Source organism: Carassius auratus, unplaced genomic scaffold (genome assembly GCF_003368295.1).
Source record: "Carassius auratus strain Wakin unplaced genomic scaffold, ASM336829v1 scaf_tig00217997, whole genome shotgun sequence".
Lineage (NCBI taxonomy): Eukaryota > Metazoa > Chordata > Actinopteri > Cypriniformes > Cyprinidae > Carassius > Carassius auratus.
The window spans coordinates 1-52,500 of NW_020529340.1; the positions used below are offsets into that span (position 1 = coordinate 1).

A 52,500-nucleotide genomic window follows, 5' to 3' on the forward strand; every position below is an offset into this window, starting at 1 on the left:
GGAAAGAAAACCCAAAAGCTTAAAGCACCTGGTATTCCTAGGCAGTCTCTCATCAAAGTACTAACCAGACCTAAACCTGCTAAGATTCAGAGATCGGGCATTGACTTTTTTTTTTTTTTTTTTTTTTTAATGAAAGATTATTATATAATTCGTGAAATTTTCCAAAAAGATTAAAGCACCTGGTATTCCCAGGCAGTCTCCCATCCAGGAAGTAAACCATGCCCGAACCTGCTAATATTCAGAGGTCGGGCATTGACTATATTTTTTGGCAAAATATTATATTTACTAAGTGAAAAATGTCCAAAAAGCTTACAGCACCTGGTATTCCCAGGCGGTCTCCCATCCAAGTACTAACCAGACCTAAACCTGCTAAGATTCAGAGATCAGGGCATTGACTCTATTTTTTTTGGCAAAATTATTATATACTAAGTGAAAAATGTCCAAAAAGCTTACAGCACCTGGTATTCCGAGGCGGTCTCCCATCCAAGTACCAACCAGGCCCAAACCTGCTTAGCTTCCGAGATCAGACGAGATGGGGCATAGCCAGGTTGGTATGACCGTAAGCCAAGACTGTTGCAAAGAGAGGGCTATTTAAAGACCGACCAATCTAATCACCAGTACATTATATAAGTAGGAAAGAAAACCCAAAAGCTTAAAGCACCTGGTATTCCTAGGCATTCTCTCATCAAAGTACTAACCAGACCTAAACCTGCTAAGATTCAGAGATCGGGCATTGACTTTTTTTTTTTTTTTTTTTTTTTAATGAAAGATTATTATATAATTCGTGAAATTTTCCAAAAGATTAAAGCACCTGGTATTCCCAGGCGGTCTCCCATCCAAGTACCAACCAGGCCCAAACCTGCTTAGCTTCCGAGATCAGACGAGATGGGGCATAGCCAGGTTGGTATGACCGTAAGCCAAGACTGCTGCAAAGAGAGGGCTATTTAAGACCGACCAATCTAATCACCAGTACATTATATAAGTAGGAAAGAAAACCCAAAAGCTTAAAGCACCTGGTATTCCTAGGCATTCTCTCATCAAAGTACTAACCAGACCTAAACCTGCTAAGATTCAGAGATCGGGCATTGACTTTTTTTTTTTTTTTTTTTTTTTTTTTAATGAAAGATTTATTATATTAATTCGTGAAATTTTCCAAAAGATTAAAGCACCTGGTATTCCCAGGCAGTCTCCCATCCATGTACTAACCAGACCCAAACCTGCTAAGATTCAGAGATCGGGCATTGACTATATTTTTTGGCAAAATTTATTATATACTAAGTGAAAAATGTCCAAAAAGCTTACAGCACCTGGTATTCCGAGGCGGTCTCCCATCCAAGTACCAACCAGGCCCAAACCTGCTTAGCTTCCGAGATCAGACGAGATGGGGCATAGCCAGGTTGGTATGACCGTAAGCCAAGACTGCTGCAAAGAGAGGGCTATTTAAAGACCGAACCAATCTAATCACCAGTACATTATATAAGTAGGAAAGAAAACCCGAAAGCTTAAAGCACCTGGTATTCCTAGGCATTCTCTCATCAAATACTAACCAGACCTAAACCTGCTAATATTCAGAGATCAGGGCATTGACTTTTTTTTTTTTTTTTTTTTTTAATGAAAGATTATTATATAATTCGTGAAATTTTCAAAAGATATAAAGCACCTGGTATTCCCAGGCGGTCTCCCATCCAAGTACCAACCCAGGCCCAAACCTGCTTAGCTTCCGAGATCAGACGAGATGGGGCATAGCCAGGTTGGTATGGACCGTAAGCCAAGACTGCTGCAAAGAGAGGGCTATTTAAAGACCGACCAATCTAATCACCAGTACATTATATAAGTAGGAAAGAAAACCCGAAAACTTAAAGCACCTGGTATTCCTAGGCCATTCTCTCATCAAAGTACTAACCAGACCTAAACCTGCTAGATTCAGAGATCGGGCATTGACTTTTTTTTTTTTTTTTTTTTTTTTTTAATGAAAGATTATTATATAATTCGTGAAATTTTCCAAAAGATTAAAGCACCTGGTATTCCCAGGCAGTCTCCCATCCATGAAGTAAACCATGCCCGAACCTGCTAATATTCAGAGGTCGGGCATTGACTATATTTTTTGGCAAAATTATTATATACTAAGTGAAAAATGTCCAAAAAGCTTACAGCACCTGGTATTCCCAGGCGGTCTCCCATCCAAGTACTAACCAGACCTAAACCTGCTAAGATTCAGAGATCAGGGCTTTGACTCTATTTTTTGGCAAAATTATTATATACTAAGTGAAAAATGTCCAAAAAGCTTACAGCACCTGGTATTCCGAGGCGGTCTCCCATCCAAGTACCAACCAGGCCCAAACCTGCTTAGCTTCCGAGATCAGACGAGATGGGGCATAGCCAGGTTGGTATGACCGTAAGCCAAGACTGCTGAAATAGAGGGCTATTTAAAGACCGACCAATCTAATCACCAGTACATTATATAAGTAGGAAAGAAAACCCAAAAGCTTAAAGCACCTGGTATTCCTAGGCAGTCTCTCATCAAAGTACTAACCAGACCTAAACCTGCTAAGATTAAGAGATCGGGCATTTACTTTTTTTTTTTTTTTTTTTTTTTTTTTAATGAAAGATTATTATATAATTCGTGAAATTTTCCAAAAGATTAAAGCGCCTGGTATTCCCAGGCAGTCTCCCATCCATGTACTAACCAGGCCCAAACCTGCTTAGCTTCCGAGATCAGACGAGATGGGGCATAGCCAGGTTGGTATGGCCGTAAGCGAAGACTGCTGCAAAGAGAGGGCTATTTAAAGAGCAGCCAATCTAATCGCCAGTAACATCATATAAGTAGGAAAGAAAACCCAAAAGCTTAAAGCACCTGGTATTCCTAGGCAGTCTCTCATCAAAGTACTAACCAGACCTAAACCTGCTAAGATTCAGAGATCGGGCATTGACTCTTTCGTTTTTATTTTGTTTTTTTATGGAAGATTATTATATAATTCGTGAAATTTTCCAAATGATTAAAGCGCCTGGTATTCCCAGGCAGTCTCCCATCCATGTACTAACCAGGCCCAAACCTGCTAATATTCAGAGATCGGGCATTGACTCTATTATTTGGCAAAATTATTATATACTAAGTGAAAAATGTCCAAAAAGCTTACAGCACCTGGTATTCCCAGGCGGTCTCCCATCCAAGTACTAACCAGACCTAAACCTGCTAAGATTCAGAGATCAGGACATTGACTTTTTTTTATTTTTTTATTTTTTTAATGAAAGATTATTATATAATTCGTGAAATTTTCCAAATGATTAAAGCGCCTGGAATTCCCAGGCAGTCTCCCATCCATGTACTAACCAGGCCCAAACCTGCTAATATTCAGAGATCGGGCATTGACTCTATTATTTGGCAAAATTATTATATACTAAGTGAAAAATGTCCAAAAAGCTTACAGCACCTGGTATTCCCAGGCGGTCTCCCATCCAAGTACTAACCAGACCTAAACCTGCTAAGATTCAGAGATCGGGCATTGACTTTTTTTTATTTTTTTATTTTTTTAATGAAAGATTATTATATAATTCGTGAAATTTTCCAAATGATTAAAGCACCTGGTATTCCCAGGCAGTCTCCCATCCAGGAAGTAAACCATTCCCGAACCTGCTAATATTCAGAGGTCGGGCATTGACTATATTTTTTGGCAAAATTATTATATACTAAGTGAAAAATGTCCAAAAAGCTTACAGCACCTGGTATTCCCAGGCGGTCTCCAATCCAAGTACTAACCAGACCTAAACCTGCTAAGATTCAGAGATCAGGACATTGACTATATTTTTTTGGCAAAATTATTATATACTAAGTGAAAAATGTCCAAAAAGCTTACAGCACCTGGTATTCCCAGGCCGTCTCCCATCCAAGTACTAACCAGGCCTAAACCTGCTTAGCTTCCGAGATCAGACGAGATGGGGCATAGCCAGGTTGGTATGACCGTAAGCCAAGACTGCTGCAAAGAGAGGGCTATTTAAAGACCGACCAATCTAATCACCAGTACATTATATAGGTAGGAAAGAAAACCCAAAAGCTTAAAGCACCTGGTATTCCTAGGCAGTCTCTCATCAAAGTACTAACCAGACCTAAACCTGCTAAGATTCAGAGATCGGGAATTGACTCTTTCGTTTTTTTTTTTTTTTTTTTTTTTTTTTTTTTATGGAAGATTATTATATAATTCGTGAAATTTTCCAAAAGATTAAAGCGCCTGGTATTCCCAGGCAGTCTCCCATCCATGTACTAACCAGGCCCAAACCTGCTAATATTCAGAGATCGGGCATTGACTCTATTATTTGGCAAAATTATTATATACTAAGTGAAAAATGTCCAAAAAGCTTACAGCACCTGGTATTCCCAGGCGGTCTCCCATCCAAGTACTAACGAGGCCAAACCTGCTTAGCTTCCGAGATCAGACGAAATCAGGCATAGCCAGGTTGGTATGGCCGTAAGCGAAGACTGCTGCAAAGAGAGGACTATTTAAAGACCAGCCAATCTAATCGCCAGTACATTATATAAGTAGGAAAGAAAACCCAAAAGATTAAAGCACCTGGTATTCCCAGGCAGTCTCCCATCCATGAAGTAAACCATGCCCGAACCTGCTTATATTCAGAGGTCGGGCATTGACTATATTTTTTGGCAAAATTATTATATACTAAGTGAAAAATGTCCAAAAAGCTTACATCACCTGGTATTCCCAGGCGGTCTCCAATCCAAGTACTAACCAGACCTAAACCTGCTAAGATTCAGAGATCAGGGCATTGACTCTATTTTTTGGCAAAATTATTATATACTAAGTGAAAAATTTCCAAAAAGCTTACAGCACCTGTTATTCCGAGGCAGTCTACCATCCAAGTACCAACCAGGCCCAAACCTGCTTAGCTTCCGAGATCAGACGAGATGGGGCATAGCCAGGTTGGTATGAACGTAAGCCAAGACTGCTGCAAAGAGAGGGCTATTTAAAGACCGACCAATCTAATCACCAGTACATTATATAAGTAGGAAAGAAAACCAAAAAGCTTAAAGCACCTGGTATTCCTAGGCAGTCTCTCATCAAAGTACTAACCAGACCTAAACCTGCTAAGATTCAGAGATCGGGCATTGACTCTTTCGTTTTTTTTATTTATTTTTTTATGGAATATTATTATATAATTCGTGAAATTTTCCAAAAGATTAAAGCGCCTGGTATTCTCAGGCAGTCTCCCATCCATGTCCTAACCAGGCCCAAACCTTCTAAGATTCAGAGATCGGGCATTGACTCTATTATTTGGCAAAATTATTATATACTAAGTGAAAAATGTCCAAAAAGCTTACAGCACCTGTTATTCCGAGGCGGTCTCCCATCCAAGTACCAACCAGGCCCAAACCTGCTTAGCTTCCGAGATCAGACGAGATGGGGCATAGCCAGGTTGGTATGACCGTAAGCCAAGACTGCTGCAAAAAGAGGGCTATTTAAAGACCGACCAATCTAATCACCAGTACATTATATAGGTAGGAAAGAAAACCCAAAAGCTTAAAGCACCAGGTATTCCTAGGCAGTCTCTCACCAAAGTACTAACCAGACCTAAACCTGCTAAGATTCAGAGATCGGGCATTGACTTTTTTTTTTTTTTGTTTTTTTTAATGAAAGATTATTATATAATTCGTGAAATTTTCCAAAAGATTAAAGCACCTGGTATTCCCAGGCAGTCTCCCATCCATGAAGAAAACCATGCCCGAACCTGCTAATATTCAGGGGTCGGGCATTGACTATATTTTTTGGCAAAATTATTATATACTAAGTGAAAAATGTCCAAAAAGCTTACAGCACCTGGTAATCCCAGGCCGTCTCCCATCCAAGTACTAACCAGGCCCAAACCTGCTTAGCTTCCGAGATCAGACGAGATCAGGCATAGCCAGGTTGGTATGGATGTAAGCGAAGACTGCTGCAAAAAGAGGGCTATTTAAAGACCAGCCAATCTAATCGCCAGTACATTATATAAGTTAGAAAGAAAACCCAAAAGCTTAAAGCACCTGGTATTCCTAGGCAGTCTCTCATCAAAGTACTAACCAGACCTAAACCTGCTAAGATTAAGAGATCGGGCATTGACTCTATTTTTTGGCAAAATTATTATATACTAAGTGAAAAATGTCCAAAAAGCTTACAGCACCTGTTATTCCGAGGCGGTCTACCATCCAAGTACCAACCAGGCCCAAACCTGCTTAGCTTCCGAGATCAGACGAGATGGGGCATAGCCAGGTTGGTATGAACGTAAGCCAAGACTGCTGCAAAGAGAGGGCTATTTAAAGACCGACCAATCTAATCACCAGTACATTATATAAGTAGGCAAGAAAACCCAAAATCTTAAAGCACCTGGTATTCCTAGGCAGTCTCTCATCAAAGTACTAACCAGACCTAAACCTGCTAAGATTCAGAGATCGGGCATTGACTTTTTTTTTTTTTTTTTTTTTTTTTTAATGAAGGATTATTATATAATTCGTGAAATTTTCCAAAAGATTAAAGCACCTGGTATTCCCAGGCAGTCTCCCATCCATGTACTAACCAGGCCCAAACCTGCTAAGATTCAGAGATCGGGCATTGACTCTTTTTTTTTTTTTTTTTTTTTTTTTTAATGAAGGATTTTTATATAATTCGTGAAATTTTCCAAAAGATTAAAGCACCTGGTATTCCCAGAGAGTCTCCCATCCATGAAGTAAACCATGCCCGAACCTGCTAATATTCAGAGGTCGGGCATTGACTATATTTTTTGGCAAAATTATTATATACTAAGTGAAAAATGTCCAAAAAGCTTACAGCACCTGGTATTCCCATGCGGTCTCCAATCCAAGTACTAACCAGACCTAAACCTGCTAAGATTCAGAGATCAGGGCTTTGACTCTATTTTTTGGCAAAATTATTATATACTAAGTGAAAAATGTCCAAAAAGCTTACAGCACCTGGTATTCCGAGGCGGTCTCCCATCCAAGTACCAACCAGGCCCAAACCTGCTTAGCTTCCGAGATCAGATGAGATGGGGCATAGCCAGGTTGGTATGACCGTAAGCCAAGACTGCTGTAAATAGAGGGCTATTTAAAGACCGACCAATCTAATCACCAGTACATTATATAAGTAGGAAAGAAAACCCAAAAGCTTAAAGCACCTGGTATTCCTAGGCATTCTCTCATCAAAGTACTAACCAGACCTAAACCTGCTAAGATTCAGAGATCGGGCATTGACTTTTTTTTTTTTTTTTTTTTTTTTTTAATGAAAGATTATTATATAATTCGTGAAATTTTCCAAAAGATTAAAGCGCCTGGTATTCCCAGGCAGTCTCCCATCCATGTACTAACCAGGCCCAAACCTGCTTAGCTTCCGAGATCAGACGAGATGGGGCATAGCCAGGTTGGTATGGCCGTAAGCGAAGACTGCTGCAAAGAGAGGGCTATTTAAAGAGCAGCCAATCTAATCGCCAGTACATTATATAAGTAGGAAAGAAAACCCAAAAGCTTAAAGCACCTGGTATTCCTAGGCAGTCTCTCATCAAAGTACTAACCAGACCTAAACCTGTTAAGATTAAGAGATCGGGCATTGACTCTATTTTTTGGCAAAATTATTATATACTAAGTGAAAAATGTCCAAAAAGCTTACAGCACCTGGTATTCCCAGGCGGTCTCCAATCCAAGTACTAACCAGACCTAAACCTGCTAAGATTCAGAGATCAGGGCTTGGACTCTATTTTTTGGCAAAATTATTATATACTAAGTGAAAAATGTCCAAAAAGCTTACAGCACCTGGTATTCCGAGGCGGTCTCCCATCCAAGTACCAACCAGGCCCAAACCTGCTTAGCTTCCAAAATCAGATGAGATGGGGCATAGCCAGGTTGGTATGACCGTAAGCCAATACTGCTGCAAAGAGAGGGCTATTTAAAGACCAGCCAATCTAATCGCCAGTACATTATATAAGTAGGAAAGAAACCCAAAAGATTAAAGCACCTGGTATTCCTAGGCAGTCTCTCATCAAAGTACTAACCAGACCTAAACCTGCTAAGATTCAGAGATCGGGCATTTACTTTTTTTTTTTTTTTTTTTAATGAAAGATTATTATATAATTCGTGAAATTTTCCAAAAGATTAAAGCACCTGGTATTCCCAGGCAGTCTCCCATCCATGAAGTAAACCATGCCCGAACCTGCTTATATTCAGAGGTCGGGCATTGACTATATTTTTTGGCAAAATTATTATATACTAAGTGAAAAATGTCCAAAAAGCTTACATCACCTGGTATTCCCAGGCGGTCTCCAATCCAAGTACTAACCAGACCTAAACCTGCTAAGATTCAGAGATCAGGGCATTGACTCTATTTTTTGGCAAAATTATTATATACTAAGTGAAAAATTTCCAAAAAGCTTACAGCACCTGTTATTCCGAGGCAGTCTACCATCCAAGTACCAACCAGGCCCAAACCTGCTTAGCTTCCGAGATCAGACGAGATGGGGCATAGCCAGGTTGGTATGAACGTAAGCCAAGACTGCTGCAAAGAGAGGGCTATTTAAAGACCGACCAATCTAATCACCTGTACATTATATAAGTAGGAAAGAAAACCAAAAAGCTTAAAGCACCTGGTATTCCTAGGCAGTCTCTCATCAAAGTACTAACCAGACCTAAACCTGCTAAGATTCAGAGATCGGGCATTGACTCTTTCGTTTTTTTTATTTATTTTTTTATGGAATATTATTATATAATTCGTGAAATTTTCCAAAAGATTAAAGCGCCTGGTATTCTCAGGCAGTCTCCCATCCATGTCCTAACCAGGCCCAAACCTTCTAAGATTCAGAGATCGGGCATTGACTCTATTATTTGGCAAAATTATTATATACTAAGTGAAAAATGTCCAAAAAGCTTACAGCACCTGTTATTCCGAGGCGGTCTCCCATCCAAGTACCAACCAGGCCCAAACCTGCTTAGCTTCCGAGATCAGACGAGATGGGGCATAGCCAGGTTGGTATGACCGTAAGCCAAGACTGCTGCAAAAAGAGGGCTATTTAAAGACCGACCAATCTAATCACCAGTACATTATATAGGTAGGAAAGAAAACCCAAAAGCTTAAAGCACCAGGTATTCCTAGGCAGTCTCTCACCAAAGTACTAACCAGACCTAAACCTGCTAAGATTCAGAGATCGGGCATTGACTTTTTTTTTTTTTTTTTTTTTTTTTTAATGAAAGATTATTATATAATTCGTGAAATTTTCCAAAAGATTAAAGCACCTGGTATTCCCAGGCAGTCTCCCATCCATGAAGTAAACCATGCCCGAACCTGCTAATATTCAGAGGTCGGGCATTGACTATATTTTTTGGCAAAATTATTATATACTAAGTGAAAAATGTCCAAAAAGCTTACAGCACCTGGTATTCCCAGGCGGTCTCCAATCCAAGTACTAACCAGACCTAAACCTGCTAAGATTCAGAGATCAGGACATTGACTATATTTTTTGGCAAAATTATTATATACTAAGTGAAAAATGTCCAAAAAGCTTACAGCACCTGGTATTCCGAGGCGGGCTCCCATCCAAGTACCAACCAGGCCCAAACCTACTTAGCTTCCGAGATCAGACGAGATGGGGCATAGCCAGGTTGGTATGACCGTAAGCCAAGACTGCTGCAAAGAGAGGGCTATTTAAAGACCGACGAATCTAATCACCAGTACATTATATAAGTAGGAAAGAAAACCCAAAAGCTTAAAGCACCTGGTATTCCTAGGCAGTCTCTCATCAAAGTACTAACCAGACCTAAACCTGCTAAGATTAAGAGATCGGGCATTGACTCTATTTTTTGGCAAAATTATTATATACTAAGTGAAAAATTTCCAAAAAGCTTACAGCACCTGTTATTCCGAGGCAGTCTACCATCCAAGTACCAACCAGGCCCAAACCTGCTTAGCTTCCGAGATCAGACGAGATGGGGCATAGCCAGGTTGGTATGAACGTAAGCCAAGACTGCTGAAAAGAGAGGGCTATTTAAAGACTGACCAATCTAATCATCAGTACATTATATAAGTAGGAAAGAAAACCCAAAAGCTTAAAGCACCTGGTATTCCTAGGCAGTCTCTCATCAAAGTACTAACCAGACCTAAACCTGCTAAGATTCAGAGATCGGGCATTGACTTTTTTTTTTTTTTTTTTTTTTTTTTTAATGAAAGATTATTATATAATTCGTGAAATTTTCCAAAAGATTAAAGCACCTGGTATTCCCAGGCAGTCTCCCATCCAGGAAGTAAACCATGCCCGAACCTGCTAATATTCAGAGGTCGGGCATTGACTATATTTTTTGGCAAAATTATTATATACTAAGTGAAAAATGTCCAAAAAGCTTACAGCACCTGGTATTCCCAGGCCGTCTCCCATCCAAGTACTAACCAGGCCCAAACCTGCTTAGCTTCCGAGATCAGACGAGATCGGGCATAGCCAGGTTGGTATGGACGTAAGCGAAGACTGCTGCAAAGAGAGGGCTATTTAAAGACCAGCCAATCTAATCGCCAGTACATTATATAAGTAGGAAAGAAAACCCAAAAGCTTAAAGCACCTGGTATTCCTAGGCAGTCTCTCATCAAAGTACTAACCAGACCTAAACCTGTTAAGATTAAGAGATCGGGCATTGACTCTATTTTTTGGCAAAATTATTATATACTAAGTGAAAAATGTCCAAAAAGCTTACAGCACCTGGTATTCCCAGGCCGTCTCCCATCCAAGTTCTAACCAGGCCTAAACCTGCTTAGCTTCCGAGATCAGACGAGATGGGGCATAGCCAGGTTGGTATGACCGTAAGCCAAGACTGCTGCAAAGAGAGGGCTATTTAAAGACCGACCAATCTAATCACCAGTACATTATATAGGTAGGAAAGAAAACCCAAAAGCTTAAAGCACCTGGTATTCCTAGGCAGTCTCTCATCAAAGTACTAACCAGACCTAAACCTGTTAAGATTCAGAGATCGGGCATTGACTCTTTCGTTTTTTTTTTTTTTTTTTTTTTTTTTTTTCTATGGAAGATTATTATATAATTCGTGAAATTTTCCAAAAGATTAAAGCGCCTGGTATTCCCAGGCAGTCTCCCATCCATGTACTAACCAGGCCCAAACCTGCTAATATTCAGAGATCGGGCATTGACTCTATTATTTGGCAAAATTATTATATACTAAGTGAAAAATGTCCAAAAAGCTTACAGCACCTGGTATTCCCAGGCGGTCTCCCATCCAAGTACTAACGAGGCCAAACCTGCTTAGCTTCCGAGATCAGACGAAATCAGGCATAGCCAGGTTGGTATGGCCGTAAGCGAAGACTGCTGCAAAGAGAGGACTATTTAAAGACCAGCCAATCTAATTGCCAGTACATTATATAAGTAGGAAAGAAAACCCAAAAGATTAAAGCACCTGGTATTCCCAGGCAGTCTCCCATCCATGAAGTAAACCATGCCCGAACCTGCTTATATTCAGAGGTCGGGCATTGACTATATTTTTTGGCAAAATTATTATATACTAAGTGAAAAATGTCCAAAAAGCTTACAGCACCTGGTATTCCCAGGCGGTCTCCAATCCAAGTACTAACCAGACCTAAACCTGCTAAGATTCAGAGATCAGGACATTGACTATATTTTTTGGCAAAATTATTATATACTAAGTGAAAAATGTCCAAAAAGCTTACAGCACCTGGTATTCCGAGGCGGGCTCCCATCCAAGTACCAACCAGGCCCAAACCTATTAGCTTCCGAGATCAGACGAGATGGGGCATAGCCAGGTTGGTATGACCGTAAGCCAAGACTGCTGCAAAGAGAGGGCTATTTAAAGACCGACGAATCTAATCACCAGTACATTATATAAGTAGGAAAGAAAACCCAAAAGCTTAAAGCACCTGGTATTCCTAGGCAGTCTCTCATCAAAGTACTAACCAGACCTAAACCTGTTAAGATTAAGAGATTGTGTAGTTCCTTCATGACCAGTTCACGGAGATCAGCAGGTTGTGCTAATTGATATGACTCATTTCCTTGCTCTTGCCTCTTCCTAAACAACACCCCGTTTATCAGCTCTAAGCGGTTCCACTCCCTGAACCAAAGACTTAATTCAGGAGTCAGGGTCTTATAACAGGGCTTTTCATTGGATTCCAGCTGCTTGACAACTATTCCAATTTCTGGATCCGCTCTCTGCCTTTTCCGTAAGTCTTGTTCAGACAAGTGGGAAATTTCTCCAGACCGGAAAGTATCTTCCTGCTGGAACGCAAGAGGTAAGGCATCCACTCCAACTGCAAGAGATTCCATTAAAGTCACTGGTTGGTACAATGAATTAGAGTCGTCACAGTGCTGACAAACTTGATGGCGGTCACAGATAGCTTTTATTACTTCCGTTGAAACATTTGCTTGTGGGATTTTGGTCAAGTGATGGTAAGCAAATTGCCTGATTCTTTCCCTCTCTTTTCTCATTTCCAAATCATCAGGAACTTCCTCTTGTGGACGTCTCGACAATCCATCCGCATCTTGATTCCTACTTCCAGCCCGGTATTGGATTTTAAAGGTAAAAGTTGACAGACTCGACAACCACCTGTAGCTGGTAGCATCCAGTTTTGCGGATGTTAAAATATTTGTCAGCGGGTTACTATCAGTTACCACAGTGAAGTCAGCTCCATACAAGTAGTCATTGAATTTTGCAGTAACTGCCCACTTCAACGCCAAAAATTCTAACTTGTGGGCTGGGTACTTTGCTTTTACTTGCAAAAGCAATGACTCTCATCTGCCCATCTTGTTCTTGATACAGTGCTGCACCAAGGCCGCTAGTACTGGCGTCAGTGTGCAACACATATGGCAGCTTGGGGTTGGCATTACTAACACTGGAGAAGATGTAAGTTTTGCAATGACTGTGTCAAACGCTTGCTGACACTCTTTGGACCATCGTTCTCCAAATTGTTCCTTTGGATCGTAGTACTGCTTGGTCTCAATCTTTTTTCTCCGATCCTTTTGCAGTGGAGGATATCCAACCGTAAGATCATTAAGAGGTTTCACGATCTTTGAATAATCCTGTACGAACCTCCTGTAGTAACCTGAAAATCCTAGGAAAGATCTTAACTCCTTTAGATTTTTGGGTCTTGGCCAGGTTTTAAGGGCTTCTACTTTTGAAGGGTCGGTTTCCACTCCATTTTGGGATACAATGTGGCCCAAGTATCTCACAGACGTTTGACAGAACTTACACTTTTCCGGTGAAAGCTTTAATCCAAACTCTCTGAGTCTTTTAAGCAATTGTATCAATCTTGTCTCATGTTCCTCCAAAGTTTTTGAGAAAACTATGAGGTCATCAATGAACACAAGAACTCCTTTCTGGTTTAGGTCTCCCATACATCGCTCCATTAGTCGTTGAAATGTACTAGGTGCATTGGTGATCCCCAGCGGCATCCGGTTAAATTCCCAGAAACCTAGTGGGCAGACAAAAGCAGTTTTCTGCTTATCAGACTCTTCCATCTCAATTTGGTAATAGCCTGACTTCAAGTCTAGGACTGAGAACCATTGTGATCCGGTCAAGACTGAAAAAGCTTCTTCCAAGTTGGGAAGGGCGTAGGCATCCTTTATGGTCTGGGAGTTTAATTTCCGGAAGTCAATGCACAAGCGCACAGAGTTATTCTTCTTCCGAACAACGACTATTGGAGATGAAAATGGAGATTCTGACTCCCTGATGACACCTGCTTCCAGAAGCTCCTGTAGATGTTTCCTAACTGCGTCCACGTCTTGGGGATGAATAGGACGAGCTCGATGTTTGAATGGTGTTTCATCACTAAGTTTTATCCTGTGTTTCACTTTATGAGTGTGACCATAGTCCAAATCATTCAATGCGAAGACATCAGGCATGGAGTTCAATAAGGAGGTTATCCTTTCCTTCCACTCAGGTGATAGAGGGGAATTTCCAAAATCAATAGGGATCTTGGACTGATCTAGCCCCATTTTCTCATTTTCAGCACCATTCTTGGAAAACTCTTTACTTATTACTCTCTGTACAGCATGAGCTTCAGCGAGGACAGTCCTCAGAGAGATCATCAGGTCAGTTTGGGTTTCATTTTTTATCACCACTGGTAACTGCACTATACGTTGTCTTACAGGTAAACTGTGCAGACTGCTTGCCACTAGAAGACCACCAGGTAAGGAAGATGAAATAGGTGACTCCACTGACACCCACTTCTCAAACAGAGGACCTTTTACTTGCACAAGTCCATTTAGGACTACTGTACATCCTGCTGGCACAACTTCTGGTTGGTTCCCTTTCAACTTCACACATCCCAATTTTCCAGTTGAAGCTTGTTGGTTCCTCTTCTCCAGTACATTTATGACACCTTGATAGCCATAGAAGAGAGACTTACAAGAAAAGGTTTCTCCTTGAATACAATTGGCATACAACACATCAAGTGAATTTGTTCCAATTAGAACTTGTGGTAAATTAGTCACATCTGGAACTATCAATGCAAGGGTGGGGACTTCAGCTTCCATACCAAGGAAATCCTTAGGGAACTTTAGGTTGACCTCCACATAACCAAGATAAGGTACAGCCTGGCCATTGGCTCCTTCAACTTCTAGCAGATGCTCCAACGATTTCATGGGATGTCTGGATAAATATCGTTCATAATAGGACATAGGAATGGTGGTTACCTGTGATCCAGTATCTAGAAGACAGCTGACTTCTTTTCCTTCAATTTGAATCCTGGCAGTACACCTGGTTCCTACCAATCCTGCAGGTATTTCATGACATGGAGCGCCATTAACATTCTGGTTGTACAGACGGCCATGCTTTCTTGGGCATTGTTCTCTTTTGCCAGTCCCTGTCCGCCCCATGACAGAGACTGATCTCAGTTTAAAGATTGAGAGTTAGAGGGATTTTTCAAGTCCCAGGCAGCTTGTCTGTCCCTCAGCTCACGGCGCTTTTCTTCAACTCTACTAGGGTTTGAATCATTCTCACAATTCACTGCAAGATGGCCATCTTCTCCACATCGAAAGCAGTAGCCTGGACGGGGTCTGTTGGTTGAATTCCAGGTGGGTCGTGAGCTTTCTTGCATCTCTGGTTCCATCATCCGAGGTCTGTGACTTACATTGACATTCCTATAAGCTGGAGATTTCTCTGAATACATCTCTTGTACTCTTGGAACAAAGTGAGCTTGGAGATCAGCTACTTGCTGCTTCAATTCATAAAGTTCATTGTCATGTTGTGTCTTTTCTGTTCTAACAGGTTCAGTCTTCATCATAGAAATCTGAGCTTGAAGCTTTGCTACTTCTTTCTTAAGTGAATCTACTTCAGACTTATCAGCATTGCTTTTTGACTTCTGTTTTTGACTTGAGTGATGTTGCACTTCATCCTTAGGCTCATCAGATACATCACTGCTGTAAACAGACTGTTGGTGAGTGGTCGTCCGAAACTTGCCTGGAACAGGAGCATGTTTGTTTAAGCCGAGATGTTTCCTCATTCTCTCCTCTTTTAGAGACTGCTTGTCTTCTGCAGTACGAATGAGTACTACAAGCTCAGCAAAAGAAGGGGGTGACATTTTCCTTCCATCCAGGTTCAGGTCGGCAATCAAGCTATTGTCCCAGCAACCTCGGCAGAATTGCTTAAGAAGATAACGACTACGTTCAGCCTCTGTGACACCACCACGCCTGATTGTGGCACTTAACATCACGTGCAGACGATGCAGGTAAGTTGAGGGTTTTTCTCCCTGGTTTTGCAGAGCACTTATGAACTTAACTAGCAGCTCATCTCCATCTTCCACTGAGCCATACACAGATTCCAAAAGCTCTAAGCACTGTGTTGGTGAAGAATCTGGACCAACATGCCTGACAACATCTGAGGCTGGGGGCAGCAGGCTGTCAAGAATTCTTCTAGTTTTGTGCAAGTCAGAAAGAGACACATCATTAAGTAGAAAGTCAATGCTGGCTCGCCAAGTATCAAAGTCTGGTTCAGTGCTCGGTCTTGGCATTTTTTCCTGAGAAAGCTTTAAGACGGAAAGCATGAGGAGGAGTCATAGCATCACTTGTTTTCACTACATGCTCCATCACTATTCGCTGAATACCTGGAGGATTCATAGCACTTGTAGGCAGGTTCAATGACATTGTCTCAGCAACACTAATATCAGGGCTTCTCAGCTGGTAGGGTGACTTTACCGGTGTGCTCTCCTTGGCAGGGTTTTTGGGTTCAGAGATCACTTCTGCAGGAGTGTCAGGTCTAGAGGGTTTGTCTGCTGGAAACTTCAAAACAGAGATCTTTTGCAGCTCAATTTGAAGAACATCCTGCAGAGACTTCCCACTGGCTTGAGCGATGGCTTGCAGACTCTCCAAGTACCCTTCAGTGGCACTGCTACTAACTGCAGGGACGTACACGCTCCCAAGACTACGGAAATGGAAGAGGACATTTGCAACCTGAGTACTTAGGATTTCCATAGGGAGTAAGGGCTCCAAATTACTCATAGCAGATTCACAGACAAACTCCACAATTGCACAGTGGTGGAACTCAGATTTTGGGTTGTCAATAAGCAAGTTGCGCTTGATTGATCCATATTTCTGAAGACAGGCTTCTAGTTCATGGTCTGGGTCAGAGAGAGTGATGCCACTGACAATAACTGAATTCTTGACATCAATGTTCTCACGTTTCACAATTTCCATTTCTACTTGTAGGACTGATTTTCTTTGAAGTGGGGGGGGGCTTACTTTAGCTCTTTATTGTCTGTTGCAGTTATCAAGTTGATTAATAACTATTACACTATGCTGTAACTTTGCTCCTGGCTGGCTCAAGTTTTTTATGTAACGGGGTCCTACTATTGTGTACAACTCTATGAACTCTATATTAATAAATTCTAAATCACTGGGAATGCTTTTGGACCACAATCAGAAGTTAAGGATCGTCTCACTGGAGCAAAGGTAAGTGATATGTATAATAGTGTAATCTAGAAATAGTCTATAAATCAAATTTCACAGCATAAAGTAAAATAAAGAAAAGCAACAACCAATAGTGAAAAATAATGTATTGTTCTGATTGGTTATTCGTTGACTTCAGTCATTCTCTTTTAAATTGGCAATGAAATGACAGAATCAAAATACCAAAATAACAATGAATAAATTGAATAATAAAAACTCAGAATAACAAAAGGAATAAGAAAATGAAAAAATCAAAATCCCCAAATCAAGGTTCAGATTCAGAATACAGGAATTTATAATAATTTCCACACATTCAATTTCAAAATCAGTTTCTCAGTTTTTCCATTCAAACTAAGTCTTAATGTTCCGTTGAGTTTCAGTTAAAGATCAGTGTTTATCTCAAATTCAAAAATGTAAAGCAATGTTCATCAAAAGTGGAAAAATTTAATCCAGGAGAGAAAAAAAATAGATCCACTGAAGATCCAGGCAAAAATAAAATCTTGGAGACAAAAAAAAAAAACTCAAAGCTAAAAAAATTGTTTGATCCTACCAGTTCAGCAGATTTCACTCTCTTTTCTCTGTTTCAGGTACGAGTTGGTGGAATGGCTCGCCAGTCCAAACCAGAATATGAATATTCGGCAAGGACAGATTCAGGAACACAAGTCTTCAGCAAGGGGGGGAAAAAAAACCTGGCCTTGTAACAACAAAGCCAAATTAAACATTAATATAATTGTCAAAATAAATGATTTTAACTTAAATCAAACTCAGTCTCAATCATTTACACATACATCAGAACATACACGCTAATCACCATGTGCTCAATTTAACACTATGGCCTATACACAGTGTTAGCAAAGCTAGCACTGCATGGTGCATACTTCACGATAAAACACATTTAAAGCATTTTTGGAAACTTTTACAATCACTTTTTATCCTTTGGATTCTTTTTTTCCCACATTGCAATTCACAGTAGTCACAATCAGAATAACTAAATACACTTTGTATGATGAAATTTGTACTCACCAAGGAAAGGTATAAATCAGAAAACAAAAAAAAGTGTTTCTCCCCAGAAAAGATGTTGATTGAAACTCTTGCGTCAGTCTCATCACAATCTCGTTATTTACCATTCGCAACTGCGTCTGCTCTCGTTCAAGTTTGCTATCGTTCTGATTGCTTGTGCGCTATCTTTTGCAGGGGGGGCAGGACTAACCTTTCACCTCACTAATCAACTTTAGCGATTTCCTTTTTCTAAATTTATAATATAATATAAATTAACTTCAATCTGCATTTTCATATAAATACTAAAGATATATTAATAAAAAATAAAATCATTTATTAATTACTAGTGATCTGGTTAGTGACCTGGGTTACATTATACTCTCCCATCAATGACATTAACTCCTTTCTTCCCCCATCCGATTTAAAAACCATTCCGTTAGCCATATCCATTTTACTAAAAACAGTGTTAAAATCCCCCGCAATTATTACCCTCTTCCATTTTTCCATTAACTCAACTATTATATTAAAATATTTTTTATTTTCTATTTCTTCATTTGGAGCATGTACGTTTACTAAAATAAAATCATCTTCATCCATCTTAATTTCTACAGCCATGCATTTTCCTTGTGTGTCATTATACATTTGCTTTGACCTGATATCTCTATCTTTTCTTATTAACATCGCAACTCCTCCTCCTATTTTTCCCTCCGCATTATTAAAAAATAATTCCCCTTCCCATCTTTTAAAATCCTCCATTACACTCTCTTTCCCATTCGTTTCTTGCAATAAAATCACATCTTCATCCCTGCACAGTTCCTTGACTTTTTCAAATTCCACACCATTCATTAACCCTCTTGCATTAAAAGTAACAATTTTCAACACAATTAAAAAAGATAAAAGTACAAACTTTAGCATCATAATTTTGTTATCCTATTTCCTCCCCCTCTTTTGCACTTCTTCCACAGTCTTGTTTCTCCTCATTACTTTGCTTACACATTTTATTTTTAGCTTTCTCCAAATTGGGTATTACCTTAACTTTTCTTCTTCTTTTATTGGATGTTCCTGCAGTGCTGTCTCCGCCCAGGTTTTCACTGTCTTTGTCTTTTCTTTCTGTCTCACCTATCCATTCAGTCTCTTCTGGTTCCTCTGTTTCTGCTTGTCCAACCGCATTAAACTCCATCTGTACCTCCATTTCCACAATGTCCTGTGTTAAACCAGTCTTTTCAATCTCATTGTCATTGTCCTTGCTTACATTGTCCTTTCTTTGCCTTGCTCCGGTGTCTTCCCTTTGCTCCTCTTCATTGTCTGTCTCATGCATCTGCCCACTCCCCCTCTCTTCTTCATTGTGCTGGTCTCCATACCAGCACTCGCATTTGTCCAGTACACAATTGCATTCTGGACACCTCACCACCTTACAGTCCCTCGCGAAGTGGCCTGTTTCCGAGCATTTATAACATTTAAAGTCTGGGAAGTCTTTCATCAAATGATCAGGGCTCATACACAACCTGCAGGTTTTCACCTGCTTGCTATGTATCACTCTATAGTATTGAGGACCATCCTCCATTTCAATTAGAGTACTGTAGGGCAAGGAGGCCACTTCTTTTGGGAACTGTACCTTAAGGAACCTTGTTCCATCTTCTATGTTGGTGCCGGTATAAAATCTTCTTCTTATCTGAGAGACCGGAGTAACCCCCCATCCCTCCAGCTTCTGTAGAATCTCTGCATCATTCAGGTAAGCGGGCAAATGCATGAACGAGACAACAAATTCTCTGTTATTCAATTTTTTAATTTCACATAGTTTTCCTTTAATCATCAATCCTTCGTTCAGATTTTCAATATCTTCTTCCTTTTCAAACGTAATTTCGTACTCCTTCATCATTTTGGGTCTTACAGACAATATTTTTGTCACATCCAACTTATCTTTCAGCGCTTGTATTATGTCTTCAGCTTTGCCTTCATGCACTTCAGTCAAATCCACTACTACTGTAGCTTCTTTGGTGTAGGTTCTTTTATATCTCCTTTCAGGCCCATCCTTTTCTCGTTGAGTTTTTTCCAGTCCGTTTGCCATTTGCCGCCGTGTTCCTCGTGCCAAGTCCGTGTCTGTTGCCGTAGTTCCGTCCATTTTTCAAAAATAAGGAAAACAAAAAAACAAACAAAAAAAAAGGAAAAATGAAATGATCCCTCCCAAACAGCTATGCTGTTGGGAGGACAAGTAATAAAAATAACCCAAAAATTTAAACAAAAAACAATTATTAACCCCTTACTAGTAACCCCCCTTTTTTGGCATGGAGACCGAAATTACATACCCAAAATAAAAAGGTTTCTGCTCATGATTCTTTCTGACTAGATACATAATCAACCTTTGTTCACAAAGCTGACACTTTAAAGTTTACTGTTCAGGAATCAGAATCACTCAGACTGTTATGATAATAGAGATATATAAGCTCAAACATAAAAACAAAAATAAAAATATTAAAAACATATGTTTTAAATGTATTTAAAAAATGTTGATGTAGGAAATGAGTTTGAAAACACAGTGTAGCTAAGGCCACAAGTCTTCCAAGACTTCATAAAAAATTTCATAATCGAATCTGTAAAACTGTGAATTTTATGAAATATTTTCTAAGGCCATGTCATGTGTGTTTTTAGAGAAGGCTAATCAGATTGATTTATGGCCCTTGTCATCTCTGTAAGATCTCACATGTAAACTTTCCTGTGCTCTTTGTGTATGTTTCACTGTTGAAAACTGCCCGAATCATGATTGTATTGTTCTAACCAAACGGTTCTTTCACACCTCCGCCAAGTATGACACATTATCCGCATTATTCTTTTATCATTATTCTTTTGTTTTTATTCCACCTTTATTAGCCTTGATTGTGGTTTTTCAGGCTTTACAAAGCAACAAAGCAGCGATCTCACTTCAGTCTCTCTTTGCATTTAGCCCTTATTTATCAAAAGTCTTACTATAAAAATACAACAAAACATTTTCTTACGACCTTACGTGAATTATTGAGACAAAAATGCATTATGAAGAAGAAAAGCACCTGCTATTAGTAGCATTGGTGCTAACGTTAGCATCAAGCTACATCTGACAATTTATGAAATTATTAGTACACTTTTACTCAAAACTCACTTTAAACCCCGATCGAGTGTTTATAATAACTTCCTTTAGCGATCAGGGGTGGAATTTGGTCGTTTACTGTTGTAAAAATATGTTATTTGTAGCCTTTTTCATCGCTGCACAAGTTAGCATTTCCGATGTACATTTTCGATTTTTTTTATAAAAACGCCCCAGATCTCAAGAAATTCTCATACCAAGCTTTACTATCGTAATCGCGGGTTTATTATTCGGATATTTTGTGTGTACAGAGGTGTTTCAGTGTTGTTTTGGCCAGATAACTACCAGGAAGTGTGCAGGAAGCATGTGACACGATGGGGCGGTGTCCAGATATGAAACTCTAAGATTGATGTTTGAAAGACCCAATCAGAGTCTGAGTCACACACCGCACGAGCTGTGACTACTGCGCACACACACAGATCGCTGGGAGAGGCTGTTTATCATCTGATCGCGTAAATCCGTGGAAAATGAATAGAAATGACGATTCTGTCTGAAGAAATATGAAGTAAACATCAGTAAATATATCCATATATCTCCGCAGATATGCATCTTTGGTCTGTAAATCCTTATTGACGCTGTTCAGTGAGTGTATGTGAACACAAATAAAACGCTCTTGACGTGACTGAATATGAGTGAGTTGTGAATTTCTATTCAAAATGTGGCATAATACAGATTTATTATTTTGCACTCCTGACATAAATCACTAAATATCTGTCACTGCAACAATGTTTTATCAAAATATTGGTCAAATATCGAAGCTTGAGTCTTTAAACTTTCCATTGATGCACAGTTTGTCCAGATGAAGTAAGACAGTGATGTTTAATGTGCTGTGAAAGTGAAACAATAATAAACTGGGGCCGTCAGCGATGTTTGCACGCAAAGGGGTTAAGACTCAAATAACCAAAAAACAAACACACACCAAACAATTTTGGGTGAACCTTCTTCACCCTTCTATAGCCACCTCACTTCCTGTTTCACACTAGCTCTCTAGCGCCCTCAGGTTGGTATGGCCGTAAGCGAAGACTGCTGCAAAGAGAGGGCTATTTAAAGAGCAGCCAATCTAATCGCCAGTACATTATATAAGTAGGAAAGAAACCCAAAATCTTAAAGCACCTGGTATTCCTAGGCAGTCTCTCATCAAAGTACTAACCAGACCTAAACCTGCTAAGATTCAGAGATCGGGCATTGACTCTATTATTTGGCAAAATTATTATATACTAAGTGAAAAATTTCCAAAAAGCTTACAGCACCTGGTATTCCCAGGCGGTCTCCCATCCAAGTACTAACCAGACCTAAACCTGCTAAGATTCAGAGATCGGGCATTGACTCTTTTTTTTATGCTAGATTATTATATAATTTGTGAAATTTTCCAAAAAAATTAAAGCACCTGGTATTCCCAGGCAGTCTCCCATCCATGTACTAACCAGGCCCAAACCTGCTAATATTCAGAGATCGGCATTGACTCTATATTTTGGCAAAATTATTATATAATAAGTGAAAAATGTCCAAAAAGCTTACAGCACCTGGAATTCCCAGGCGGTCTCCCATCCAAGTGATAACCAGGCCAAACCTGCTTAGCTTACGAGATCAGACGAGATCGGGCATAGCCAGGTTGGTATGGCCGTAAGCGAAGACTGCTGCAAAGAGAGGACTATTTAAAGACCAGCCAATCTAATCGCCAGTACATTATATGAGTAGCAAAGAAAACCCAAAAGCTTAAAGCACCTGGTATTCCTAGGCAGTCTCTCATCAAAGTACTAACCAGACCTTAACCTGCTAAGATTAAGAGATCGGTCATTGACTCTATTTTTTGGCAAAATTATTATATACTAAGTGAAAAATTTCCAAAAAGCTTACAGCACCTGGTATTCCCAGGCGGTCTCCCATCCAAGTACTAACCAGGCCCAAACCTGCTTAGCTTCCGAGATCAGACGAGATCGGGCATAGCCTTTTTTTATTTTTTTTATTTTTTTATTAAGAAATTTCAATCAATAAAATACAATAGATTAAACACATTCAATAGAAAATACAGAACATCGTCTTTACACATCTCTACATTACACTTATTTCCTTTACATCGATAAATTAAAAAACTCTTCCACTTTCTGGCAACTTCCACATTAAATCATTTAAAACACAACAAACTTTTGGGGTAAAAACATCATAAAAAGAGTCTAAATTCTTTACACCTTTAAAGTAAACATACAGTCTTTCAATATATAATTCTGTTTTTCTTTTAAACACACTCCAAACATCCAACACAATTTTTTCCTTTTTAGCCACAGTTCTTCTGTCCCATATTGCACTTTTCATTAGCATTACACACAGATTAATGAAACTTTTGTTTTTACACTTTTTTTCCCAACCAAACATCACAACTCTGTTCCATTCCATTACATTTTCATCCCACTCCTCCGCCAAATCTTTAATTAAACATTTACATTTCCTTAAAAAATCCTCTAGCTCTCTACAATGTAAAACATATGTAAAATCCCCTCTTCCTGTTCCTGGCACACTTTACACAGAGCATTTTCTTCCATTCCTATTTTATTTAAAATAACATCAGTAAAAACCACTTTATGCCTTATAAAATACTCCAAACATTCCAATTTTGTTTCCACACATTTCCCCGTCATGTTTCTCCATATACACTCTTTTTTTAAAAATCCTTGAATTTCGGCACCCAGTATCCATTTACAATCGGCTCTCATCTCTAAAAGCACAATAAATCATTTTCACAGTACATTCCTTAAAATCATACAGTTTTTCCCCTAATTTCACATTAATACATTTCTCTTTTGGTTCTCCTTCCATACTTTCTATTCTTTTAATCCACTCTTTAGGTATTGCATTTTTAATGATTTCATATTTATTTTTTATTTCTTGTTCACTGTAATCTTCTTTTGCCTCTTCCATTGCATCCACAATATATTGTGTCGGTAAAAATCCTTCTTTAAATTCATATAAAACATCTCTCACTCTTGTTATCCCCACATCCATCCATTTCTTTAAAAACAATTCTTTGTCTTGCTTTAAAATGTTTTTGTTTAAAAACAGAGGTTGATTTAAAATGTTTTCTCTCCCATGTGGATCATACTCTGTCTAAAAATTTTCCCCAGGCACTAAACATTTCTCTATAAAACTCTGGTAAGCACTCTGTCATCCAATTCTTAGTTTTCATCCATAAAATCCCATCCCCCATGTTAAAATCCCCACATTTGTTTAAAAAAATATTCCATTGTCTTTTTCCATGCTGTTTTGTGACCATCATCTAGATCTTTTTTTACTATTTTAACTCTTAAGCTATTTTTTCTCTGTTCAACATCAATTAATCCCATTCCTCCTTTCCCTACTTCTCCTATTAATGTACTATATGCAATTCTTGACGGTTTACTATTCCATAAAAAATCTAAAAAACATTTTTTCAACCTTTTCTCCACCCACATTGGCATAGCAGTCACATATAAAACATACCACTACTTTGACACCATTAACACATTTAAAATTAAAACCTTCCCTTTTAAACTTAAAGTCCTCAATTTCCAAAAATGTAACCTTCTTTCAATTCCTCCTACTATTTCTTCCCACATTTTTTCTTTAACATTCCTTTCGTCTTTTCCCATTAGAACACCTAAGATCCTTATTTCTTTTGTTTCTTTAAAATGAAAATAATCAGTTAAAACATTTACTCCTCCAAATCTCACATATGTTGTTTTTTCTTCATTTAACTTGCCTCCTGATCCCCTACAAAACATCTGTACTACTTCCAATACTTTATTAACACTCTCTATATCCTTAACTATTATTGTTGTATCGTCTGCATATTTAAATATTTTTTCATTTCCCCCACTTCCTTCAATGTTTATCCCTCTTATGTCTTCATCTATTTTAACAACTAATCCCAATGGTTCTGCAACTAAAGAATATAAAAGCGCTGATAAAGGACATCCTTGTCTTATTGACCTAGTAATTTTAAAACATTCTGTTAAAAAACCATTACACTGTATTCTTGTTATTGCTCCCCTGTATAAAATTGTAATCCACTTGACAAAATTATCCCCAAACCCGTACCTTCTTAAAATTCCAAATAAATAATCATGCTCCACTCTATCAAAGGCCTTTTCAAAATCCAAACTAATAACATATCCTTTTTTGTTTTTTTCTTTCATATATCTTATTCTATCTATTATACTTAAAGTTGTATCCGCTATATCTTTCCCTTTTACTCCATACACTTGGTTTGTTTTAATTATGGTTGGCATTACCTCTTTCAATCTATTGGCTAAAACTTTTGTTAAAATTTTCAAATCTGTATTCAGCATTGTAATTGGTCTATAATTTTTTAGGTCTACTTTATCTCCTTTTCTTTTATATATCAACTTTATTAATCCCATCCCCATTCTCTGATTCATTTCCTCTTTTTTAAAAATGTCTTCATATACTTCTTTTAAAATACTGGTTAAAAAATCTTTAAAAACTATATAAAATTCACTCCCCAAACCATCTATACCTGGACTTTTATTTTTGTTCAATTCACTTATTGCTCTTTTTATCTCTTCTTCCCTTATCTCTTCATCACACTCTTTTTTGTCAACTTCTCCTACTGTTGTTTTTATTTGATTTAGTAACTCCAATTTCTCTTCTTCTTTCAACCCCTCAGTACTAAACAGATTTTCATAATAAGCTTTTACTTCTTTTAATATTTCCTCATTTGTTTCCACCACTACACCATTTTTCCCTCTTATTTCTTTAATCATTCCAGCTTTCCCTCTTATTTTTTCTAGATCAAAGAAAAACTTTGTACATTTTTCACCCTCCACAGTATATTTAGCTTTACTCCTTATTCTTGCACCTTCATATTTTTCCTCTTCCATGTCTTTCAATAATCCCTCCAATTCTTTTATTTTTTGTATATCTTTCCCATTCTCATTTAATTCATTTTCCAATTTTTCTCTTATTTCTCTGTCCTTCTTCCTCTTACACATCTGTATTAATTTGCAATACTTTATCGTGATTTTTTTTTTACTATATATTTAACATTTTCCCACCATATCCTTTTATCTTCACTGTACATTTCATTCTCCTTTTCTTTTTCAATAATTTCTTTAATACTTAACACATACTCCTCATTCTTCAAAACCTCTACTTTTAAAACCCATACACCCGGCCCTCTTTTCACTGAACTCCAGTCTACTTGTATAAAAAGTGGTTTATGGTCACTTAAGCTTGATTCCACATATTTAATATTACCGATAAAACCTTCAATGTTCCTTGTACATAAAATAAAATCAATCCTTGTTTTACACATAAAATTCCCTACTAATTGCCTCCTTGAATATTCTTTCTTTTTTTCATTTCTTTCTCTCCATACATCAATCATATTATTTTCTTCCATTAATAATTTCAGTTCCTTTCTTCCTTTATCATTTTTAAAAGCCATTCCCTCACCAATTTCTAATTTACTGAAAACAGTATTAAAATCATCCATCATAATAACTTCTTTATGCTTTTTTAAAAAGTCTCTTAAGACATTAAAATATTCCTTCATTTCACTCTCTACAGTCGGTGCATGAATATTAACTACAATAATTTTTTTCTCCTCATACTCCATTTCAACCGCAATACATTTCCCATCTATGTCATTATATATTGTTTTACATGATACCCCACAGTTTTATTTTATTAAAATCGCAACTCCTCTTCCCAGCCTCCCATCACCATTGTTATAAAAAATCTCTCCACTCCACCTTTTCCTTATTTCAGTCATGTACTCTTCCCTCCAGTTAGTTTCTTGTAATAAAATCACATCCTCTCCTTTACACATTTCTTTCACTTTTTCAAATTTTCCTACGTTCGAAAGCCCTCTAGCATTAAAAGTAACAATTTTTAAAAGCATAAAACATATAAAAACATGCATAAAACCCATAAACTCAGTCCATCTCCTCCACACCCTTTAGCAGCTCATACTTATTTGCACACTCAATCCCATCTTCTTTAAGCATTCTTTTTCTTGCAGTATCAAGATTAGGTATTACCTTTACAGATCTTCTTCTTTTTGATGATTTCCCCTGCGTCTCCTCATTTTCTTTTCCTTGTTCACACTCTTTTGTAGCATCATTAATTTCTATCGCGTCCATCTCCTTTTGCACACTGTCCGTCACATCCATCGGTGTACATAAAATTCGCTCCTGTTGTGCATCACTCAGTACTTTATTCCTTTCATCAACCAGTTCCACATTATCCAAAGCATTTTGCAAGCTGTCTGTCAAATCCATCTGTGTCCAAATTCCCCCATCCTGTTGTGTTTGTATGATGGGTTCGGTACACTCTTTCTGTTGTTCTATATCCTTATTTAATTCCAGTCCTTCACCACGTACCCTTTCTCCAACGTCTCGCTGCTCGTTGTCTCTTTCATGCACCTGCCCGCCCACCTGCTGCTGCTCCTCCTCCTCACCCTGCATCCAACACTCACACTTATTTAAAACCAAATTGCACTCCGGGCACGTCACAGCATTGCAGTTTCTCGCGAAGTGGCCTCTTTCCTCGCATTTATGGCACTTAAACTACGGGCAGTCCTTCACCACATGATCTGGGCTCATGCACAGCCGACAAGTCTTCACCTGATGGCTGTGCATCACCCGAAAGTATTGTGGACCCTCTGCCGTTTCTATTTTTGTGCTGTACGGTAGGGAGGCCACCTCCTTCGGAAACCGCGCCTTTACATATCTTGTCCCATCCTCGATGCTGGTGCCCGGATAAACACGCCGCTTTATTTTTGAAATTGGGGAAACCCCCCAAACCTCCAGTTTATTTAAAATCTCTTCATCAGCAAGGTAGATGGGCAGATGCATGAAAGAGACAACATAATCTCTGTTTTGCAGTTTCTTTATCTCACAGTTCACTCCTTTAATTAACAATCCCTCAGTCAGTTCATCACAAGTTTCTTCTTTTTCCATTGTCAGTTCATATTCCTTTCCTTGTCTTGGCCTCAGTGCTAAGATTTTACCATATCCACATTTGTCCGTCACCGCTTTAATAATATCCACAGCTCTCACCTCACTTACATTCTCCACATTCACAATCACAGTTGCCTCCTTTAAGTATTTCCTTTCACCAATTGTATATCTTGCATCTTGATTTTTCCCGCGTCCTGCTCGTTGTCGATACTCCAGTCCAGTGTCGTTTGCCATGCGTATCTCTCCAGCCAGTCCAGTGTCGTTTGCCAATAATCCATCCATTGTACAAAAACACAAAAAAAATAAAATTAACCACCCTCCAGCCAGCAAGATGCTGCTTTTAGGTGGTTTAAAACTGAAAAACCACACAAAAAATAAACTAAAAGTCCAAAAACAACTCACAAAACAAACACTAACATAAAAATCAAAATGGAGGAGAGCCTTCCTCTCCCAACTGCAGCCAACACTTCCTGTAGCTCTCTAGCGCCCTCAGGTTGGTATGGCCGTAAGCGAAGACTGCTGCAAAGAGAGGGCTATTTAAAGACCAGCCAATCTAATCGCCAGTACATTATATAAGTAGGAAAGAAAACCCAAAAGCTTAAAGCACCTGTTATTCCTAGGCAGTCTCTCATCAAAGTACTAACCAGACCAAAACCTGCTAAGATTCAGAGATCGGGCATTGACTCTATTATTTGGCAAAATTATTATATACTAAGTGAAAAATGCCCAAAAAGCTTACAGCACCTGGTATTCCCAGGCGGTCTCCCATCCAAGTACTAACCAGACCTAAACCTCCTAAGATTCAGAGATCGGGCATTGACTCTTTTTTTTTTTTTTTATGAAAGATTATTATATAATTCGTGAAATTTTCCAAAAAGATTAAAGCACCTGGTATTCCCAGGCAGTCTCCCATCCATGTACTAACCAGGCCCAAACCTGCTAATATTCAGAGATCGGGCATTGACTCTATTTTTTGGCAAAATTATTATATACTAAGTGAAAAATGTCCAAAAAGCTTACAGCACCTGGTATTCCCAGGCAATCTCCAATCCAAGTACTAACCAGGCCCAAACCTGCTTAGCTTCCGAGATCAGACGAGATCAGGCATAGCCAGGTTGGTATTGCCGTAAGCGAAGACTGCTGCAAAGAGAGGGCTATTTAAAGACCAGCCAATCTAATCGCCAGTACATTATATAAGTAGGAAAGAAAACCCAAAAGCTTAAAGCACCTGGTATTCCTAGGCAGTCTCTCATCAAAGTACTAACCAGACCTAAACCTGCTAAGATTCAGAGATCGGGCATTGACTCTTTTTTTTTTTTAATGAAAGATTATTATATAATTCGTGAAATTTTCCAAAAAGATTAAAGCACCTGGTATTCCCAGGCAGTCTCCCATCCATGTACTAACCAGGCCCAAACCTGCTAAGATTCAGAGATCAGGGCATTGACTATTTTTTGGCAAAATTATTATATACTAAGTGAAAAATGTCCAAAAAGCTTACAGCACCTGGTATTCCCAGGCGGTCTCCCATCCAAGTACTAACCAGGCCCAAACCTGCTTAGCTTCCGAGATCAGACGAGATCGGGCATTTTTTTTTTATTAAAGGGGGGTGAAATGCTCGTTTTCACTCAATATCCTTTTAATCTTGAGTACCTATAGAGTAGTACTGCATCCTTCCTAACTCCAAAAAGTCTTTAGTTTTATTATATTCATAAGAGAAAGATAGTCTGTACCGATTTTTCCCGGAAAAACACGAGCGCCTAGAGGCGTGACGTGTGGGCGGAGCTAAAGAATCACAACGCGTGTTGAGCGCGTCTGGAAGCTGTGACACAGATCCAGAGGCTGAAATTTAACAAGAGCAGCATCAGCAAAGGCTTCTCTATGTGGTATGTACTGAAACTGTATATATTTGCTTAGCGGTTTTGGAAAATGACTAAGTTCCACTTTGTCGTCTTTTTTTTTTAAGCTGTACATGTGGAAAGTGCAGTTTGATAACAACATCACATGTTGTTTACTTGATGTGCTTACGGGCTGATAGCTAAGTAAACAACACAGAGATATTTGAAGCAGTTTTACTCGTGCAGTTTGATGACAACATCGCATGTTGTTTACTTGATGTGCTTACACGCCGATAGCTAAGTTAATAACACAGAGATATTTGAAGCAGTTTTACTCACCGCCTGTGGTTCCAACACACGATCGTGACCCTTTTTCGTTGGGATTGCATTATCCTTAGGAAATAAACGATGTGCAAATCCAGCGTCAACCTGGGCCTTGTTTGTAAAACAAGCATCTTCGAAATGCAGGGGAACAAACACAAACACTTGCACAACTCCGTTGATGCTCTGTAAAAATAAACTCCATCCACTGGTCCCTTAATGCTGTTTCTCTTTTGGTAATCTGTGCAGGGTTGTCTTGCCCTGGCAACCAAAAACACACTCCTTTTGTGACATTTCGCGACGCTCTCGCTGTGATGAGTGATTGTCTGTGCACAGCCTCTCTCTGCTCTGCTATACGGGAGCGCGCGCTCTTCCGGCAGACGCGCCCTTAGCACCCATATAAGGAAATTCCGCTCCATCTAACGTCGCACAGAGCCATACTCGAAAAAAAACTTTCCGAAACTTGTGACAAACCGGAAGGTGTATTTTTGGAACAGAAATACTCCTTCAAACGTACAACTTAATTTTTGAAACTTTGTCCATGTTTAGCATGGGAATCCAACTCTTTAACAGTGTAAAAAAAAATAGCATTTAACCCCGCCTTTAAGTAATTTCAATCAATAAAATACAATAGATTTAACACATTCAAATAGAAAATACAGAACATCGTCTTTACACATCTCTACATTACACATCTTTCCTTTACATCGATAATTTAAAAAACTCTTCCACTTTCTGGCAACTTCCACATTAAATCATTTATAACACAACAAACTTTTGGGGTAAAAACATCATAAAAAGAGTCTAAATTCTTTACACCTTTAAAGTACACATACAGTTTTTCAATATATAATTATGTTTGTCTTTTAAACACACTTCAAACATCCAACACAATTTTTTCCATTTTAGCCACAGTTCTTCTGTCCCATATTGCACTTTTCATTAGCATTACACACAGATTAATGAAACTTTTGTTTTTACACTTTTTTTTCCCAACCAAACATCACAACTCTGTTCCATTCCATTACATTTTCATCCCACTCCTCCGCCACATCTTTAATTAAACATTTACATTTCCTTAAAAAATCCTCTAGCTCTCTACAATGTAAAAACATATGTAAAATCCCCTCTTCCTGTTCCTGGCACACTTTACACAGAGCATTTTCTTCCATTCCTATTTTATTTAAAATAACATCAGTAAAAACCACTTTATGCCTTATAAAATACTCCAAACATTCCAATTTTATTTCCACACATTTCCCCGTCATGTTTCTCCATATACACTCTTTTTTTAAATCTTTGAATTTCTGCACCCAGTATCCATTTACAATCGGCTCTCATCTCTAAAAGCACAATAAATCATTTTCACAGTACATTCCTTAAAATCATACAGTTTTTCCCCTAATTTCACATTAATACATTTCTCTTTTGGTTCTCCTTCCATACTTTCTATTCTTTTAATCCACTCTTTAGGTATTGCATTTTTAATGAATTCATATTTATTTTTTATTTCTTGTTCACTGTAATCTTCTTTTGCCTCTTCCATTGCATCCACAATATATTGTGTCGGTAAAAATCCTTCTTTAAATTCATATAAAACATCTCTCACTTGTTATCCCCACATCTATCCATTTCTTTAAAAACAATTCTTTGTCTTGCTTTAAAATGTTTTTGTTTAAAAACAGAGGTTGATTTAAAATGTTTTCTCTCCCATGTGGATCATACTCTACTTTGTCTAAAAATTTTCCCCAGGCACTAAACATTTCCCTATAAAACTCTGGTAAGCACTCTGTCATCCAATTCTTAGTTTTCATCCATAAAATCCCATCCCCCATGTTAAAATCCCCACATTTGTTTAAAAAATATTCCATTGTCTTTTTCCATGCTGTTTTGTGACCATCATCTAGATATTGTTTTACTATTTTAACTCTTAAGCTATTTTTTCTCTGTTCAACATCAATTAATCCCATTCCTCCTTTCCCTACTTCTCCTATTAATGTACTATATGCAATTCTTGACGGTTTACTATTCCATAAAAAATCTAAAAAAACATTTTTTCAACCTTTTCTCCACCCACATTGGCATAGCAGTCACATATAAAACATACCACAACTTTGACACCATTAACACATTTAAAATTAAAACCTTCCCTTTTAAACTTAAAGTCCTCAATTTCCAAAAATTTAACCTTCTTTCAATTCCTCCTACTATTTCTTCCCACATTTTTTCTTTAACATTCCTTTCTCTTTTCCCATTAGAACACCTAAAATCCTTATTTCTTTTGTTTCTTTAAAATGAAAATAATCAGTTAAAACATTTACTCCTCCAAATCTCACATATGTTGTTTTTTCTTCATTTAACTTGCCTCCTGATCCCCTACAAAACATCTGTACTACTTCCAATACTTTATTAACACTCTCTAAATCCTTAACTATTATTGTTGTATCGTCTGCATATTGAAATATTTTTTCATTTCCCCCACTTCCTTCAATGTTTATCCCTCTTATGTCTTCATCTATTTTAACAACTAATCCCAATGGTTCTGCAACTAAAGAATATAAAAGCGCTGATAAAGAACATCCTTGTCTTATTGACCTAGTAATTTCAAAACATTCTGTTAAAAAACCGTTACACTGTATTCTTGTTATTGCTCCCCTGTATAAAATTGTAATCCACTAGACAAAATTATCCCCAAACCCGTACCTTCTTAAAATTCCAAATAAATAATCATGCTCCACTCTATCAAAGGCCTTTTCAAAATCCAAACTAATAACATATCCTTTTTTGTTTTTTTCTTTCATATATCTTATTCTATCTATTATACTTAAAGTTGTATCCGCTATATCTTTCCCTTTTACTCCATATACTTGGTTTGTTTTAATTATGGTTGGCATTACCTCTTTCAATCTATTGGCTAAAACTTTTGTTAAAATTTTCAAATCTGTATTCAGCATTGTAATTGGTCTATAATTTTCCAGGCCTACTTTATCTCCTTTTCTTTTATATATCAACTTTATTAATCCCATCCCCATTCTCTGATTCATTTCCTCTTTTTTAAAAATGTCATCATATACTTCTTTTAAAATACTGGTTAAAAAATCTTTAAAAACGATATAAAATTCACTCCCCAAACCATCTATACTTGGACTTTTATTTTTGTTCAATTCACTTATTGCTCTTTTTATCTCTTCTTCCCTTATCTCTTCATCACACTCTTTTTTGTCTACTTCTCCTACTGTTGTTTTTATTTGATTTAGTAACTCCAATTTCTCTTCTTCTTTCAACCCCTCAGTACTAAACAGATTTTCATAATAAGCTTTTACTTCTTTTAATATTTCCTCATTTGTTTCCACCACTACACCATTTTTCCCTCTTATTTCTTTAATCAATCCAGCTTTCCCTCTTATTTTTTCTAGATCAAAGAAAAACTTTGTACATTTTTCACCCTCCACAGTATATTTAGCTTTACTCCTTAGTCTTGCACCTTCATATTTTTCCTCTTCCATGTCTTTCAATAATCCCTCCAATTCTTTTATTTTTTTGTATATCTTTCCCATTCTCATTTAATTCATTTTCCAATTTTTCTCTTATTTCTCTCTCATTCTTCCTCTTACACATCTGTATTAATTTGCAATACTTTATCGTGATTTTTTTTTACTAAATATTTAACATTTTACCACCATATCCTTTTATCTTCACTGTACATTTCATTCTCCTTTTCTTTTTCAATAATTTCTTTAATACTTAACACATACTCCTCATTCTTCAAAACCTCTACATTTAAAACCCATACACCCGGCCCTCTTTTCACTGAACTCCAGTCTACTTGTATAAAAAGTGGTTTATGGTCACTATACTTTACGGTCCACATATTTAATGTTACCGATAAAACCTTCAATGTTCCTTGTACATAAAATAAAATCAATCCTTGTTTTACACATAAAATTCCCTACTAATTGCCTCCTTGAATATTCTTTCTTTTTTTCATTTCTTTCTCTCCATACATCAATCATATTATTTTCTTCCATTAATAATTTCAGTTCCTTTCTTCCTTTATCATTTTTAAAAACCATTCCCTCACCAATTTCTAATTTACTGAAAACAGTATTAAAATCACCCATCATAATAACTTCTTTATGCTTTTTTAAAAAGTCTCTTAATACATTAAAATATTCCTTCTTTTCACTCTCTACAGTCGGTGCATGAATATTAACTACAATATTTTTTTTTCTCCTCATACTCCATTTCAACCGCAATACATTTCCCAACTATGTCATTATATATTGTTTTACATGATACCCCACAGTTTTCTTTTATTAAAATCGCAACTCCTCTTCCCAGCCCTCCCATCACCATTGTTATAAAAAATCTCTCCACTCCACCTTTTCCTTATTTCAGTCATGTACTCTTCCCTCCAGTTAGTTTCTTGTAATAAAATCACATCCTCTCCTTTACACATTTCTTTCACTTTTCCAAATTTTCCTACGTTCGAAAGCCCTCTAGCATTAAAAGTAACAATTTTTAAAAGCATAAACATATAAAAACATGCATACAACCCATAAACTCAGTCCATCTCCTCCACACCCTTTAGCAGCTCATACTTATTTGCACACTCAATCCCATCTTCTTTAAGCATTCTTTTTCTTGCAGTATCAAGATTAGGTATTACCTTTACAGATCTTTTTGATGATTTCCCCTGCGTCTCCTCATTTTCTTTTCCTTGTTCACACTCTTTTGTAGCATCATTAATTTCTATCGCGTCCATCTCCTTTTGCACACTGTCCGTCACATCCATCGGTGTACATAAAATTCCCTCCTGTTGCGCATCACTCAGTACTTTATTCCTTTCATCAACCAGTTCCACATTATCCAAAGCATTTTGCAAGCTGTCTGTCAAATCCATCTGTGTCCAAATTCCCCCATCCTGTTGTGTTTGTATGATGGTTCGGTACACTCTTTCTGTTGTTCTATATCCTTATTTAATTCCAGTCCTTCACCACGTACTCTTTCTCCAACGTTTCGCTGCTCATTGTCTCTTTCATGCACCTGCCCGCCCACCTGCTGCCGCTCCTCCTCTTCACCCTGCATCCAACACTCACACTTATTTAAAACCAAATTGCACTCCGGGCACGTCACAGCATTGCAGTTTCTCGCGAAGTGGCCTCTTTCCTCGCATTTATGGCACTTAAACTCCGGGCAGTCCTTCACCACATGATCTGGGCTCATGCACAGCCGACAAGTTTTCACCTGATGGCTGTGCATCACCCGAAAGTATTGTGGACCCTCTGCCGTTTCAATTTTTGTGCTGTATGGTAGGGAGGCCACCTCCTTCGGAAACCGCGCATTTACATATCTTGTCCCATCCTCGATGCTGGTGCCCGGATAAACACGCCGCTTTATTTTTGAAATTGGGGAAACCCCCCAAACCTCCAGTTTATTTAAAATCTCTTCATCAGCAAGGTAGAGGAGCAGATGCATGAAAGAGACAACATAATCTCTGTTTTGCAGTTTCTTTATCTCACAGTTCACTCCTTTAATTAACAATCCCTCAGTCAGTTCATCACAAGTTTCTTCTTTTTCCATTGTCAGTTCATATTCCTTTCCTTGTCTTGGCCTCAGTGCTAAGATTTTACAATATCCACATTTGTCCGTCACCACTTTAATAATATCCACAGCTCTCACCTCACTTACATTCTCCACATTCACAATCACAGTTGCCTCCTTTAAGTATTTCCTTTCACCAATTGTATATCTTGCATCTTGATTTTTACCGCGTCCTGCTCGTTGTCGATACTCCAGTCCAGTGTTGTTTGCCATGCATATCTCTCCAGCCAGTCCAGTGTCGTTTGCCAATAATCCATCCATTGTACAAAAACACAAAAAAATAAAAATTAACCACCCTCCAGCCAGCAAGATGCTGCTGTTAGGTGGTTTAAAACTGAAAAACCACACAAAAAATAAACTAAAAGTCCAAAAACAACTCACAAAACAAACACTAACAGAAAAATCAAAATGGAGGAGAGCCTTCCTCTCCCAACTGCAGCCAACACTTCCTGTAGCTCTCTAGCGCCCTCAGGTTGGTATGGCCGTAAGCGAAGACTGCTGCAAAGAGCGGGCTATTTAAAGACCAGCCAATCTAATCGCCAGTACATTATATAAGTAGGAAAGAAAACCCAAAAGCTTAAAGCACCTGTTATTCCTAGGCAGTCTCTCATCAAAGTACTAACCAGACCTAAACCTGCTAAGATTCAGAGATCGGGCATTGACGCTTTTTTTTATTTTTTTTAATAAAAGATTATTATATAATTTGTGAAATTTTCCAAAAAGCTTAAAGCACCTGGTATTCCTAGGCAGTCTCCCATCCATGTACTAACCAGGCCCAAACCTGCTAATATTCAGAGATCGGGCATTGACTATATTTTTTGGCAAAATTATTATATACTAAGTGAAAAATGTCCAAAAAGCTTACAGCACCTGGTATTCCCAGGCAGTCTCCCATCCAAGTACTAACCAGGCCCAAACCTGCTTAGCTTCCGAGATCAGAGGAGATCGGGCATAGCCAGGTTGGTATTTCCGTAAGCGAAGACTGCTGCAAAGAGAGGGCTATTTAAAGACCAGCCAATCTAATCGCCAGTACATTATATAAGTAGGAAAGAAAACCCAAAAGCTTAAAGCACCTGGTATTCCTAGGCAGTCTCTCATCAAAGTACTAACCAGACCTAAACCTGCTAAGATTCAGAGATCGGGCATTGACTATATTTTTTGGCAAAATTATTATATACTAAGTGAAAAATGTCCAAAAAGCTTACAGCACCTGGTATTCCCAGGCGGTCTCCCATTCAAGTACTAACCAGACCTAAACCTGCTAAGATTCAGAGATCGGGCATTGACTCTCTTTTTTTTTTAATGAAAGATTATTATATAATTCGTGAAATTTTCCAAAAAGATTAAAGCACCTGGTATTCCCAGGCAGTCTCCCATCCATGTACTAACCAGGCCCAAACCTGCTAAGATTCAGAGATCGGGCATTGACTCTATTATTTGGCAAAATTATTATATACTAAGTGAAAAATGTCCAAAAAGCTTACAGCACCTGGTATTCCCAGGCGGTCTCCCATCCAAGTACTAACCAGACCTAAACCTGCTAAGATTCAGAGATCGGGCATTGACTCTTTTTTTTTTTTTTTTTAACGAAAGATTATTATATAATTCGTGAAATTTTCCAAAAAGATTAAAGCACCTGGTATTCCCAGGCAGTCTCCCATCCATGTACTAACCAGGCCCAAACCTGCTAAGATTCAGAGATCGGGCATTGACTCTATTATTTGGCAAAATGATTATATACTAAGTGAAAAATGTCCAAAAAGCTTAAAGCACCTGGTATTCCCAGGCGGTCTCCCATCCAAGTACTAACCAGGCCCAAACCTGCTTAGCTTCCGAGATTAGACGAGATCGGGTATAGCCAGGTTGGTATGGCCGTAAGCGAAAATTGCTGCAAAGAGAGGGCTATTTAAAGTAGTGATGGGAAGTTCGATTCTTTTCCGCGAACCGGTTCTTTCGGACGGTTCGATTCAATAAACCGGTTGAAAAAACCGGTTCATCGGTTCTTTCACGCTCGACGTAATGACGCCATTGGCGATAACGTAATGGCGTCACGTCTATCAAACATTCAAATATATAAAGTCAGTAATCATAACTTTAGTCAGTTAAAACCTCATAATCATGAAAAGTTTACATTTGAGTTTTGCAACAACACCTAAATACAGTAACAGCAATAATGTGCATATGAGGATTTAAGTCTTGAAGATATAAAGTAAATAAATTAGGTGTCATCAGCGCAGAAACCATGATCCACTTACTACACATAATCCATTGCGATGTATTTGTTATTAAATGAACTTACGTTTCGCCAGATTGCCCTTCATCCTGGGTTACAGAATCAAAATACCAAAATAACAATGAATAAATTGAATAATAAAAACTCAGAATAACAAAAGGAATAAGAAAATGAAAAAATCAAAATCCCCAAATCAAGGTTCAGATTCAGAATACAGAAATTAATAATAATTTCCAAACATTCAATTTCAAAATCAGTTTCTCAGTTTTTCCATTCAAACTCAGTCTTAATGTTCCGTTGAGGTTCAGTTAAAGATCAGTGTTTATCTCAAATTCAAAAATGTAAAGCAATGTTCATCAAAAGTGAAAAAATTTAATCCAGGAGAGAAAAAAAAATAGATTCACTGAAGATCCAGGCAAAAATAAAATCTTGGAGACAACAAAAAAAAAAACTCAAAGCTAAAAAAATTGTTTGATCCTACCAGTTCAGCAGATTTCACTCTCTTTTCTCTGTTTCAGGTACGAGTTAAAAAGCCAAATTAAACATTAATATAATTGTCAAAATAAATGATTTTAAATTAAATCAAACTCAGTCTCAATCATTTACACATACATCAGAACATACACGCTAATCACCATGTGCTCAATTTAACACTATGGCCTATACACAGTGTTAGCAAAGCTAGCACTGCATGGTGCATACTTCACGATAAAACACATTTAAAGCATTTTTGGAAACTTTTACAATCACTTTTTATCCTTTGGATTCTTTTTTTTCCACATTGCAATTCACAGTAGTCACAATCAGAATAACTAAATACACTTTGTATGATGAAATTTGTACTCACCAAGGAAAGGTATAAATCAGAAAACAAAAATAAAAGTGTTTCTCCCCAGAAAAGATGTTGATTGAAACTCTTGCGTCAGTCTCATCACAATCTCGTTATTTACCATTCGCAACTGCGTCTGCTCTCGTTCAAGTTTGCTATCGTTCTGATTGCTTGTGCGCTATCTTTTGCAGGGGGGGCAGGACTAACCTTTCACCTCACTAATCAACTTTAGCGATTTCCTTTTTCTAAATTTATAATATAATATAAATTAACTTCAATCTGCATTTTCATATAAATACTAAAGATATATTAATAAAAAATAAAATCATTTATTAATTACTAGTGACCTGGTTAGTGACCTGGGTTACACTCTCCCCTCCTGAATGTATGCAGGTCCCTCTGCATCAGTGGTTGAACAGTCACAATGGTTGGTGAATTGTTAACAGGTTCCAGGTTCTCTTCCAGCGAATTAGTGAACGCTGTACTCAGGCTTGACAACAAAGACTGGATCACCATACTAAGGGGATTTCCCCACTGGGGATAGTGAAGTCTTTTCGGAGCTTCATGGGATCTTTGAGTACGCCTTAGTCCTCCCACCGGTTCAGTTTCTTCATTCTGATTAATTTCAAGAATTCCAGAAATAACAGAAACGTCATCCCTTCCATTTTCTTCATTTGAATTTTCTGATGACTCATGATCACCAGCAAATTCCTCTTGATCAGCTTCTCTTTCCACAGCTTCCTCTTGATCAGTTTCTCTGTCAATTTTTCCTCCAGATTCATCTTCCAGATCCTCACCAATAACTTCAACCAAGTCCATAGGATTTTTTTCCACAGATTCAGGTAAGTTTGTGTCATTAACAGGGTTTTCCTGAACATGACATTCTACATCCTTCTCTGACACAGGATCCACAACAGGTAAGTTTACAGTTCTTCCACTTCTGGTAGAGACAACAGGATTTGTATTTGACAAAATCCTATTTTCAATCTCCAGAGTCCTTCCAGGAACATGGTACTCAATCAGATCTTCGTCAGATTCTGAACACTCACTTTGGCTTTCAAATTCTTTAGGTTCTTGGGCAGAACTAGCTCTGGTTCTGGGTTTTTGAAGTACTTCTTTGGTAAGTATCTCTTCAGATCTGTCTCTCTGCAGGAATCCACATGGCAGCAACAAATCTCGATGCAACGTTCGAAGGGGTCCCTCTTTTCCTTCAGGTTTGACCGTATAAACAGGTAAGTTACCAGCCGTCTTAGTTACAACGTACACATCGGATTCCCATTTATCTGCTAGCTTGTGCTTTCCCCTTATTCGAACATTTCTTACAAGCACACGGTCACCCACATCCAGGATGGAGGCAACCACACGTTTATCGTACCTCTTCTTGTTACGTGCTGCTACTTTAGAAGCGTTTCCTGTTGCAACTTTATAGCTCTCCTCCAGTCGGTTCCTGAGGTTTTGCACGTACTTTGAATGAGATTCAGGCTGACTGTTGACTGGTAGCCCAAAAGCCAAATCAACTGGTAGTCTGGGTTGTCTCCCGAACATCAGTTCGTAGGTCGAGAATCCAGTCACATCATTCCTCGTGCAGTTGTATGCATGCACTAGAGGTTTGACAAAATCCTTCCAGTGTGATTTCTCCTTAGTGCTCAAAGTTCCCAGCATCTGCAGAAGGGTTCGGTTGAACCGTTCCACTGGATTACCTCTTGGATGGTACAGAGTAGTTCTTATCTTGGATATTCCTGACACTTTGCACAGCTCTTTTATGGTGCGGGACTCAAAGTCTGGTCCCTGGTCACTATGGAGTTTTTCTGGAAACCCATAATGTACCAGAAAGTTATCCCATAAACTCTTGGCTACAGTCTGGGCTTTTTGGTTTCTTGTTGGTACTGCCACAGCATACTTTGTGAAATGGTCCGTTATCACCAGTATGTCCTTGGTGTTACTTCGGTCTGGCTCAAGTGATAGGAAATCCATACAAACTAACTCCAATGGTCTGCTGGTTTTAATGTTCACTAATGGAGCAGCTTTCTCTGGTGGAGTTTTCCGTCTGACACATCGCTCACAGGTTTTTACTTTTTGTTCTACCACCGAAGACATTTTAGGCCAGAAGAATCTGGATCGAACTAGATCAAGAATTCGTTGAATTCCTAAGTGACCCATTTCGTTGTGTAGTTCCTTCATGACCAGTTCACGGAGATCAGCAGGTAGTGCTAATTGATATGACTCATTTCCTTGCTCTTGCCTCTTCCTAAACAACACCCCGTTTATCAGCTCTAAGCGGTTCCACTCCCTGAACCAAAGACTTAATTCAGGAGTCAGGGTCTTATAACAGGGCTTTTCATTGGATTCCAGCTGCTTGACAACTATTCCAATTTCTGGATCCGCTCTCTGCCTTTTCCGTAAGTCTTGTTCAGACAAGTGGGAAATTTCTCCAGACCGGAAAGTATCTTCCTGCTGGAACGCAAGAGGTAAGGCATCCACTCCAACTGCAAGAGATTCCATTAAAATCACTGGTTGGTACAATGAATTAGAGTCGTCACAGTGCTGACAAACTTGATGGCGGTCACAGATAGCTTTTATTACTTCCGTTGAAACATTTGCTTGTGGGATTTCGGTCAAGTGATGGTAAGCAAATTGCCTGATTCTTTCCCTCTCTTTTCTCGTTTCCAAATCATCAGGAACTTCCTCTTGTGGACGTCTCGACAATCCATCCGCATCTTGATTCCTACTTCCAGCCCGGTATTGGATTTTAAAGGTAAAAGTTGACAGACTCGACAACCACCTGTAGCTGGTAGCATCCAGTTTTGCGGATGTTAAAATATATGTCAGCGGGTTACTATCAGTTACCACAGTGAAGTCAGCTCCATACAAGTAGTCATTGAATTTTGCAGTAACTGCCCACTTCAATTCTAACTTGTGGGCTGGGTACTTTGCTTTTACTTGCAAAAGCAATGACTCTCATCTGCCCATCTTGTTCTTGATACAGTGCTGCACCAAGGCCGCTAGTACTGGCGTCAGTGTGCAACACATATGGCAGCTTGGGGTTGGCAAATCCTAACACTGGAGAAGATGTAAGTTTTGCAATGACGGTGTCAAACGCTTGCTGACACTCTTTGGACCATCGTTCTCCAAATTGTTCCTTTGGATCGTAGTACTGCTTGGTCTCAATCTTTTTTCTCCGATCCTTTTGCAGTGGAGGATATCCAACCGTAAGATCATTAAGAGGTTTCACGATCTTTGAATAATCCTGTACGAACCTCCTGTAGTAACCTGAAAATCCTAGGAAAGATCTTAACTCCTTTAGATTTTTGGGTCTTGGCCAGGTTTTAAGGGCTTCTACTTTTGAAAGGTCGGTTTCCACTCCATTTTGGGATACAATGTGGCCCAAGTATCTCACAGACGTTTGACAGAACTTACACTTTTCCGGTGAAAGCTTTAATCCAAACTATCTGAGTCTTTTAAGCACTTGTATCAATCTTGTCTCATGTACCTCCAAAGTTTTTGAGAAAACTATGAGGTCATCAATGAACACAAGAACTCCTTTCCGGTTTAGGTCTCCCATACATCGCTCCATTAGTCGTTGAAATGTACTAGGTGCATTGGTGATCCCCTGCGGCATCCGGTTAAATTCCCAGAAACCTAGTGGGCAGACGAAAGCAGTTTTCTGCTTATCAGACTCTTCCATCGCAATTTGGTAATAGCCTGACTTCAAGTCTAGGACTGAGAACCATTGTGATCCGGTCAAGACTGAAAAAGCTTCTTCCAAGTTGGGAAGGGCGTAGGCATCCTTTATGGTCTGGGAGTTTAATTTCCGGAAGTCAATGCACAAGCGCACAGAGTTATTCTTCTTCCGAACAACGACTATTGGAGATGAAAATGGAGATTCTGACTCCCTGATGACACCTGCTTCCAGAAGCTCCTGAAGATGTTTCCTAACTGCGTCCACGTCTTGGGGATGAATAGGACGAGCTCGATGTTTGAATGGTGTTTCATCACTGAGTTTTATCCTGTGTTTCACTTTATGAGTGTGACCATAGTCCAAATCATTCAATGCGAAGACATCAGGCATGGAGTTCAATAAGGAGGTTATCCTTTCCTTCCACTCAGGTGATAGAGGGGAATTTCCAAAATCAATAGGGATCTTGGACTGATCTAGCCCCATTTTCTCATTTTCAGCACCATTCTTGGAAAACTCTTTACTTATTACTCTCTGTACAGCATGAGCTTCAGCGAGGACAGTCCTCGGAGGGATCATCAGGTCAGTTTGGGTTTCATTTTTTATCACCACTGGTAACTGCACTATACGTTGTCTTACAGGTAAACTGTGCAGACTGCTTGCCACTAGAAGACCACCAGGTAAGGAAGATGAAATAGGTGACTCCACTGACACCCACTTCTCAAACAGAGGACCTTTTACTTGCACAAGTGCATTTAGGACTACTGTACATCCTGCTGGCACAACTTCTGGTTGGTTCCCTTTCAACTTCACACATCCCAATTTTCCAGTTGAAGCTTGTTGGTTCCTCTTCTCCAGTACATTTATGACACCTTGATAGCCATAGAAGAGAGACTTACAAGAAAAGGTTTCTCCTTGAATACAATTGGCATACAACACATCAAGTGAATTTGTTCCAATTAGAACTTGTGGTAAATTAGTCACATCTGGAACTATCAATGCAAGGGTGGGGACTTCAGCTTCCATACCAAGGAAATCCTTAGGGAACTTTAGGTTGACCTCCACATAACCAAGATAAGGTACAGCCTGGCCATTGGCTCCTTCAACTTCTAGCAGATGCTCCAACGATTTCATGGGATGTCTGGATAAATATCGTTCATAATAGGACATAGGAATGGTGGTTACCTGTGATCCAGTATCTAGAAGACAGCTGACTTCTTTTCCTTCAATTTGAATCCTGGCAGTACACCTGGTTCCTACCAATCCTGCAGGTATTTCATGACATGGAGCGCCATTAACATTCTGGTTGTACAGACGGCCATGCTTTCTTGGGCATTGTTCTCTTTTGCTAGTCCCTGTCCGCCCCATGACAGAGACTGATCTCAGTTTAAAGATTAAGAGTTAGAGGGATTTTTCAAGTCCCAGGCAGCTTGTCTGTCCCTCAGCTCACGGCGCTTTTCTTCAACTCTACTAGGGTTTGAATCATTCTCACAATTCACTGCAAGATGGCCATCTTCTCCACATCGAAAGCAGTAGCCTGGACGGGGTCTGTTGGTTGAATTCCAGGTGGGTCGTGAGCTTTCTTGCATCTCTGGTTCCATCATCCGAGGTCTGTGACTTACATTGACATTCCTATAAGCTGGAGATTTCTCTGAATACATCTCTTGTACTCTTGGAACAAAGTGAACTTGGAGATCAGCTACTTGCTGCTTCAATTCATAAAGTTCATTGTCATGTTGTGTCTTTTCTGTTCTAACAGGTTCAGTCTTCATCATAGAAATCTGAGCTTGAAGCTTTGCTACTTCTTTCTTAAGTGAATCTACTTCAGACTTATCAGCATTGCTTTTTGACTTCTGTTTTTGACTTGAGTGATGTTGCACTTCATCCTTAGGCTCATCAGATACATCGCTGCTGTAAACAGACTGTTGGTGAGTGGTCGTCCGAAACTTGACTGGAACAGGAGCATGTTTGTTTAAGCCGAGATGTTTCCTCATTCTCTCCTCTTTTAGAGACTGCTTGTCTTCTGCAGTACGAATGAGTACTACAAGCTCAGCAAAAGAAGGGGGTGACATTTTCCTTCCATCCAGGTTCAGGTCGGCAATCAAGCTGTTGTCCCAGCAACCTCGGCAGAATTGCTTAAGAAGATAACGACTACATTCAGCCTCTGTGACACCACCACGCCTGATTGTGGCACTTAACATCACGTGCAGACGATGCAGGTAAGTTGAAGGTTTTTCTCCCTGGTTTTGCAGAGCACTTATGAACTTAACTAGCAGCTCATCTCCATCTTCCACTGAGCCATACACAGATTCCAAAAGCTCTAAGCACTGTGTTGGTGAAGAATCTGGACCAACATGCCTGACAATATCTGAGGCTGGGGGCAGCAGGCTGTCAAGAATTCTTCTAGTTTTGTGCAAGTCAGAAAGAGACACATCATTAAGTAGAAAGTCAACGCTGGCTCGCCAAGTATCAAAGTCTGGTTCAGTGCTCGGTCTTGGACTTTTTCCTGAGAAAGCTTTAAGACGGAAAGCATGAGGAGGAGTCATAGCATCACTTGTTTTCACTACATGCTCCATCACTATTCGCTGAATACCTGGAGGATTCATAGCACTTGTAGGCAGGTTCAATGACATTGTCTCAGCAACACTAATATCAGGGCTTCTCAGCTGGTAGGGTGACTTTACCGGTGTGCTCTCCTTGGCAGGGTTTTTGGGTTCAGAGATCACTTCTGCAGGAGTGTCAGGTCTAGAGGGTTTGTCTGCTGGAAACTTCAAAACAGAGATCTTTTGCAGCTCAATTTGAAGAACATCCTGCAGAGACTTCCCACTGGCTTGAGCGATGGCTTGCAGACTCTCCAAGTACCCTTCAGTGGCACTGCTACTAACTGCAGGGACGTACACGCTCCCAAGACTACGAATATGGAAGAGGACATTTGCAACCTGAGTACTTAGGATTTCCATAGGGAGTAAGGGCTCCAAATTACTCATAGCAGATTCACAGACAAACTCCACAATTGCACAGTGGTGGAACTCAGATTCTGGGTTGTCAATAAGCAAGTTGCGCTTGATTGATCCATATTTCTGAAGACAGGCTTCTAGTTCTTGGTCTGGGTCAGAGAGAGTGATGCCACTGACAATAACTGAATTCTTGACGTCAATGTTCTCACGTTTCACAATTTCCATTTCTACTTGTAGGACTGATTTTCTTTGAAGTGGGGGGGGGGGCTTACTTTAGCTCTTTATTGTCTGTTGCAGTTATCAAGTTGATTAATAACTATTACACTATACTGTAACTTTGCTCCTGGCTGGCTCGCCAAGTTTTTTATGTAACGGGGTCCTACTATTGTGTACAACTCTATGAACTTTATGATTAATAAATTCTAAATCAATGGGAATGCTTTTGGACCAGAATCAGAAGTTAAGGATCGTCTCACTGGAGCAAAGGTAAGTGATATGTATAATAGTGTAATCTAGAAATAGTCTATAAATCAAATTTCACAGCATAAAGTAAAATAAAGAAAAGCAACAACCAATAGTGAAAAATAATGTATTGTTCTGATTGGTTATTCGTTGACTTCAGTCATTCTCTTTTAAATTGGCAATGAAATGACAGAATCAAAATACCAAAATAACAATGAATAAATTGAATAATAAAAACTCAGAATAACAAAAGGAATAAGAAAATGAAAAAATCAAAATCCCCAAATCAAGGTTCAGATTCAGAATACAGGAATTTATAATAATTTCCACACATTCAATTTCAAAATCAGTTTCTCAGTTTTTCCATTCAAACTAAGACTTAATGTTCCGTTGAGTTTCAGTTACAGATCAGTGTTTATCTCAAATTCAAAAATGTAAAGCAATGTTCATCAAAAGTGGAAAAATTTAATCCAGGAGAGAAAAAAAAATAGATCCACTGAAGATCCAGGCAAAAATAAAATCTTGGAGACAAAAAAAAACAACAACTCAAAGCTAAAAAAATTGTTTGATCCTACCAGTTCAGCAGATTTCACTCTCTTTTCTCTGTTTCAGGTACGAGTTGGTGGAATGGCTCACCAGTCCAAACCAGAATATGAATATTCGGCAAGGACAGATTCAGGAACACAAGTCTTCAGCAAGGGGGGGGGGACCTGGCCTTGTAACAACAAAGCCAAATTAAACATTAATATAATTGTCAAAATAAATGATTTTAAATTAAATAAAACTCAGTCTCAATCATTTACACATACATCAGAACATACACGCTAATCACCATGTGCTCAATTTAACACTATGGCCTATACACAGTGTTAGCAAAACTAGCACTGCATGGTGCATACTTCACGATAAAACACATTTAAAGCATTTTTGGAAACTTTTACAATCACTTTTTATCCTTTGGATTCTTTTTTTTTCCACATTGCAATTCACAGTAGTCACAATCAGAATAACTAAATACACTTTGTATGATGAAATTTGTACTCACCAAGGAAAGGTATAAATCAGAAAACAAAAATAAAAGTGTTTCTCCCCAGAAAAGATGTTGATTGAAACTCTTGTGTCAGTCTCATCACAATCTCGTTATTTACCATTCGCAACTGCGTCTGCTCTCGTTCAAGTTTGCTATCGTTCTGATTGCTTGTGCGCTATCTTTTGCAGGGGGGCAGGACTAACCTTTCACCTCACTAATCAACTTTAGCGATTTCCTTTTTCTAAATTTATAATATAATATAAATTAACTTCAATCTGCATTTTCATATAAATACTAAAGATATATTAATAAAAAATAAAATCATTTATTAATTACTAGTGATCTGGTTAGTGACCTGGGTTACATTATACTCTCCCATCAATGATATTAACTCCTTTCTTCCCCCATCCGATTTAAAAACCATTCCGTTAGCCATATCCATTTTACTAAAAACAGTGTTAAAATCCCCCGTAATTATTACCCTCTTCCATTTTTCCATTAACTCAACTATTATATTAAAATATTTTTTATTTTCTATTTCTTCATTTGTAGCATGTACGTTTACTAAAATAAAATCATCTTCATCCATCTTAATTTCTACAGCCATGCATTTTCCTTGTGTGTCATTATACATTTGCTTTGACCTGATATCTCTATCTTTTCTTATTAACATCGCAACTCCTCCTCCTATTTTTCCCTCCGCATTATTAAAAAATAATTCCCCTTCCCATCTTTTTTTTAAATCCTCCATTACACTCTCTTTCCAATTCGTTTCTTGCAATAAAATCACATCTTCATCCCTGCACAGTTCCTTGACTTTTTCAAATTCCACACCATTCATTAACCCTCTTGCATTAAAAGTAACAATTTTCAACACAATTAAAAAAGATAAAAGTACAAACTTTAGCATCATAATTTTGTTATCCTATTTCCTCCCCCTCTTTTGCACTTCTTCCACAGTCTTGTTTCTCCTCATTACTTTGCTTACACATTTTATTTTTAGCTTTCTCCAAATTGGGTATTACCTTAACTTTTCTTCTTCTTTTATTGGATGTTCCTGCAGTGCTGTCTCCGCCCAGGTTTTCACTGTCTTTGTCTTTTCTTTCCGTCTCACCTATCCATTCAGTCTCTTCTGGTTCCTCTGTTTCTGCTTGTCCAACCGCATTAAACTCCATCTGTACCTCCATTTCCACAATGTCCTGTGTTAAACCAGTCTTTTCAATCTCATTGTCATTGTCCTTGCTTACATTGTCCTCTCTTTGCCTTGCTCCGGTGTCTTCCCTTTGCTCCTCTTCATTGTCTGTCTCATGCATCTGCCCACTCCCCCTCTCTTCTTCATTGTGCTGGTCTCCATACCAGCACTCGCATTTGTCCAGTACACAATTGCATTCTGGACACCTCACCACCTTACAGTCCCTCGCGAAGTGGCCTGTTTCCGAGCATTTATAACATTTAAAGTCTGGGCAGTCCTTCATCACATGATCAGGGCTCATACACAACCTGCAGGTTTTCACCTGCTTGCTATGTATCACTCTATAGTATTGAGGACCATCCTCCATTTCAATTCGAGTACTGTAGGAGGCCACTTCTTTTGGGAACTGTACCTTAAGGAACCTTGTTCCATCTTCTATGTTGGTGCCGGTATAAAATCTTCTTCTTATCTGAGAGACCGGAGTAACCCCCCATCCCTCCAGCTTCTGTAGAATCTCTGCATCATCCAGGTAAGCGGGCAAATGCATGAACGAGACAACAAATTCTCTGTTATTCAATTTTTTTAATTTCACATAGTTTTCCTTTAATCATCAATGCTTCGTTCAGATTTTCAATATCTTCTTCCTTTTTAAATGTAATTTTGTACTCCTTCATCATTTTGGGTCTTACAGACAATATTTTTGTCACATCCAACTTATCTTTCAGCGCTTGTATTATGTCTTCAGCTTTACCTTCATGCACTTCAGTCAAATCCACTACTACTGTAGCTTCTTTGGTGTAGGTTCTTTTATATCTCCTTTCAGGCCCATCCTTTTCTCGTTGAGTTTTTTCCAGTCAGTTTGCCATTAGCCGCCGTGTTCCTCGTGCCAAGTCCGTGTCTGTTGCCGTAGTTCCGTCCATTTTTCAAAAATAAGGAAAACAAAAAACAAACAAAAAAAATAAAAAATAAAATGATCCCTCCCAAACAGCTATGCTGTTGGGAGGACAAGTAATAAAAATAACCCAAAAATTTAAACAAAAAACAATTATTAAGACTCAAATAACCAAAAAACAAACACACACCAAACAATTTTGGGTGAACCTTCTTCACCCTTCTATAGCCACCTCACTTCCTGTTTCACACTAGCTCTCTAGCGCCCTCAGGTTGGTATGGCCGTAAGCGAAGACTGCTGCAAAGAGAGGGCTATTTAAAGAGCAGCCAATCTAATCGCCAGTACATTATATAAGTAGGAAAGAAACCCAAAATCTTAAAGCACCTGGTATTCCCAGGCGGTCTCCCATCCAAGTACTAACCAGACCTAAACCTGCTAAGATTCAGAGATCGGGCATTGACTGTTTTTTTTTTTTTTTAATGAAAGATTATTATATAATTTGTGATATTTTCCAAAAAGATTAAGTCACCTGGTATTCCAAGGCAGTCTCTCATCAAAGTACTAACCAGACCTAAACCTGGTAAGATTCAGAGGTCGGGCATTGACTCTATTATTTGGCAAAATTATTATATACTAAGTGAAAAATTTCCAAAAAGCTTACAGCACCTGGTATTCCCAGGCGGTCTCCCATCCAAGTACTAACCAGACCTAAACCTGCTAAGATTCAGAGATCGGGCATTGACTCTTTTTTTTATGCAAAATTATTATATAATTTGTGAAATTTTCCAAAAAGATTAAAGCACCTGGTATTCCCAGGCAGTCTCCCATCCATGTACTAACCAGGTCCAAACCTGCTAATATTCAGAGATCGGCATTGACTATATATTTTGGCAAAATGATTATATACTAAGTGAAAAATGTCCAAAAAGCTTACAGCACCTGGAATTCCCAGGCGGTCTCCCATCCAAGTACTAACCAGGCCAAACCTGCTTAGCTTACGAGATCAGACGTGATCGGGCATAGCCAGGTTGGTATGGCCGTAAGCGAAGACTGCTGCAAAGAGAGGACTATTTAAAGACCAGCCAATCTAATCGCCAGTACATTATATGAGTAGGAAAGAAAACCCAAAAGCTTAAAGTACCTGGTATTCCTAGGCAGTCTCTCATCAAAGTACTAACCAGACCTAAACCTGCTAAGATTCAGAGATCGGGCATTGACTCTTTTTTTTTTTTTTTAATGAAAGATTATTATATATGTCGTGAAATTTTCCAAAAGATTAAAGCACCTGGTATTCCCAGGCAGTCTCCCACCCATGTACTAACCAGGCCCAAACCTGCTAATATTCAGAGATCGGGCATTGACTCTATTTTTTGGCCAAATTATTATATACTAAGTGAAAAATGTCCAAAAAGCTTACAGCACCTGGTATTCCCAGACGGTCTCCCATCCAAGGACTAACGAGGCCAAACCTGCTTAGCTTCCGAGATCAGACGAAATCGGGCATAGCCAGGTTGGTATGGCCGTAAGCGAAGACTGCTGCAAAGAGCGGACTATTTAAAGACCAGCCAATCTAATCGCCAGTACATTATATAAGTAGGAAAGAAAACCCAAAAGCTTAAAGCACCTGGTATTCCTAGGCAGTCTCTCATCAAAGTACTAACCAGACCTAAACCTGCTAAGATTAAGAGATCGGGCATTGACTCTATTTTTAGGCAAAATTATTATATACTAAGTGAAAAATTTCCAAAAAGTTTCCTGCTATTTGCAGCCTCTATATCAAGACTAATACACCTCTTCCCGCATCGGCTGCCTGTGAGAGACTTTTCAGCACTGCAGGATTGCTTTTCAGCCCCAAAAGAGCTAGGCTTGACACTAACAATTTTGAGAATCAGCTTCTACTGAAGTTAAATCTGAGGTTTTACAACTTTGAGTAGCGTGTACTGGCATTAGATTGTCTGTCTTATAGTTTGATAATTAAATACAAACAGTTCTAAAGCAGGATAAAACCTTGTATGCATTTCATTTAATGTTTTTTGAGATTAAAAGCTTAAACAAGAATCTCTAGTTTTCTTTCTTGCTTTTACTTTTACTTCTTTAATACTCAAGTACAATTTTAATGGAGTACTTTTTTACTTTTACTCAAGTAAGATTCTAGCCAGATACTTTTACTTTTAATTGAGTAAAATTTTCCCTAAGTACTTGTACTTTCACTTGAGTAAAATTTTTGAGTACTTTTTACACCTCTGGTCATTTTTAAAAACCATTCCTTCTGCCATTTCTTGTTTACTAAAAACCGTATTAAAATCCCCCATCATTATTATTTCTTTATACTTCTTTACAATACTTCTTAAAACATAAAAAAAAAACTCTTTCTTTTCCTTCTCCACCGTTGGTGCATGTATATTTACTAAAATCAATTCCCTTCCTTCATATTTTATCTGAACAACCATACATTTCCCCATCGTATCTTTGTATAAAATTTGACTTGCTTTAAAAACATCATCCTTCATTAAAAAAGCCACACCTCTCCCAAACCTCCCATCTCCATTATTGTATAAAATCCCTCCTTCCCATCTCTTTTTAAAATCATTCATTACATTTTCTCTCCAGTTTGTTTCTTGTAGCACAATAATGTCTTCTCTTTTACATTTTTCTTTTACATATTCAAATTTCTTTAAGTTCAAGAGTCCTCTTGCATTGAAAGTCACAACACTTAAAACCATTAAAACGAAAAAAATTAAATATCTAAAACCCATCATTCTCAGTCTTCCTCCACCATTTCCTTTAGCACTTCAAAACTGTTAAAACATTTAACTTTTTTCCTTGCAGTTCCTATATTTGGCTTTACCTGTAGTGATCTTCTTCTAATTTGTCCCCTCTCCACCTTTTCCTTCTCATCCTCCTCCATACTTATTTCTCCTTCGTTGTCAGTTTCTTTGTCTTGTTCTTTTCCTTTTTGTCCATGAATTGAAGATATGTCCATCTGGGTCAATTGTGTGTCCTCTTCTCTTATCTGTTCATCATTTTCTTTTTCTTTTTCTCCTTCTCCTTCTCCTTGTCCTTCCTGTCTGTAGTTTGTTCCTTCCTCTGATTCCTTTGGTTGTAATTCATCCTCTTCTTGTCTTTCTTCACAATGTCCTTCTTCATCGTGGTTTCCTTCATGCACCTGTTTGTCCACCTGTTCTTCCCTTCCACCTACCACTCCCTCCATCCAGCATTCCCATTTATTTAACATTTTTTGGCAATCCGGGCACCTGACAGCATTGCAGTCTCGTGCGAAATGTCCCCTTTCCGAGCATTTATAGCACTTGAATTCTGGGCACTCCTTCAGTAAATGTTCTGGGCTCATGCACAGCCTACAAGTCTTCACCTGGTGGCTGTGCATCACCCTAAAGTACTGCGGGCCCTCGGCTGTTTCAATCTTTGTGCTATAAGGGAGTGATGCCACTTCTTTGGGGAACCTCACCTTAACAAATCTT

At 38.5% G+C, this 52,500-nt stretch overlaps 12 non-coding genes and 17 pseudogenes across 12 annotated transcripts; all 29 read right to left on the reverse strand.

Moving 5' to 3' along the window:
• Nucleotides 1-446: 446 nt before the first annotated feature.
• LOC113104286 (5S ribosomal RNA) lies at nucleotides 447-565 on the reverse strand. The gene has a single exon (XR_003292013.1). It is a non-coding gene; the product is annotated as a 5S ribosomal RNA (ribosomal RNA).
• Nucleotides 566-799: 234 nt separating this feature from the next.
• Nucleotides 800-918, reverse strand: LOC113104299 (uncharacterized; annotated as a pseudogene).
• Nucleotides 919-1,295: 377 nt separating this feature from the next.
• On the reverse strand, nucleotides 1,296-1,414 carry LOC113104287 (5S ribosomal RNA). Its single transcript, XR_003292014.1, has one exon. It is a non-coding gene; the product is annotated as a 5S ribosomal RNA (ribosomal RNA).
• A 234-nt stretch (nucleotides 1,415-1,648) lies between these two features.
• LOC113104312 (uncharacterized) lies at nucleotides 1,649-1,769 on the reverse strand (annotated as a pseudogene).
• A 513-nt stretch (nucleotides 1,770-2,282) lies between these two features.
• On the reverse strand, nucleotides 2,283-2,401 carry LOC113104288 (5S ribosomal RNA). The gene has a single exon (XR_003292015.1). It is a non-coding gene; the product is annotated as a 5S ribosomal RNA (ribosomal RNA).
• A 237-nt stretch (nucleotides 2,402-2,638) lies between these two features.
• On the reverse strand, nucleotides 2,639-2,757 carry LOC113104302 (uncharacterized; annotated as a pseudogene).
• A 1,090-nt stretch (nucleotides 2,758-3,847) lies between these two features.
• On the reverse strand, nucleotides 3,848-3,966 carry LOC113104297 (uncharacterized; annotated as a pseudogene).
• A 385-nt stretch (nucleotides 3,967-4,351) lies between these two features.
• On the reverse strand, nucleotides 4,352-4,469 carry LOC113104290 (5S ribosomal RNA). The gene has a single exon (XR_003292017.1). It is a non-coding gene; the product is annotated as a 5S ribosomal RNA (ribosomal RNA).
• Nucleotides 4,470-4,829: 360 nt separating this feature from the next.
• LOC113104308 (uncharacterized) lies at nucleotides 4,830-4,948 on the reverse strand (annotated as a pseudogene).
• Nucleotides 4,949-5,322: 374 nt separating this feature from the next.
• On the reverse strand, nucleotides 5,323-5,441 carry LOC113104295 (uncharacterized; annotated as a pseudogene).
• A 372-nt stretch (nucleotides 5,442-5,813) lies between these two features.
• LOC113104298 (uncharacterized) lies at nucleotides 5,814-5,932 on the reverse strand (annotated as a pseudogene).
• A 221-nt stretch (nucleotides 5,933-6,153) lies between these two features.
• Nucleotides 6,154-6,272, reverse strand: LOC113104304 (uncharacterized; annotated as a pseudogene).
• Nucleotides 6,273-6,940: 668 nt separating this feature from the next.
• On the reverse strand, nucleotides 6,941-7,059 carry LOC113104284 (5S ribosomal RNA). Its single transcript, XR_003292011.1, has one exon. It is a non-coding gene; the product is annotated as a 5S ribosomal RNA (ribosomal RNA).
• Nucleotides 7,060-7,296: 237 nt separating this feature from the next.
• Nucleotides 7,297-7,415, reverse strand: LOC113104303 (uncharacterized; annotated as a pseudogene).
• A 359-nt stretch (nucleotides 7,416-7,774) lies between these two features.
• Nucleotides 7,775-7,893, reverse strand: LOC113104292 (5S ribosomal RNA). The gene has a single exon (XR_003292019.1). It is a non-coding gene; the product is annotated as a 5S ribosomal RNA (ribosomal RNA).
• A 505-nt stretch (nucleotides 7,894-8,398) lies between these two features.
• Nucleotides 8,399-8,517, reverse strand: LOC113104309 (uncharacterized; annotated as a pseudogene).
• Nucleotides 8,518-8,891: 374 nt separating this feature from the next.
• On the reverse strand, nucleotides 8,892-9,010 carry LOC113104296 (uncharacterized; annotated as a pseudogene).
• A 513-nt stretch (nucleotides 9,011-9,523) lies between these two features.
• LOC113104301 (uncharacterized) lies at nucleotides 9,524-9,642 on the reverse strand (annotated as a pseudogene).
• Nucleotides 9,643-9,863: 221 nt separating this feature from the next.
• On the reverse strand, nucleotides 9,864-9,982 carry LOC113104310 (uncharacterized; annotated as a pseudogene).
• A 376-nt stretch (nucleotides 9,983-10,358) lies between these two features.
• On the reverse strand, nucleotides 10,359-10,477 carry LOC113104314 (5S ribosomal RNA). Its single transcript, XR_003292023.1, has one exon. It is a non-coding gene; the product is annotated as a 5S ribosomal RNA (ribosomal RNA).
• A 221-nt stretch (nucleotides 10,478-10,698) lies between these two features.
• Nucleotides 10,699-10,817, reverse strand: LOC113104307 (uncharacterized; annotated as a pseudogene).
• A 385-nt stretch (nucleotides 10,818-11,202) lies between these two features.
• LOC113104291 (5S ribosomal RNA) lies at nucleotides 11,203-11,320 on the reverse strand. Its single transcript, XR_003292018.1, has one exon. It is a non-coding gene; the product is annotated as a 5S ribosomal RNA (ribosomal RNA).
• Nucleotides 11,321-11,680: 360 nt separating this feature from the next.
• On the reverse strand, nucleotides 11,681-11,798 carry LOC113104311 (uncharacterized; annotated as a pseudogene).
• Nucleotides 11,799-22,542: 10,744 nt separating this feature from the next.
• LOC113104306 (uncharacterized) lies at nucleotides 22,543-22,660 on the reverse strand (annotated as a pseudogene).
• A 6,340-nt stretch (nucleotides 22,661-29,000) lies between these two features.
• LOC113104285 (5S ribosomal RNA) lies at nucleotides 29,001-29,119 on the reverse strand. Its single transcript, XR_003292012.1, has one exon. It is a non-coding gene; the product is annotated as a 5S ribosomal RNA (ribosomal RNA).
• A 7,489-nt stretch (nucleotides 29,120-36,608) lies between these two features.
• Nucleotides 36,609-36,727, reverse strand: LOC113104283 (5S ribosomal RNA). The gene has a single exon (XR_003292010.1). It is a non-coding gene; the product is annotated as a 5S ribosomal RNA (ribosomal RNA).
• Nucleotides 36,728-37,511: 784 nt separating this feature from the next.
• LOC113104305 (5S ribosomal RNA) lies at nucleotides 37,512-37,630 on the reverse strand. Its single transcript, XR_003292021.1, has one exon. It is a non-coding gene; the product is annotated as a 5S ribosomal RNA (ribosomal RNA).
• Nucleotides 37,631-49,948: 12,318 nt separating this feature from the next.
• Nucleotides 49,949-50,066, reverse strand: LOC113104289 (5S ribosomal RNA). The gene has a single exon (XR_003292016.1). It is a non-coding gene; the product is annotated as a 5S ribosomal RNA (ribosomal RNA).
• A 365-nt stretch (nucleotides 50,067-50,431) lies between these two features.
• Nucleotides 50,432-50,549, reverse strand: LOC113104300 (uncharacterized; annotated as a pseudogene).
• Between the last annotated feature and the right edge of the window lie 1,951 nt (nucleotides 50,550-52,500).